The following is a 62,788-nucleotide window of genomic DNA, read 5'->3' on the forward strand; positions in this document are numbered from 1 at the left end:
TACATTTACTTTGGCTGGAGCCCTGTGCACCCATAACCAGAAGCAATCTTTTCTGTGTGTCATCACTGTTCTCCAGCGTTTTAGAAGTATTAACTAGTATTGTAAGTACACCCCGGAAACTTATTCACAGAGAGCAACTCCACCAACATTACAGCGCTAGGAAAAGGCAATGGTGATTGGCGAGCCCAGGAGACGGCTAGGGAAGCTCAGCACCCGGGAGACCTCCAAAAAGTGACGCACAACCCTAGCCTGCCACCAAGCTCCAACAAGTGATCCGCCCCAAACGCTAGGAAGCTCCGCCTAGCCAGAGGGAAACGCAAATGCCTCTACCGCTTCCTCCCTCAGACATCACTTTTCACCCTTAAGACATCGGGCTGGGACACCACTGGTCCCTCGCCTAGCTGAAGAGGCCTAGAATCGTGGCTAGGATTCAAGTCTCCCCACCACGTGGGGAATAATAGCCTCAGCCTCCCCTGGAGCGGAAGTTCCTGCGCCTTCCTTCCCAGAACCCCGAGCCCCACACGAGGGACACATCCCACAATGCTGAAGAGGAAATGTCATCCACTGCACGGAACTTCTGGACTACACTTCCCAGAATCCCAAGGAGGCTTAGGGCTACAGCCCCGCCTACCTGGAGTGGACTATACCTCCCAGAATCCTCTGCGGGAGTGTTACCGCCCTCCCGCCTCTTTCTTTTGCTTAACTAAATTCTTCTACCTGAGTCACTTCCCTGGCGCTATTAACGTTTGAATTTTTTTCTTTTTGTATTTTTCCCCCCTCAGGAACTAGTAAGTGGGAAAAAGGTGAAGCTTTTCGTATGAAAATAAATTGACACTTTTTAGCAGAAAAGTGATTGTATGTGACAAAAGAGAAGATTTTAAAAGGACATGGTCTGTGCTGCATGAGGAATATTTTACCTCGGACTTGGTTTGACTTGATTGCCTCTTTACCTGTGCCTATATTCGTCTACCTCTGACTGTGCTACCTGGCATGAACTGTTTATTTCAAGATGCCAAGAATCCACAAGGAATTCCAAGCACAGATGAGGCTAGGAAACAGAAACAGCAAAGTTATTTCTGACAAGTGAAAGGAACTGCACTAGCAAGGAGTTGGAGAAAATACTGCAATGGGGAAAAGGCTCTTTCCTTTAACTTTTTTTAGTTCAAACTCAGGCTTCCCTTTGACTACTCCTGTATTGCTCTTTGATATTTTGTATTTGCTATGAGTATTTTGCTTTTATTCAGGAGGGAGTAGGTAGGTTGAGGTGGGAGATGGAGTCCAGGTAACTATGACAGGTGAAACTATAGAAAGTACGTACTGGGGCACCTGGGTGGCTCAGTGGGTTAAAGCCTTTGCCTTTGGCTCGGGTCATGATCCCTGGGTCCTGGGATCGAGCCCCACATGGGGCTTTCTGCTCTGCAGGGAGCCTGCTTCCTCCTCTCTCTCTGCCTGCCTCTCTGCCTAGTTGTGATTTCTCTCTGTCAAATTTAAAAAAAAAAGTACGTACTTACTGCTTTCCTTTGCGCAGAAAACAATTTTTAAAATAAAACAACAGGGGCGCCTGGGTGGCTCAGTGGGTTAAAGCCTCTGCCTTCGGCTCCGGTCATGATCCCAGGGTCGTGGGATCTAGCCCTGCATCGGGCTCTCTGCTCGGCGGGGAGCCTGCTTCCTCCTCACTCTCTCTGCCTGCCTCTCTGCCCACTTGAAAGCTCTGTCTGTCAAATAAATAAATAAAATCTTTTAAAAAATTAAAATAAAATAAAACAACAATACAAAGGTATTGAGGATAGTAACATGAAACACTTAAATTCTACACTTAAAAAAATTTTTCCCCACACTGGCTTCACTTTTTAAAAAAATTTTGTTTCTGAGGTATTTTAAAGCTATTCCTTGCAATTGTTATTTCCTTCCAAATACTACATATATCACTCAAAAATAACAATATTTTCTTATATAGACACAAAACCATTACCTTATGAAACAAAATGAACAATTCTTAGCATTATCTAAACTGTATGTCAGTTTGAGTTCCTGTTTATTGAAAAAAATACTTTTTACAGCTAGTTTGTACCAATCAATATCCAAACAGATTATATTTGATCCTCTCACCTGAAACTCATTTGTTCTATAACTGTATCTACCCTCCCCAACACACACCACCATCATTGTTTTGTGTTCTTGGACTGTTGTAGAAATCAAGATGTCAACTTGGGTATCCAGGTCTGCATTTGCCCAATAGCATCCTCACACTTTCTACCTCGATCTTCTAAATTTCCTATAAAGTAGAATTTTTATTTGAAAGTTAGGTTGGATACAGGGTCATGGCGGGGGGGCAAGAATACTTCATAGAAGGGACTGGAAATATTTGAACCAGAAACCATATTCCCTTCAACTAAACCAATGCAAATCCTGAACAAGTTTCCCTTTGGAGAGAAAAACAAAAAGAAATAAGAACAAATATGTAAAAATAGACAGGGCTTCAAATAAGGAAACCATTATAAAAAAATCAGACTATATGATCTCTTACATAACAGATACTATATCCATGAAAAGAAAAAGAATATTCAGTTTTCAAGTTTCACATACATTAGGATAAGATAAAAGCAAAGATTTTTTTCAGAGTAAAAGAATTTTTAATTGCAGTGGGAGGCAGTAGAGCCTACAGTAGCCATCCAACCAGCCTCTTGTTCACCTAATAAGTACAGACATTCTCTGACTTACAATGGTTCCCCTTACAATGGCGTGAAAGCAATATCCACTCAGTAAACAACAAACTTTGAATTTTGATCTTTTCCCAGGCTAGCAATATGCAATAAGATACTCACTCATGATGCTGGGTGCTTCCCCCTCTCTCTCTGCCTGCCTCTCTGCCTACTTGTGATCTCTCTCTCTGTCAAATAAATAAATAAAATATTTTTTTTAAAGTTCTAATTTAGCAAGATAATTCAGGACTTTTTGATGTAGGTTTGATGACCTATTACCTATAAATTGCATTTGCATATTGAATAAAACAGGCAAAATAAAATAACATAAAGAACAATACCTTGAAAAATATAGTGTCATAAAAATAAAAATATTGTAATTCACCTTTCTTTCATTAACTTTTTTCAGATTTAAAAAATTGAGATGCAACTGGGGCGCCTGGGTGGCTCAGTGGGTTGGGCCTCTGCCTTCACCTCAGGTCATGATCTCCAGGTCCTGGGATCGAGCCCCGCATCGCATCCGGCTCTCTGCTCAGCAGGGAGCCTGCTTCCCTGCCTCTCTCTGCCTGCCTCTCTGCCTACTTGTGATCTCTGTCTGTCAAATAAATAAATAAAATCTTTAAGAAAAAAATTGAGATGCAATTGACGTAACATTATATTAGTTTTATGTGTACAACATAATGTACATAATATCATGTACAACATAAACACACGTATATGTATATACTCACATACACATTGTTAAAGGATCACCACAATAAGACCAGTTAACATCCATTACCACACAGTTACAACTTTTTTTCTGGTGATTAGAAAGGTCTACCTCTTTTTTAATTTTTATTTTTTTATTAACATATAATGTATTATTAGCCCCAGGGGTACAGGTCTGTGAATCGCCAGGTTTACACACTTCACAGCACTCATTAAGGTCTACCTCTTAGCAACCTTCAAATATACAGTCCTGTATTTTTTTTTTTCAGTTCTGTATTGTTAACTATGGTCCCCATGCTGTACATTACAACTGTAGAACAATATATAACTTGAAGTTTTACTTTTTGACTACTCAGTCTTTGCAACTACTCCTCATCCCCTGACTCTGGAAAAAAATCTTTTCTGTTTCTATGAGTTTGGTTTTCTGTTTTAGATTCCACATATAAGTGAGAGCATATGATATTTCTCTCCTCTGAATGGGTAATATCAAACAACTTGTCTTCAAATTCACAGATTCTCTGTTCTACTTGATCAAGTTCATCTGAAACTCTCTCGTGGATTTTTTCTGTTTCATTCATTGTATTCTTCAGCTCTAGAATGTGTTCAACTCTTTTTAAATCTATTTCTCTGCTGAAATCCTAGTTCATGCATTGTTTTCCTGATTTAACTGAGTTGTCTGTCTGTGTTCTCTAGTAGCTTGCTGAGTTTTAAAAAATTATTTTGAATTGTCAGACAATTCTTAGACCTCCTTTCTACGGGATTGATTACTGGAAAATTATTGTTTCTTTGGTGGTATCATATTTCCATGATTTTTTTGTGCGTGTTCTTTGGAGTCTTGCATTGCTGCTTTTGCATTTAACGAAGACACCTCCTCCAGTCTATACCGACTGGCTTCAGGGGAGAAATACCTTCACCATTCACTTTGTTTAAGGATTCTGAGGCTTTCTTGGATCTGGTCTATGGATGTACCCATTCCATACCTTTTGTTCTCTCTTGGGGAAAGTTCTTAAAATATATATGGCTTCTCTTGATTCCACAAAGCCAGGTCAAATGCTGAGAGCCTCCCATTTGTTTTCCCTAGGACAGTGCTCTGAAATGCTCAAATCTGTGAGTCTTCTATCAATCTCACAGGGTTGAGATGGCTTTCTGCATGTGCTCACTAGCCATCTGCAAAGGCTCGCACTCACCCCAGGAGAGCACATACTGGCAGCCAGCCATGTTTGGGGCAGAGTGAGGTGTGCAGAGCATTGGGGGGCGGGCAGTGTCTGCGGGCCAGTTGGAAAGGATGTGCACAGATGAGGTGTTCCCAGCAGTTTATGGGCAGGCTTTCTGACAGGGTCTGCAAAGGGTTAGTGAGATGAACTGCAGAGTGGTTAGTTGCATCCCTTTGATGAGTTGTTAGCCCTGCTTTCTGTGCTCCCAGGCTCTCTCAATAGTACATGGGGCACCTGGGTGGCTCAGTGGGTTAAGCTTCTTCCTTTGCCCCAGGTCATGATCTTGGGGTCCTGGGATCAAGCCCCGTGTCAGGCTCTCCGCTCAGCCGGGGGCCTGCTTCCCTCTCTCTCTCTGCCTGCCTCTCTGCCTACTTGTGATCTCTGTCTGTCAAACAAACAAATAAATAAATAAACCTTAAAAGTTGGGTATCAGTCAGGGGTCATCCTGTAATGAACTTTTACAATGTAAAAGATTTTTCTTTTCTCCAAACTGTATTGGAAATTCTTACATCATTTTTAATGGTGATATTTTGTTTTATTATATGGAAGTACCATAATTTATTCAATCTCTTATGTATCTTCAGGTTGTTTACAATTTTCAGTATTGTAAATATTCTTGGAATATGTTCCCTTCTGAAAGCATCTTTCCCCAATTGTGCAATTACACTGTAAAGATAAATTCCAAGAAGTGGAATTATTAATTCAAAGATAATGCACTCTATACCCTTTGATACCTATAGACAAATTCCTCTCCAGAAATGGTGCACCTGTATTTTTTCCCACCAACTGCTAGTTTTTCCATTCCCTTACCAACACTGGGTTTTATTAATGTTTCACTGTTGCTCACCTGGAACCCTAAGAAAGCAACAATTTAGGGATGGTTTTATTTGATTTTGAATGGCTGTTCCAGATATAAACCATAACTTGTAGGAAATTATAATGTAATTATATGTAATGTAATGTAGGAGAAACACATGAGCCCAGAAGCTTGAGCCTGGTTTCCTCCATATTTCTCCCTATGTGCCTTTTCCCTTGGCTGATTTTTACCTGTATCTTCCATTGTAATAAACTGTAACCATGCATTAAAAAAAGAAAAAAAAAATGAAAACATGGTCCAAATGAAGGAACTTATAAATCAACTAAGATACTAAAAAAGAGATTATTATTGAAGATGAGAAAATATATTGTGAATATATCTCCTACTCCCAAATCCATCTATAATCTCAAATTAAATCACAATTATGGAAGAAACTTGACAAATGAGTACTTCCTAAAACCCCATTTTTATTAAACAAGATTGTTGAGAAGTGGTGGTGTCAGAAGCCAGCACATGAACATTATCTGGAACATTTCTTTTTTATGCACAGACCAATGAATGAAGATTCTCACTGAAGAAGTCCTAGCCACACCATTTTAGATACCTGCACTGACACACACAGCCTTAGCAACTTGAAAGTTTTGAACTCAATTATAAAGTTGCTTTCTTATGTGAACTCCAATGACCGTGAAATAAGCTGCTGTTAAATCCCTCTGTCATAGTCAGCATAGCCTGGGCAATACTAGCAACAAATAAATTTCCAAAATAGCAGTAGTATAAAACAGCAAATGTTTATTTCCTACTCAAGAAAAACAAAGTCCAACACAGGTCACATAGCCACCTTCTACCAATCCAGCCTCCAAGGTCACCATGGCAGGAAAGATGGCCAGAGGACATCACAAGATGTTTCTAAGGCCATCTTAGTACATCACAAGATGTACTCTGTGGCTTGGCACTCTATCACGTGGACCAGCTCTTAACTGCAAGGGTTTCTGGGAATTGGAGTCTCTGTGTGACCAAGAAATGGAACCAGCGAGATGGACACACAGCCATGCCCATAAAGTATCACTTTTATAGAGCTTCTCCCTGTGTAGAAAATCTAATGGATTTGAAAACCTGAGAATGGACTTACCACACTGATAACATGGGTTTCATTTCTGAGCACTCTTTTGAGTATCTTTCTAGTGGGTACTCTCTTTTTAAAAAACAAAGCCTACAGGGGCGCCTGGGTGGCTCAGTGGGTTGAAGCCTCTGCCTTCAGCTCAGGTCATGATCTCAGGGTCCTGGGATCGAGCCCCGCATTGCCGCATTGCATCGCATCGGGCTCTCTGCTCAGCAGGGAGCCTGCTTCCCTTCCTCTCTCTGCCTGCCTCTCTGCCTGCTTGTGATCTCTGTCTGTCAAATAAAAAATATATATTTTTTAAAAAGCCTACAGATTTTGGCTGGCCTTAAGTCCTCACGGTACCCATCTCAATTATAATTTCCTTCCTGGGCATATCCATTCACGGAAATTTGATCTCCAACTATTGTCATTGCCACAAACTGTCCATCTGTCAATTATCACCACTCTGCCACTGCAGCATATGACATTGCTGGGAGTTCTGCAGAAGCTTTTGAGATCCACAGTAGTTCCCTGGAATGTTCTTAAGAACCCCTTGCTTCAGAGCTGCAGGATGACATCATGGGTGGCAGCGTCCTTGTCCTTTGCTGCCCCAGCCCTCCCAATGACTGAGTAAGCCTCTATCACCAGGAATACACAGACTTCCTTGCTTTCCTCATCGGCTCCTTTGAAAATTACATTGAGAGCGTTTCTGTCCTCTCATGCAGTCTTTGATGAGTAAGAAGGTCTGAGCTATGACTAAAGCCATTGCCGTGCTCACGACATGTATATTGGACCTCATTGGCATGGGCTCGCTGGTGAGCGAGAAGATAAGAGTTACGACTGAAGCCCTTACCACATTCTTTACACTTATAGGGCCTCTCTCCTGTGTGGACTCTGAGATGCACATGAAGGTCTGAATTCCGACTGAAGCCCTTACCACACTCATCACATTTATAGGGTTTCTCTCTGGTGTGGTCTCTTTGATGCAAGTGAAAATACGAGCTGTAACTGAAGCCTTTACCGCACACTTCACATCGGTAAGGCTTTTCCCCCGTGTGAACCCTCTGATGAGTGTGAAGAACTGAACTATATGCAAAAGCCTTTCCGCACACGTTGCATTTGTAGGGCTTCTCCCCCGTGTGGACTCTCTGGTGAATGTGAAGGTGTGTGCTCTGGCTGAAGCCCTTTCCGCACTCGCCACACCTGAAAGGCTTCTCCCCTGTGTGCAGCCTCCGGTGGACTTGAAGAACAGAGCTTGAACTGAAGCATTTGCCGCACTCACTGCATTTGTAGGGCTTCTCTCCAGTGTGGACTCTCTGGTGGACGAGAAGATTGGAGCTCTGGTCGAAGCCCTTCCCACACTCTTCACATTTATAGGGCCTTTTCCCTGTGTGTACTCCCTGATGGATACAAAGAAGCGACCTAAATCCGAACCCCTTCCCACACACGTCACATCTGTAGGGCATCTCTCCCGTGTGGACCCGGTGATGGTTGTGAAGAGAGGAGTTGCGCCTGAAGACCTTGCCACATTCGAGACATTTATAGGGTTTGTCTCCCGAGGGGCCCTTTTGATATCTGGGAAGGGCTGGGTTCTGCTTGCTGCCCTCTGCCCACTCTCGACATTCATAAGCTTTGTCCTCTGAATGAGTTTTAGAATGAACAGTAAGATCTGAGCTCTGACTAAAGTCCTTTCCACACCGGTGACATCTACAAGACTCTTCTCCTATGTGAGTGTTGGGATGAACAAGAGGGTCCGCACCATCTATGAAGCCCACACCATGGTTATGACATTTGATAGGTCGTGGTACCACAGGGACCGTGTTATGTTGTTTGGCTGTTGATTTCATAGCCAAGGGATTCCCACAGTCAGTGGATCTACAAGGGTCCTCCTCTTTACATTCTTGGGACTCATCACGATCACACGACGTCTGACTGATGTCGTTGTCACACTGAGCACATCCATACAGTCTCTCTTCCACATGAATTCCCTCATATTGTCCTTGAGAATTCTGGGGCTCGGTCATCATGTTGGCTCCCCGCCAAGATTCTGGGGTAAGAGCCTGTATCATGCCTTTCCCTGATGCACCATCTTGATTTTCTAAATTAATGGCATTTATTACATAGTTGTCATTTTCAGAAACCTGAAGAGACACTCCCGCCCACTCTTCACAGAGGGAAACATTTTCTAAAGATTGGGGACAATCTCGTTGAAGATTCATGACATAGTCCTGACTCACAGGGAATTCCCTGATCCTTTGTTTCCAAATTTGCCAGCAGTAGAGCACTTCTTGAGAGAGATAACTCAACGCTTTTCCCTGAAGATGTGAAGTGTTGTTTTTAGTCCTGTCTCCTATGAGGAGAAAGAGAATTTGGCTAAGAGAACAAGGAAGTCATCCCTCCAGAGGCTTTGAGAAATGAAGTAGGATGGGGTGGCCCCGGTTGATATAGGAAACAACCAGAATCATGGTACTTCGAATTCATGAGCTACCCATTAAAATCAGATGTTGCAGAGAAATCAAAAGAAACCTTGGGAACCATTTATAAAGAAAGAAATTCACCTCCCTCCTATAAGAGCAGCTGATAAAACATCTTTAATCATTTTTCTACAAAAGGAATGGGGAAAGGGTGCCTGGATGGCTCCGTTGGTTAAGCAGCTGACTCCTGACTTTGGCTCAGGTCATGATTTCAGGGTCGTGAGATCGAGGCCCATATCCTCCCTCTCCTTCTCCTTCTGCCCCTCCTCCCACGTGCACACATTCTCTCTCAAAGCAAAAAAAAAAAAAAAAAAAGGTATGGGGAAGACTCTCGTATGATTCAAGGTGTGTGCGTGTGTATATATGAGACAACAATGGGAGTGCTAGACACAGTGAGACACAAAGGATCACAAACCTTCCAAGATACCATACAACGTTGCAGAAATAAGCAACAAGTATTCTCATTTTACTGTCACATGAGGTGAGATTATCATGTATGTTTCTGCACAACACGCCCAACTGTATGTGGTCAGTCTAAAACAGCAATAAGAACTGATATAGGGAAAATATTACGAAATACAGTCCTGGCATTGGTGGGGGAGGCACACGTACACCTCTGAGGCAGGCTTAAAGAGACATCCTTTTCTCTGAGCTTCTCTGGATTCCACGAAGAGATGAAGTCCATCAAGATACTATAATCCATCTACTGATTTTTTTCCTTTTTTTTTAAAAAGATTTTATTTTTTTTTTTTTGACAAAAAAAGATCACAAGTAGGCAGAGAGGCAGGCAGAGAGAGAGGAGGAAGCAGGCTCGCTGCTGAGCAGAGTGCCCGATGCGGGGCTTGATCCCAGGACTCTGGGATTATGACCTGAGCCGAAGGCAGAGGCTTTAACCCACTGAGCCACCCAGGCAACCCCCCCTCTTTTTAAATAAGTAATCTCTACTCCCAATGCGGGGCTTGAGCACATGACTTCAAGATCGAGAGTTGCAGGCTCTAAGATCCTGCAATCCATTTCCTTAACATCTCCTCTTTAGATAACCACAGAATCTCAAACAGCCGCAATTATGAGAATCACAATGCAGACCTGTCAATGGCCTGGCTCCGAAGGAGTAAGACTATGCCAAAGGGCCATAGAACATATGGAGATGAGGTAGAGGAGGGTGGTCCCACCCTTGGCACCCTAAAATGGGCTTCAGAATGGCAGGAACACTATGGTCAGGAGCATCTGGACACAGTTTCTTGTTCAAGGTAGTTTCTGAGTCATTTGATTGAAAGTGACATTAATGTGTAAGGTGGTGTCAGAGAAAGGGGGAGTTGGAGTTCCCCACAAGAGGCCTACAGGAGCAGTTCTCCAGTACTCGACAGTATCCATAGTAAGAAAAGCACCTGCACCGTGACCCAGTATGCACAAATAGACACCGACTTTTAACTAAAGCAGTTTTACCAGCTGATACTTACCTTCCTTGGTGCAACATACTCTGATAAATTCTTTTGTGTTCTGGTCCATTAATCTACCTTACTTTTTAAAAACTGCTGATCATGGGGCGCCTGGGTGGCTCAGTGGGTTAAGCTTCTGCGTTCGACTCAGGTTATGATCTCAGGGTCCTGGGATCGAGCCCAGCTTCGGGCTCTCTGCTCAGCAGGGAGCCTGCTTTCCCCCACCCTGCCCCGCCTGCCTCTCTGCCTACTTGTGATCTCTCTTTCTCTGTCAAATAAATAAATAAAATCTTCAAAAAAAAACCCTGCTGATCATGATAGAGTAACTTGATTTCAGACTCACTGACAGTGTTGAATCCTGCAGACCAGCCATGTGTCTATAATCTATAGACATTGTGGTACTTAGTTTCACACGGTTATTAAAGGGTCTAGAGGCACCTGGGTGGCTCGGATGGTTAAGTGTCTGACTCTCGATTTCGGTTCAGGTCATATCTGAGGGTTATGAGATCGAGCTCCGCCTTGGGCTCCACACTGAGCCATGAAATCTGCTTAAGTTTCTCTCCCTGTCTCTCTGCTCCTTCCCCCACCTCAGCAAGCACGTGTACACATACATGCTTTCTCTCTCTCTAAAAACAAAACAAAACAAAAAACAGGGTCTGCAGCCAGGTTAAGAGGGTTCGCAGCCTACTTCTTACAAGCTGTGTGACCATGGGCAAGTTATTTAACTTCTCTGTGCATCAGCTGTTTCCTTTGTAAAAGAAGGAATAGCGACCATGTCATAAACTAAACCAAGGTAATAGATAGAGCAGGTACATGAACCTCTGTGACATTAAAATTCGATATTTATCAACAAGAAAGCAAAGAAGCTGATTACTTGTATCACACTCTCTATACACCCGATCCCGGTTTAGTTCCTTTAACACTAGTTTGCCCAAAACACTGGTTTTTCTGCAGAAGCAACCAAGGGATCAAGGCCCTTGGTAGTGTGTGAACTTTATGAACCTCACTTTGCGAAACATGGAGCAGATGACAGCCTAAAATGAGAGTAGGCCAGGCTGGTCTCGCCAACTCTACCACCAACCCCATGGGCCTCAGGGTGCAAGCTGTGAGGATTCCCTCACCAACACCTCACAGGGGGCCATTCGCTCACATTCATCTGCTAAAACTCACTAACTTCGGGGGTCTCCTTGGCATGTGCGTCTCTCAGGTATTCTCACCAGTGGCCAAAGTTTCTCTTTGTGCTCCAACTGGAACATTCTATCTGGTGTGCAGCTGATTATTTGAGGAAATAGGGCCCGTGCTGTGCGGCTTAGGTACAGAGGCTTGCTGTCCTCACCCACTGAGACAACGTTCCTGAAGTTCTCCAGCATCACGTCCTGGTACAGGTTTATCTGGGCCCGGTCCAGTAGCGCCAGCTCCTCCTCCGTGAAGAACACAGCCACGTCCCTGAACGTCACAGTTTCCTAAAACATCAAGCACACGCCCCATGGACCATCTGCAGATGAGCACTGGCAGACGGGCACAGCTGGAAGCTTTGCGGGTCCTTAGGTGGCTGTCCTTCTGCTCCAAACTCTCCAGTTCAAACCGCGGGAGCCAGGACTCTGCAAACACACGGAATCTGAGCCCTGGCTCTGCGAGAGGCTCTGCCACTAGGGGGCGCAAGAGGGAGCCTGCAAGGTTTGGGGAGAAAGAAGGGACTTGTTCCTGGCCTGTTTGCCTCCTGTTCTGGTATCCTCTCTGTAATGCTACCCTCTGCTGGTGGCAGCAGTCCCTTTCCCTAGTGATACCAGAAGTCTGGGTCCCTGGTCGCTAGGCTTCTTTGCTGAGCTCTGAGACGCCAGCCAGCACCTCCTCTTCACATTTCTGCTCCACACGGCCTGTCCTCTAAACTTCCAAGTGCCCATGATTCAGTCTCTCCCTCTGGTTCCCTCAGCCTGGCTGGCAGTTACCTCCCATAGCTGGTGCTTCCAGGATGTTGCTGAGTTTTCTTTATCCCCGCAGTTACCCGCTGAGTTACCCCTAGGTAGGACTACGTAGGACTAGGTAGGACTCCATACCTAGTCAACAATTCTATTAACTTCTTTCTGTTCAAGTAGCCAGTGTCCTTTTTGTGTCCTGAACAGACCCTTACTAGTGCAGAAGAAATGAGAAAAACAGAAGAAATTCAAAGTTTTGGGCAGGCCAAGATTTTCTTCTTTTCTCCTCCTTGCCTGTGTCCCCGTTAACCATCCGGAGTTGCACAAAGAATGTTCCAGTAAACATCCAGGAACATCTGTCTTTGAGTGCTTATAAAAGCATTTCTATAAAATAAACTCCTAGGGGCACGTGGGTGGCTCAGTGGGTTAAAGCCTCTGCCTTCAGCTCAGGTCATGATCTCAGGGTCCTGGGATCGAGCCCCGCGGTGGGCTCTCTGCTCAGCGGGGAGCCTGCTCCCCACCCTCCTGCCTACCTCTCTGCCTGCTTGTGATCTCTGTCTCTGTTTGTCAAATAAATAAAAAATAAATAAAATCTTTAAAATAAACTCCTAGACCAGAGACTACTGAGTTACTTGGGTTATGGATATTTTACACTTTGACTGATATTGTCCAAACTGTCCTCCAAAAAGTTCATGCTGATACACTGACCTAGTAGTGTCTGGGTGTTCATTCCCTATCATACATCAAGACTTGATATTTTATTTTCTCTGCCACGGCAGATTAATCTACTTCTATTGGACTAAGCAGACAAAGCAACTAAAAGCATGGGCTGCCAGATTTTTTTTTAAGTAAAAAGGAAATTATTGGGACACTTGGGACCATTTGAGCATCAACTGAGTATTAAAAAACAGTAGAATCAATAGTGGAATTACTGGCTCATATGGTAGTTCTATTATTAATTTTCTGAGGCTCCTCCATACTGACTTCCGTAGCGGCTACACCAATTTTCATTCCCAACAAAAGTGCACAAAACTTTTTATTCTACACGCTGACCAATACTTGTTATTTCTTGTGTTTTTATTTTAGTCATTCTGACAGGTATAAGGTGATATTTCATCGTCTTTTTTTTAAGATCTTATTTATTTACTTGAGAGAGAGAGAACAAGAGAGGGCACAAGTAGGGGAAGAAGTAGAAGGGCAGAGGGAGAAGCAGACTCCCCACTGAGTGGAGAGCCCAATGTGGGACTCGATCCCAGGACCCTGGGATCATGACCTGAGTTGAAGGCAGATGCTTAAATGACTGAGCCACCAGGCGTCCCCTCATTGTGGTTTTGATTTGCATTTCCCTGACGATGAGTGATGTTGAGCATCTTTTTCATCTGTCTGTTGGCCATCTGCATGTCTTCTTTGTAAAAATGTCTATTTGTGTACTCTGCTCCTTTTTTATTTGGATTATTTGGCATTTTTTGGTGTTGAGTTGTATAAGTTCTTTATATATTTTGGATATTAACCCCTTATCAGAGACGGCATTTATAAATATCTTCTCCCATCCAGTAAACTGTCTTTTTTTGTTGCTGGCTTCCTTCTCTGTGCAAAAGTTTTTTAATTTTGGTATAGTCCCAAGAGTTTAATTTTGCTTTTTGTTTTCCTTCCCAGAGGAGACATATCCAGAAAAATGTTTCTACTGCTAAGGTCAAAGAAATAACTGCCTACATTTTCTTCTAGGAATTTAATGGATTTCAGGTCTCACATTTAGGTCTTTAATCCATTTTGAGTTTGTTTTTATGCCTGGTATTTACCCAAAGAAAAAGAAAGCACCAATTCAGAAAGATATATGCACCCATATGATCACTGTAATATTATTTACAATACCCAAGATGTGGAAGCAACGCAAGTGCCCATCGATATAGATGAATGGATAAAGAATGGATAAAGAAGATGTTGTATACATATACAATGGAATATTACTCAGCCATAAAAAGGAATGACATCCTGCCATCTGGAGGGACCTAGACGGTATAATTTTTTTTAAAAGGATTTTATTTATTTATTTGACAGACAGAGATCACAAGTAGGCAGAGAGGCAGGCAGAGAGAGAGGAGGAAGCAGGCTCCCCGGTGAGCAGAGAGCCCGATGTGGGGCTCGATCCCAGGACCCTGAGATCATGACCTGAGCAGAAGGCAGAGGCTTTAACCCACTGAGCCACCCAGGTGCCCCTAGATGGTATAATGTTAACTGAAATAAGTCACTCAGAGAAAGACAAATACCATATTGTTTTCACTCACATGTGGAATTTAAGGGGAAAAAATGATTAAAGGAAAACAAAGAGGCAAACAACGACCCAAACTCTTAAATACAGAGAACAAACTGGTGGTTGCCAGAGGGGAGGTGGGTGGGGATGTGGGGAAAACACGGAGAGGGGATTAAGAGTGCACTTATTGTAATGAGCACCGAAAAATGAAAAACGCATGGAATTGTTGAATCATTACATCGTACCCCTGAAACTCTAACACTGTATGTTAATTTTACTTGAGTAAAAAATAAATATCTTGAGTGTGATGGCAGTAATGTGGAAATGTAGGAAAACACCCTTATTCTTCGCAGATACATATAGAAGTATTTAGGGTGAATAATTATGACTATAATTTATTCTCAACTGGGTCAGCAACTGCCCAGTTACATGGTCACAGATACCCCCTCTCCATACACTCTGCAGCTCGAAAATGCTTCCAACCACAGTTGTGAGAAGTTACAATGTATTTCACAAAGAATTTATTCCTAAACCTGACAATTGGGGCACCTGGGTGGCTCAGTCATTAAGCGTCTGCTTTCATCTCAGGTCATGGTCTCAGGGTCCTGGGATCGAGCCCCACATCGGGCTCCCTGTTCAGCGGGAAGACTGCTTCTACCTCTCTCACTCCCCCTGCTTGTGTTCCCTATCTCGCTGTGTGTCTCACTGTCAAATAAGTAGACAAAAATCTTAAAAAAAAAACATACACACACCTGGGGCGCCTGGGTGGCTCAGTGGGTTAAAGCCTCTGCCTTCGGCTCAGTCGTGATCCCAGGGTCCTGGGATTGAGCCCCACATCAGGCTCTCTGCTCCGAGGGGAGCCTGCTTCCTCCTCTCTCTCTGCTTGCCTCTCTGTCTACTTGTGATCTCTGTCTGTCAAGTAAATAAATAAAATCTTAAACACACACACACACACACACACACACATACACACACACCTGACAATTATTGAAAACAAAAACTAGGGGGGGCATTATGGACTTCATGCTTGTGTCCCCCCAAAATTCATATGCTGACATCTTCCCCCTCAAGGTAATAGTATTAAAAGTTGGGGCTTTTAGGAGGTAATCAGGTCATGAGAGTGGAGCCTCATGAAGAGGATTCGGGCCCTCCGAAAAGGCTTCCCAGAGAGCTTACCCCTTCTGTCATGTGAGGACACAGCAAGAAGATGACCACCTTTTAATCCGAAGTCGGCCCTCACCAAACACCACATCTGCCACATTGATCGTGGACTTCCTAATCTCCGGAGCTGTGAAAGTAAGGTTCTGTTGTTCCTAAACCCCCTGGTATATCTTAGCAGCACTGCTTTCCTTGGTGGGAGGTGATAAAGTGGAGTTGGAGCGAGTGGGCCAGGAAGTACAGATACCCAACAGCCAATGTGGGACAGACACCACGGAGAAGGGGTTAGGAATGCAGGCTCGCCCCGCCTAACCCCCGATTCCCTTCTTGGCCTCCACTGTCTGAAAAAAACAAAACACCCATTTTCCACCACCCTTGGCTGTTGGGCGGGTCCCTCGCTGGGGTCCCATGCAGAGATTGTCATAAATGCAGGTACAAGGACAGTCCCAAAATACTCATAAACCAAATGTATAAACCAATACAGATATAATCAAAGATTTTAAAATAGTTTTCTCAGCAAGCAGCACCATCTATGAAGTCCTCTTGTAAAATCTGGAACCTAAATTTGCTCAAGTACTTAGTGCTCCCACTTACAGGAAACATTGTAGCTAGAGGAACCCACTGAATGACACCAAAAAGAGGCATTTTTGAGATAATCAGGGAGAAATGATTATTGCGGAGGGATTCGATGATGCCCAAGAATTACTGATAATCTCAGCCATTTCTTTTGTATTTTCGGTAGAAATAGACAGTGGTAAATTAGACTGCTATTCAGCAAAATCCCCTCACGCTCCCCACTTCCACAAGGATCAGTGCGTACTTCCTTGCCCCTTGACTTTGGATTTGGCCCTGTGACTTGTTCCCATTCTGAGCCCGGGCCTTCAGAGGTCCTACAGGTTCCGCTTGCTTTCTTGGCCCTCTCCCCGCACCCATCACGTCTGTGCTAACCAGTACAAAGCTGCCACCATAAACAGAGCACAACCAAAGAAATACCTTCAGTGGTATTTGGGGACCCAGGGGTAACACTTGGGGGAATTGTTATCAGAGGCTGGAAAATACGGTAGCTCCTGGGTGATACAGTGTGAAACATTTGGTAAAACAGTCGTTGGCAGTAACCTAAGATGGAAAATGCAATTAATGGGACTCAGTGTGGACCCGGGCAAGACAGAAACGAGTGGGATCTCATTTCTTTTAGCTTGCACACAAGTGACCCTCTTAGAGTAATGAGCTCAGAACAAAGCCGATACAAAATGAAATAACATGTTATCCAGGGTATTCTTTTAAAATGCTTTGGGACATCCAACTCTTGGTTTCAGCTGAGGTCGTGATCTCAGGGTCACGAGATCAAGCCCCAGATTGAACTCCATGCTCATGTGAAGTCTGCTTAAGCCTCTCTCTCCCCCTCTCTCAAATAAATAAATAAATCCTAAAATAAAATAAAATGCTTTGGGAAAGAAAAAAGGAAAGTGGAAAAGATAGATTAAGCAGATGTGGCAAAACGTTGAACCTGCACTATGGTTACTACACACAGAGATTCACAGTACTATTTTCTATTTTGAGTAATTTCATAATTAAAATATTTTTTAAAAAGTTCTTGTTCTACTCTCTGATGGCCCTTTGAGGCATCAACTTGGCTAGACTATAGTCCTATTGTGGAAGCAAACATTAATCTAGGTGTTGCTGTGAAGATATTTTATAGATGTGATTAAAGTCCATAATCAGATGACTTGGAGGAAAACTATTTTAAATAATCTGGGTGAGGCTGGTCTAATCAGTTGAAGGGCTTCAAGCACAGAACTGAGGCTTCCCTAAGAGAAGAAATTCTACCTGTAGACAGTAGCATCAGTCTATGTCTGAGTTCCAGCCTGCCCCGGGATTTCCAAGTTGCCCAGCCCCCACAATGACAGAAAATAAGCTTCTTACAAATCTTAATATATATCTCGTACTGTTTCCATTTCACTGGTTGAACCCTGATGGATACATCCACACTCCGATCTTGCTCCTGATGTGGACTGGACCCAGCGCTACTCCAAGTGTGGTCATGTACATACCAACCCCAACCATGCACTCAGAGGCTGTGACAATACTGCATTGCTACAAGGCTTTCTGAATGCAGGGCACCTGGATGGCTCAGTTGGTTAAGTGACCAACCCTTGGTTTTGGCTCAGGTCATGATCTCAGGGTCGTGGGATCCAGCCCTACTGGATCCATGCTCGGTGGGGAGTCTGCTTCTTTCTCTCCCTCTCCTTTTGTCCCCCCCACCCCCACCCACTCTCTCTCTCTCTCTCTCTCAAATAAATAAATAAATCTTTTTTAAAAAGAGTTTCTGAACTCTTACTTGATTGCTTAATTGATCTCTCAGTGATAAGCAGCTCATGGACTGGCACTTGTGTGTCAACTTTACCGGGACATCTGGGTATCTGAGAGCCTGTTTTGCCATGTCTGCAAAGGGAGTGACATCACCAGTCTCCCGCAGTGTTTCCGAGTCAGGCAAAGTGCCCAACACGGAGCTGTCCCTCAGAAGTGGGCGACCTCCCTTCAGGGAATCGAGGTGTCCAGCTCCTCAGAAGTGACCTTTAAGAGAGAGAAAGGAAACCCAACTTACCTGGAATTTAATCATACTGTCTTCCTCTTGGAAGGAGCAGGACTCTGGGAAAGCAGAGCTGCAAAGAAAGAATCCATGAGAGCACGGGTTTGGCAAACCGTGAGTGAATCCTGGTTTCTCCTTGTCTGTACAATTTTCTCACAATTTCTGTACAATTTTCTCACACGAAATCTCTCCCGAAATCACTCCACCTCTCTCATGCCCAACAGACTCCCTGCCACCTCCTCAAGCCTTGTTCTCCTGCCCCCACTCCACCTGGATTCTTGTAGAACTCCTATCTCACTCCCAAGCCTTTGGGCCCAAACTGCCACACTTTTTCTTGTTCGTAGACCTGTGAATATGTTGGCATCACCCATATCCTGATTACTCTGGAAAAGAGGCTCCAGAATTCCTGACTCAGACAGGGATCTCAGGATGACAGCGGACCTCCCTCTGTGTCCACTTTCTCATGCGAGACTTGCTCTGAAGAACTTTCGGTTAGCTCAGATCTTAACTCTCGGCTTCCAGAATGATCTCCCTCCAGCCCCTACTCCATCCTCTGGGGGTCCATCACTTTTGCAAATACTTGACCATACACCTACGCCATGAAAGGCATGCTCTCTGCTCTGGGAAAGTTCACAGGCTCCTGAACTAAAAACTCAATCCTAAATGCAGGTGACTCCATGTCCATTCAAGTCTCTTCTCTATCCTGCCTGTTAACGGGGAATCCCCTTGCTCTCCTGCTTCCGGTTGAGTTCAGCCAATAGGGAAAGTCGGCTGGAGATTCAGGGAAGGGACAGATGTGAAATTAGAGTATTTATTCCCCCAGTTCTTCCCCTGGGGACTGCTTTGGACCAACGCTGTTTCATGTCCCTTGACCAAAGGTCAAAGCACCTGTCCGTGGCCCTTGTCTCAAATCTTTCCCCAGGTCTGGTAACTGTTTCCTCCCTTAGTCCTTCCATCCTAGGGACAAAAAGTTACCCTGCTGTGACCAGATATGGCATATTGCAATATCCTTTCTTGATGACCACACCCTGCCTGAACTTTTGGAAACTGTCCCTTTATTTTAAACTCTTCTCAAGTTACCATTTTGACTGCAGTGTTTATCTCCTGTCTGATAAACTCTGTAACCATGGTGGCTTCTGGCCTTTCAGGAGAAACTTAGCATATGAAATTTCTGCTTTAGGCACATGGGAACCTCAAAGATTAAAAGATAAAAACCAAAAACTAGGTCTCTGTCCTCTCAAGTAATGCTTTCTTCAAACTACCTGTGGTGAAGGACCAGTTTCATATTCTTTTCATGGTTATTTTCAATCTGTCACCAACTAATGTTTTGGTAAAACACCATTTAAAAGAAATTTCTAGAAAAAGGAAATAGAGAGGCATACAAATTACAGGCCTATTTAAAATTATTAATCAATTATCACATGATTACTGAAACTGCTGTACTGATTTTTAAATGTTTCCACTCAATTTCTGAGATTATCTCGTCAGAGAGCAATAACATTTAGTTCTCCAGTGGGCACCCGTCTGCTGGTCACCCCTTGAGTTACAAGTTCTGGCAGCTTACAGGGTGACAGAATCAGGTTGACAGAATATGAAATGACTCTTGGCAAACCTTGACTCTCCCCCCACTTCCCTGCCTTTAGTAGAAAGCCTTAATCACTCTTATTCTGGGCTCCAACAAAGATTTGCTAAACCTCTCAGTACATGGCCAATCACATCGTTTTATACGAGTTAAAACCTACCAAGTAACATTTCTCCCTAACTTGTCCAAAACAAACAAACAACTATAAATCCTAAAGATATAACCAAGCCTTCGTCTTTTATCTGCTGTACCTGGTAAAGATCTTGCCATTATCAAGCACTCAGTGTTCCTTGAGACTAACAAACACATAAACAGAAACAGCCCTGACATCAGATGCACGTACAAAGACACAGCACATCGGGCTCTCTGCTTCCAGAACCGGTTCTCTCCTAAGAGCCAACGATGCGTCAGCTTGACTTACGTGCACACATGTGCACACACGCACCCACGTGCACACACGCACCCACACACATGTGGGAGGGAGTTTGGTTTCCCAGATGTCTGGTTTCAAGCCCTCCCTGCCTTTATGAAGTAGGGGCCCGAGCAGGAACCAGATGGCACATTCAAATTTGAGGCGGGCAGTTAATAAACAGACTACTTACAGGGGTGTAGGCTGGGCGTAAGGAAGGCATGCGGGAGAAGGCACCATGCTGGGGAGTGACAGGCAGTTGCCATTACTACATCTGGGCCTGAAGCAGGTAATAGGAGGGAGATTCCTGGACCTGGAACAGAGTGTGCAAAAGGTCCCTGATGGGAACTGTAACTTTTTGTTGAGAGGGGCAGGCAGCCTACAGAGAGAACTGGGGAGACCAGATATTTCAACTCACTCTCCTCCCTCTCTCTATCTCTCAAACTCTCCTGTTGGGACTTCCCACTGGCCAAGGATAACCAGGCTAGAGGGCAGTGGCAGGCTCTCAGCATGGATGGCAGGGTGGAAAGATGAAGTCGATCTGGAGGTGGGTAACCGAGAGAAGGTGGCACATGATTGATGTCCCAAGACACTTGTTTCCCCCGCTACCTGCCCAGGAGCACACAGCTCTCTCCCACAAATGCTCCTCTTGCTCACCCAACCCAGCCATCACTGGGATGGGAGTCACTGCGGCAGGACAGAGATCAGGTACCCACAGCAACATCTTGAGGGGAAGGGGACCCAATGGGAAAGCAGCAATCGAATTCGGAACTGCAACTGCCCGGAAACACAATCGGAAATACAAGCCCCAATTTCTCCCCAAAGTCCTGCTTCCAGATTCCTGGCTCTTTTTCTCAGAATTTCTAGAGCATTCAGGACCGAGGAGAGAGACTAATCTGAACTCTTCTGGATATACCTAGCCATCATGTGTAATCATCTGGGGAATGGGAGAAAGGCCATTTCTTCCATGTGTGTGAAAGAGTAAATGTCATATAATGATGACAAAGATGTGTATCTGTGATCCGTGAGTATCTGAGCTGAAGGACTCTAGGAGATCTAACTTCAGCCCTAAAGGCCGGTGGCAGGACTGCAGGCAGGGCTGTCTCTAGTCCCTGCCAATGCGCCTTTAGACTGATTAGAAAAAAGTGCATCCCTGCTTCAAGATGTTTTTCTCCCGTTTGTTGGAAATTATTATAATATACTGCTTCTGTCAGAAGCGAAGAAAGCATTTGTACTGCTTCCTTGCTGAAAAACTGTGTGTGAGTCTTCTGTGTGGATGGCACAGCCTCAGTGTGGTCTCCTTATGCAGACCCAACCTGCACAAATGGGCAAAGCAGTCGTACCCTCAGAAAGCCTGTCCAAAAACTGAGACCAGGGGTGCCTGGGGGGCTCAGTCAGTTGAGCATCTGACTCATGGTTTCAGCTCAGGTTGTGATCTCATGGGTCATGGGATTGAACCCCAAGCCAGACCCCTCACTGAGTGCACAGTCTGCTTGAAGATTCTCTCCTTCTGCTCCCCCTTTCAAATAAAGAAATCTTGGGGTGCCTGGGTGGCTCAGTGGGTTAAGCCTCTGTCTTTGGCTCAGGTCATGATCTCGGGTCCTGGGATCGAGCCCCACATCAGGCTGTCTTCTCAGTGGGGAGCCTGATTCCTCCTCTCTGTCTGCCTCTCTGCCTACTTGTGATTTCTCTCTCTGTCAAATAAATAAATAAAATCTTAAAAAAATAATGAAATCCAAGCTTTGCGCAGTGGCAGTATCGTAGCCAATGAGGTTTATCCGAGGCGCGATTATTGCTAATTGAAAAATAATGAAATCCTAAAAAAATCTAAGGGGCGTCTGGGTGGTGTGGGCAGTTAAGTGTCCAACTCTTGGTTCAGTTCAGACCGTGATCTCAGGGTCCTGGGATCAAGCCCCATATGGGGCTCCACACTCAGTGGGGAACCTACTCTCCCTCTCCCTCTGCCTCTCCCGACTCCTGCATGCTCTCTCAAATAAATAAATCTTCAAAAAAACAAAGAAACAAACTCAAAGACTACAGACATGGCTGTGTGAACGTGACAAAGCCTATCACTGGCCACTCCAAGTGACCACAAAGATTAGGACGATGAGAGGGCTTTTCTAGTGACCTTCCCAAGTCCCCCACCCATGGAGGTCATTCTTCTTTGGTAAGACCACAGGATCCTGTACTCATATCCACTATAACTTTTCATATTGTATGGCCCTTTTTCTGGTTACTTTTTGCTTTCTCTCCTGTAATGTGTGCTCCTGATGAATGGAAATTACACTGTTCACGTACACGTGGCAAGTTTAGCATGTAACAGGTTCCAAATAAACCAATGAATGGACAAGTCTGGGCCTTTGCCAGACTTAATTCTCAGACTGAAAAGATCAGCTCATGATATCAAAAGTGCAAGGAAAACTGCCCATACGTGACCCATGCATTCAGTTCTGACTCTGGGAAAAGGCAGCAGACCCTGGCTGTTTAAAAAAAAAAAAAAAGGCGGGAGGGGGAGCACCTGGGTGGCTCCATCAGTTAAGCATCTGCCCTTGGCTCAGGAATGATCCCGAGGTCCTGGGATCAAGCTCCTTGTCAGGCTCCCTGCTCAGCGGTGGAATCTGCTTCTCCCTCTGCCCCTCTCCCCATCCTGTGTGCTTTCTCTCTCTCTGTCTCTTACTCTCTATCTCAAATAAATCAAATCTTAAAAAAAAAAAAAAGGACTCTGAAGCCAGACCGCCTGGGTTGGCTATATGCCCTTGGGCAAACTATCTTCCGGTGCCTCAGTTCCCTCCTGTGTACAAGACAGGATGTTGAGAGAACCCATTTCTCAGTGTCATGCGGGAACTCGGTAAGTCATCACATGAGAAGTGCTCGAGGCAGTGCGTGGCATACAATGACCAGTCAATACATGTCCGCCCTCATGTACTGGACTGCTCACTAAGTGCTCCAGGTGTCAAAGTAAAATTCAGTCCCTGATCTCAAGGTAGGCAAACTAGGGGGGAGAGAGGTGAGCAAATAAATTCACAGGAAGGCGAGAAGGTCTGCAACACACATTCCCCAAGACCGAACCCAGGGAACACGAACCCAGCACACCCCGGGAGGGGCCCAGGCTGTCAGGGGTTTTGGAGAGATAATAATTGAGCTGTAGCTGAGGCCTGAGGAAACAGCAGGCACTTGCCAAACTGACATGGAAGGAAAAGGCTAATGAGCAACGGTGGTCTTGAGCGTGAAAAAACACAAGTGCGGAATGCTGGGGTCCCATCAAAGGCCAGGACATAGACTCGCAGGGCCAGGTGGCTGAGATAATGCTGGGAACATCACCAGGGGCCAAACCCTGGAGAATCTCAAAGAGCCTGAACACTGTGTGGCTATTATTATCATCATCATCCTGCAAGTCTGGGTTTGGGAGTCACTTCCTCAGGAAGTCCTCCTTGATAACCCCCACTATATTAGGTACTGTCTGCATCCTTTCAAGCTGCTCTAACAGATTACCACAGACTGGGTGGCTTACAAACGACAGAAATTTATTTCTTTTTTAAAAAGATTTTATTTATTTATTTGACAGAGACCACAAGCAGGCAGAGAGAGAGAGGGAAGCAGGCTCCTGCTGAGCAGAGAGCCCGATGTGGGGCTCAATCCCAGGACCCTGGAGTCATGACCTGAGCTGAAGGCAGAGGCTTTAACCCACTGGGCCACCCAGGCACCCCCAGAAATTTATTTCTCACAGTCCTGGAGGCTGGGAGCTCATGATAAGGGTGCCAGCACCATGCAGGGAGGGCCATCTTCTGGATCACAGACTTCCTGCTTCATCCCCACAGGGCTGAACGAGTAGGGGAGCTTTCTAGAGCTTCCTTTATAACGGCATTGGTCTCATTCATGAGGGCTCTGCCCTCATGCCATGATCACCTTCCAAAGCCCTACCTCTTAATACCACCCCACTGGGCCTTAGCATTTCAACATGTGAATTTCAGGGGATACAAACACTCAGACCATGGCAGGTAGCTACCGTGGCTGGCATTTCTCCCTACACGGTGGCTGCGTAATTCTCTTCCACCCTTGCTATAAGCTCAGGGAGAACAAGGATGGCACTTCCTCGTTCCACACATATTTATTAAGTGCCTACTGTCTGCCAGGCAGTGATCTGGACACTGAAGATAGAGCAGTGATAAGGGCTATGGAGACAAAAAAGAGGGGGTTGGCAGGGGGATCGGGAATGAAATGGAGGTTCAGGAGAAGACTCACCAGAGTGATCAGTAGGAAAAGACCTAACGAAGCAAGGGAGTGAACAGCACGAGCATCCGTACAAAGAGCATTCTAGACAGAGGGAACAGCAAGCACCAGGACCCAGAGGAGGCAGCATGCATGGCATGTGGCTGATGTGGAGTGAGCAAGGGAAGGAGCTCTGGGAGATGAAATAAAAGGAAATATGGGCCACATGGCATGCGGTCTTCTAGACCATTTTAAAGACTTTGGCTGTTATTCTCATTACATGGGAACAACGGGAGGAACGCGAACAGGAGAGTGACATGATCTCACTTTAGGTATCAACAGGATTCCTCTGGCTGCTGTTACGGAGGGACTAACAGTGGCAAGAGGGGGAGCAGGAAGACCCGGTAGGAGGTTTTCCCGATAACACCGGCAAGGGATGATGGGGCAGAGGTGGAGGTAGTGAGAAGTTGCTGGGGTCTGCATTTCTACTGAAGATACAGTCGATGGGATCTGCTGATCACTTGCATCTGGGGCGGGAAGTGGGGAGTGGAGGCTTTGACCTCATGGACCGGAAGGATGGAGTTGCCATTTACGGAAAGGGGGATGGTAGGGGCCGGTTCTGTGGAGAATCGGGAGCTCAGTTTTGGAAATATTATGTTTGAGGTGCAGAGCTAGAAGATAAAATTATCCTGTTCACAGGAGACAAAAGACATAAAACACCTATGAATCAATTTCCTTAGGAAAGGAAGAAAACCTCTGAATTTTATTGAAACACCTGAAGCACAGTCATGGAACTCACAGTGACTCCCAGGGCCCAGGAGTCTCTGAAGTTCCTCTGAAGGGGAATTCCTCTGAAGGGGAAATCATAACACCTGTCCCCGACATACCATATGCAACTAAAAATAAATTCAACCTTTCTATGCTTCTTCAGGACACTCCCTAGATAGTTAACTGGAAAACTGTTTGGAAAATATTTTATCATAAAAATTTCAAACCCATGCAGAGGTAGACAGGAGGGTCTAATGAGCCCCCGCCCCCCAGGTATCAAATCATGCAGCTTAATAAATTATCACCACATGGTCACTCTTGATTCAACTATGCCTCTAGCCCTCCCCAAGTCCTCGTGTATTATTTGGAAGTATATCCCTGACACCACACTCATCATATTGTTTAAATCAGAAATACTGCCTCATGTCACTCTAAAAGGTATGAAATAGTTTTAAAGGTGCTTATATTACACCTAAAATAACCTCAATTCTCCAGTTTTATCAAATATAGAGTCAGTTCTCAAATTTCTAATTTGTTGACAGCAATCAAACAATCCGCCGTTCGCTCTTTGTCTTACATGCCTCAAAGTTTGCATTCCCTGCCTCACAGCATGCAAGGTGAGGATAAGGTTAATAATTTGGGGCCGTGCTCTTTAAACTGTACTCGGATTTCCAACTAGAGAGAGGGGGAAAGTCAAGATGTAAGAAGATAGAGTTAAGGGTCCCCCGAGAAAGATGAGACATATAGCTTCTTGACATTAAGAAAAAAGTCATTTTAGTCATTCTGGGTCCCAACCATCTTGAGATGGAAGCCTGACTGGCACTATGTGCCCAAAGCACCTTCCTGGAAGAATTTCCTGGGATATGTTGAAATTGCAGAATAGACTTATTAATTAAATAGTTAATAATTTTAAGGGAACAAAAGAATGGAAGAATAGCCACTATCAGGACAGGAGATAGCCTGATCCTATCAGGAACAATCAATCAACAGTAAAATTTGCAGGGCTGGGGTGCCTGGGTGGCTCAGAGGGTTAAGCCTCTGCCTTCAGCTCAGGTCATGATCTCGGGGTCCTGGGGTCGAGCCCCACATCGGGCTCTCTGCTCAGCAGGGAGCCTGCTTCCCCCCTGCACCCCCCCCCCCCCGCCTGCCTCTCTGCCTACTTGTGATCTCTGTCAAATAAATAAATAAAATCTTAAAACTTCCCCGGTTTTGTTATTCCAGGAGACACTCTTTGGAAAATATCCCACCCCCCACGTGTTCTCCTTTGTTCGTTGCAAGTAAAAGTCTCCCTTTTCCTATTTTTTGCCTTGGTTGTGTCTTTTGGCTCAACACCCACCAAGAAGTGAATCCAGTCTGGGGGAACAAAGATGCCACCCCACCCCGGAGTCGGAACTGCCAAATCCCAAAAACAGCGTTCAGAATCCAAGACTCCAAGAACCTCGGGCTGCTGAGGCCGAATCGCCCCCCCCCAAGCCAAGGCCAGGAATGTACAGCCCAAGTGGTTCCCCATACTCGGAGATGAACTGCTTGAGCCAATCCCTCTCCGCAGCCAGGAACCCTTGGCCCAAACCATTATCCCCACAAACCTGAGCCAACGCCCTCCCATTGCCTCCCCGGGCCAGAGATGCGCATTCCAAGACTGACAGCAACCCCAACGCGGGGATGCACAAACCCTATCCCGAAACCTGCAGCGGTGCTACGGCAGTCAGAACCCCAAACCGAGCTCAAGCTCTTCCCACCTCTTCCCAGGGAATGCCAAGCGAGCCCCTCAACACTCCGCCCCGCCGAAGGGGCTCTTTCATTGGCCACCAGTCCCCGCTTCCAACTCCTCCCACCCGCCGACACTGCCGGGTCACAGATACACCACCCCCCCCCCCCGCCACCCCCATCACCCCCGACGCCTCCGAAGGGGGCGCGGTCCGGGCCAGACTCACCTCAGTGCCCCAAACAATGTCGCCCACAGCGAGCGCCTCTGCCCAAGGCGCATGCGCAGGAAACCTGTGGACTACAACCCCCAGAAGTCCCTGCGCCGCAGTGGCGGCCGCGCCAGGAGGCTACCTGGGGGATCCGTAGCCCTGCTGGGGGCCACCTACACGCTTGCCATTTATTTAAAACAGCAACAACAATCGCAATGGTGATAAAATAACAGTGAAATGTTGGCGATAATTAAGGCAAATCACTGTCCACCTGTGATATAAAGGATGGGCAAGCTTCAATAATCCGACTACCTGGAAACCAACACCTGTTCCCACTTCAGTGAAAACCCTTATAGGATCTTATTTTCCGGAAGTATAACCTTTAATTTTATGAACACGCGATTTTCCCATTAAAACCCATTTAAATACCTTTTCCACGGTTTGTTTCTATCGAAACGGGCTCTGGGTAATCTTCCACATTTGAGAGCTGACAGTCTTCCAATGTTTTTCCCTTTCTCTGGAGAAGCAGAGAGAATTAACAACCAGTGCCTTCTGTTTTTAATCAAGTAATAGCACGAATCTGGGAGTGGAGGGGATCTTATAAGAGACATATTTTCACAAATCATGAAGACGTGGAACATTTTCAGATTCTCTTTGAGAAGTCTCCCCTATTGGCACTTATCTTTTGCATTTTAATATTACTATTAGAGAAAGTTTCTTTTTGTACCATCATGGGGTAAGAAAACTGTATAAGGATTTCACCAGAGGCCCACAGTTCTGGCCTGGAGGAAAGCACCAAAACAAAACAAAACAAAACACCCCCCCACAAACCCAGGTGAGAAGATCCTCTCTTTGCCACCTCTAGTCCTAGACTAGACAGATAATTGAAGACCTCCACCTCCTAGCAGCTGGCAGGAGCGGGACACATAATATCCATATATACAGCCTGGCATTGCAACTCATGACACATACAGGGGACAGTAAGATTCTTTTGGACTAACTCTGTCTTTTGACATCTTGACATTAGTTTCATTGTGGTTTATAAAAAAAAAAACTAGTAAGATCTGCCAGAGAGATGGGAGTGACCCTTAATTTTGGCAGATCCTAGAACAGTCCTTTTACGGGATGGAGGAAGAGGTTTCATTTAACATGCTTCAGTCATATCTGTGATAAATATGTCAAACCTCCACATCTGAGTTAATTTACTCCCTTCTAGCCTCTTCTTTTGGACCTCATTTTCTATTACTTTCCCCCTTGCCCATTTTGGTCCAGTAACAGGTTGGGTTGGTAGTATCCGCAGTGCTTAGACACATAATACCTGACACATAGTAACTACTGATTAGCCAAACATCAGTCAGAAGAAAGAATCTGAGAGGTTGGATATGCATGCCATGCATGGCCAAATTACACGATACCTTGCTACTCTGGGACATTGGGGTCCAAGGCAAAGCCAGGCTTAGCTGTTTCCAGTGCTATGAGCAACACATCTGGATGCAGGAGATCTCCCAAGTGAGAATAAACCAAATTTAATTTCTGACCTACCATCATACCCCCTCATCCTGGTAGACTGAAATACTGAGTTGGTGCACTTCATTCTCTGTCTTGGGCTAGACTAACACTAGGCTGGGTCTTAAACCTGAAATATTTATATTCAGGCTAAGGACTGTTCTGAGGAACAGTCACAATTTGTCTAGACCCAACAAAATCTACTCGGAAATAGGTATCTTGGGACACCTGGGTGGCTCAATCTTTCAAGCATCTGCTTTAGGATCCCAGAGTCCTCTGACTGAGCCCTCCCTGCTTCTCCCTCTCCTCCCTGATCATGCTCTCTCTCTCTCTAATAAATAAACTTAAAAAAATTTTAAAAAGGGAAACATATTCTAAGTCTCTGACTCTACCTTATAAAATGATCACTTGTCACCTCTTGGTAGAATTCAATGTTACTATCACAATCACTTTATATTCTATACCAGACTTATCCGCCCTACCAGCCCACTTCAGCTAGAGACAACTCATTCACCATCATTCTTCGTAGGCTACCAACCATTCAGTTTCTGACTCTGTCCACAGAGGGTGTTTTTACAACCCTCCAGATGCCCTGAAACTTGTACTAACCTTCTTACCATGCAACACTCAGAGAATGACAACAGAGTGACATCTTTACTTTTCCTGCTGATTTTGCAGAGAACGCACTGCCTTTAGTGCCTGACACCAACCAATCCATAGCGGTGACAGCACTCCCCTTGACGCTCGTGTACCCCTTGCCCCCACTGAAATAGCAGCAGCCGATCAGCACCTGGGTAAACTTTAGGCAACCCAGTGGGGCCTTGAGGACCTCTAGCCGGTAGGATGGTTAGAACACATCGAGGAAGGTTGCCTGTTGGCATGATCGTTCCAACCGAATCATTTGCCCATGCTGTTAGTAGGTATGGTGGTTTGAAGACCCATCCACAGGTTCTCTGGTACTCCTTGCAAGGGGTGGAGCCTAATCCCCCCAACCTCCGGAAAATTAGTGACCCGTAAGAGAAGAAAGAGGAAGTGATGACCATGTCAGAGCCTGGGTCATGCAAGGCCCTGTGGCTTCCTGCTTGTGCTCTCCTCTCTGGTCACTTGCCCTGAGGGAAGTCAGCTGCCATGTCCCAAGGCCCTCGCATCGTCCTGTAGAGAAGCCCACGTGGTGAAGAACTCAGGCCTTTCCCAACAACCACTGAGGAACTGAGGCCCCTGTTCAAAGCTCTGTGATGCCCAGAACCATCTGGGAAGCAGATCCTTTCAGTGCTAGTCAAGCATCCAGATGCCTAGCAGCAGCCAGCATGTGACAACTACTTCCAGAACACTGGGGAGAGACTGCCCAGACCAATTTAAGAATCTGCGGTCCTCCCTGTTTTTGTCTTATTTTTTTCCCTTGCCTTCCTCTGTGTTCACTGCTTTGATTCTTAAATTCCGCATCTGAGTGAAATCGTACAGTATTTGTCTTTCTCACTTATTTTGCTTGGCATAATACCCTCTAGTTCCATCCACACTGCTGCAAATGCAAGATTTCATAAAAACAGAGAGGGAGACAAATCTGAAGAGAAACTTAACTCTAGGAAACAAACTGAGGGTTGCTGGAGGGGAGGTGGTGAGGGGATGGGGTTACTGGGTGATGGGCGTTAAGGAGGGAACTCGATGCAATGAGCACTGGGTGTTATACACAACCGATGAATCATTAAATTCTACTCCTGAAACTAAAAACAAAATTAAAATTAAAATTTTGGAGCTTTTAAAAAATGTATAAAATAAAATTACAGAAAAAAAGGTATCTGCAGTCCTCCTCAGGAAATCCATTTAGAGAGCTGAACTTTTCAACCACAGACCTTAAGGGTCTGAGAGGCAGGGTCTGTTCTTTGGCTGTAAAACCCACGCCATGACTAGAACGATGCCGCTAATACTCCCCAAAACACTTGAGATTTTTTTTTCCAAGCCCCTTTGGAAAGCTAACCATTTCAGCTATGGACACTTTGCTGAAGTTAAAATCGTTAAAGACATATTCTTTAACTGTTCACTTAGGTAGAAAGGGCCCTCCCCCACCTCCCTGTCACAGCTACAACTGATTCTTCATGCAGCAGCCCGGGCAGCAGAGGGGAGCTCAGTCCACACAGTGCCCCAGCGAGGGGGGTCAGACTAGAGGGGCCCCATCCTGGTGTGCTGCCTTCTAGAAGGCAGGCTTGGGGGCTCACGGTCCCAGAGGGCCAGAATGCAGAGCAGAGCACCGAAGTTCCTCCCAATTACCCAGGTCGACCTCCTTTCCGACCAAGCCAAAAAAAATGATGCATCCAGTTAAGACAGCATCTAAGTCACAAATTTCTCCGTTCATCTGTATACCTTATATTTGGTACTAGGTGCCAAGTACACAGTAGAAAAAGCAACAGCAACAAAATTACAGAGGCTGTGATATGGATCTTTGACATAAGGCACTGTTCCGCCAGACTAATTTTTTTTTAAAAAATAGCTTTACTATTGTTATAAAATTGATATATGCTCTTTGTTATAAAGTAAAATACATAAAAGTACACGAATGTATTACACACCCCACATCCCACTTACTAGAGATAAGCAGTTATCATACTAACCTTTCACACATTTCTCTCTCTCTCCCTCTCTAAATATATGCACACAAAACGTATTAACAAAATGGGGCCATATTTAAATGGTTCTCCAACTTTCCTGGTTCACAATATACTTTTTGGGCAACCTTCAATGTCAATGTAAGTGTATCTGAATATTTTTAGTGATTTTCATTCATTTACACGTGCCTTAATTTATTACACTTGGAGTATTAACTTTTTTTTGCTATGCCAAGAGAACGCTAAGAAACTCAGCCGTCGCATACATCTCTTTCCACATGTGCAACTGCTTCCCGAGTGTCACTTACTCCACACTTGGTGCCACTTCAAGGGTTAATACAAACTGAACTTGATACACCGACAAATTATTTCCCAAAAAGACTACTTTTTTCGCCCCTACCAATAAATTCACAGGTGCATGTTTCCATAGACTCCCCACGGATGGTGGCTCTGGTGACTATTTTACCACGGCTGTTCCGACAAGTTAAAATGGTGTTTCTGACTCTTTAAGATGCTCTAATGGTTGCCCTGTCTGCTTAAGAACACTGAATGAAATGGGGCAGAAGAATTATATTCATAACAATAAAATAAATTAACCTATAAATTCAGTGCAATGCCAAAGGGCTTTTGCTTTTAAAACCCAATAAAACGAGGGGCGCCTGGGCGGCTCAGTCACTCGAGCATCCGACTCTTGATCTCGGCTCAGGTCTTGATCTCCGGGCTGTGAGTTCAAGCCCCATGCTGGGCTCCACGCTGGGCGTGTAGCCTACTTAAAAAAAAAAAAAACAAACAAACACAAAACAAAACAACCCGATGAAATGAAACAGCCCTACAGTTCAGTACAACTTCTCTAGGAGAGGGTTTATCTCTAGGAGATAAAACACGTTCACTGCAACTGGACATAAAAAGCGTGACAGAGACACATCACCCAGACCTACAGAGAGGGGGACCCTCCCGCACCCTTCCTCCAACTGTTCGGGCTCTTCTAAAAGTCACTGGCCTCAACCAATGGTAACGTCACTTTTTTTTTTTTTTTTGTAAAAACCATCTTCTAAGACGTACACACAATATTGGTTTTGGTAAGGGGAGCACTCTTGCCTACATCTGTCTCACCCCATATGTAGGTATTTCCACCCCCCCCCCCCCCAAGGAATCCATGCCCACAACCTGCTCATTATCATTCATAAAAAGCTCCCTCCTGGGCCAACTCTGATGAGAGTGACGATTTTTACTGAGGTCCCGTCCTACTTCCTTGAGGACAATCCACCTTGCGACAGACTCTTGGGGCCACCTGGGTACAGAAGCCTGGGACTCAAGTGCTCTTCCCATTTCTCAGCCTTCCTGGTCTTCGCTTCCCCTTCAGAAAGGGCCACCGTGACCAGGTCAGCCCCCTTCCCGCCAACCCTGGCCGACTCTACACACCATGTTCCCAAAGGCTTCCTCCTGTGCCGGCGCTGCGGCGACTAGAAAGTTTGGGGTGCCAGCCCCACGCACGGCTACTTGTTGGGTTTCTCGCTGCCGTGCACCCGCTGATGGTTCCGCAGGCCTGAGCTGTAGCTGAAGCCCTTTCCGCACTCCCCGCACTTGTAGGGTTTCTCCCCCGTGTGGACCCTCTGGTGCACGTGGAGACAGGAGCTTCGGCCAAAGCCCTTCCCGCACTCCCCACACCTGTAGGGCTTCTCGCCCGTGTGGACCCTCTGGTGACCCTGCAGGTGGGAGCTCTGACTGTAGCCCTTCCCGCACACGTCACACCTATAGGGCTTCTCGCCGGTGTGCACCCTCTTGTGACTCAGAAGCCCCGAGCCGTATCGGAAGCCCTTGCCGCATTCGTAACACGTGTAGGGCTTCTCGCCCGTGTGCAGCCGCTGGTGGGTGCGCAGGTTGGAGCCGTAACTGAAGCCCTTGCCGCATTGGTCGCACGTGTAGGGCTTCTTGCCCGTGTGGATCCGCTGATGCTTGTAGAGGCTCGACGTGCAGCGGAAGCCCTTGCCGCACTCGGTGCATCTGTAGGGCTTCTCACCAGTGTGGACCCTCTGGTGGATGAGGAGTCCCGAGCTGTAGCTGAAGCCCTTGCCGCACTCAGAGCACTTGTAGGGCTTCTCGCCCGTGTGCGTCCGCTGATGGATGAGCAGGTCGGAGCTGTAGATGAAGCCCTTCCCGCACGCGCCGCACACGAAGGGCCGCTCACCCGTGTGGACCCGCTGGTGACTGTGCAGGTCCGAGTTCCGCCGGAAGCCCTTCCCGCACTCGCCGCACTTGTAGGGCTTCTCGCCGGTGTGGACCCGCTGGTGCACGTGCAGGTCCGAGCTGCGGCCAAAGCCCTTCCCGCACTCACACTTGTAGGGCTTCTCGCCCGTGTGCAGCCGCTGGTGCCTGAGCAGCCCCGAGCTGTAGCTGAAACTCTTGCCGCACACGTCACACTCGAAGAGCCGCTGCCCCGTGTGGACGCGCTGGTGCGCCTGCAGGTACGAGTTGTAGCTGAAGCCCTTGTCGCACTTGTCGCACTGGTAGGGCTTCTGGGCCGCGTGCGCCTTCTGGTGGCTGCTGAGGTGGGAGCTGCAGGCGAAGCCCTTGCCGCACTGGCCGCAGCTGTAGGGCCTCTCCCCGGGGTGCGCGTGCTGGTGCTTGTGCAAGGCCGACCTGGCGTAGAAGCCCTTGCCGCACTCGCCGCACGCATAGGGCTTCTCGCCCGTGTGCAGCCGCTGGTGCACCTGCAGTACCGAGCTGTAGCTGAAGCCCTTGCCGCACTCGGCGCACTTGTACGGCTTCTCGCCTGTATGCACCCTCTGATGCACCAGCAGGTTGGAGCTGCGGCCGAAGGCCTTCCCGCACTCCTCGCACGCGTAGGGCTTCCTGCCCGTGTGCACGCCCTGGTGGATGAGGAGGATGGACTGGTACCGGAAGCCCTTGCCGCACACGTCGCACTGGTACGGCATCTCGCCAGCGGGGGGCCGGGGTGGGCGGGGCCCGCGCGTGTTCTGCCTCGGGCCTCGGCCCCGCTCCGGACTTTTAGAGGCTTTCTCCACTGAGGGAGGCCTTTGGGGTCTCTCAAGGTGGGCAGTCGGCTTCAAGCCTGGACCCAACTCGTTTTTGTGGTTTCTCTCTCTCCAGGGCCCTCTGGGATCAGTGGGAACGCGTGACTCTTCCCTGAAGCCGCTTCCCCATTCATTTCTTGTCGGCTCATGCTCTGTGGGGTTAGGGCGATGATGAAGTAGCAGCTTTTTAATGCGGTCCTTTCCACACTGACCGCAATCACAGGGTCTCTCTGTTTCAGGTAACCTGTGGTCATTATGACAACATGATATCCAGCCGAAGCTGTAACCGTCCCCCTCATGTTTATATATTGTATCTTGCCTGTCAAGTTTTTTACACCTTTCTCGAATGTTCCACGGCTCACTCACAAAGGCTTTCATCCAAGAATCTTGAGCAGGTACCGCTCTTACAGCTTTCCACAGTGGAAACGCTAGAATTTCTGAATCGATGGGTCCCTGAAGACTGCCCACCAAATTGTCAATGTGTGAACCCCGGGCAGGGGCTCCTTCCCACCCTTGGCAGTGAGAAGCGTCTTCTGAGAACTGGAAACTTCTCCCTTGAAGATTTCCTCTATGATCCCGACTCCCAGTTAATTCACCAGCCACCTGTTCCCAGATTTTCCAGCAGGAGACCTCTCTGTAGGAAAGGCACTTTAATTCTCTTTCTGGAATATACTCCATTTCCTTTGCATTCTTGTCTCCTATGGGGTGAAAGACAATTCAGAGATGAGGATAAACACAAGATGGTCAGGGATCTCAAGCCAAGTCAGGCTTTCAGACTCAGACCAGTAATAAGCTGAGAGCAAAATTCACCTATGTGTATCCTAACTACCAGGGCACTTCTTTTATGTCTGAAAAAAAAGAAAAGGGTCCTGTTAACATCCTTTGAAGCTAAATGTGAACACGATCCTACTAGTAACAAACTACATCTCATCATCTACTTGTCAAGCGAGAAATTCCCAACAGATTTCTGCGGAGGAAATTCACTTCTCCACGTACGGCTGTTGTTGCTGACAATAACGATAACATCCAACGTTACGGCAACACTCCCCATGTGCCGATGATCCCCCCAGAATAACACCGATTCCCCAGACATTCCCCTTACCCACAGACAGCAGGTTCCTGAAGTTCTCCAGCATCACGTCTCGGTACAACTTCCTCTGGGCGGGGTCCAGCAGACTTAGCTCTTCCTCGGTGAAGACCACGGCCACATCCCTGAAGGTCAATGGCTCCTAAAACGTGAAACACCATTAACACCGACGCCTGCCTGGTGAACGGTCAACTTGGAGTCACTGAGAAGAGCAGGCAAGTCAGCAGGAAGCTGCTCCATCTGGCAGGTCAAACCAAGTTTTGCTAATGTCTGATGCCAGTTGTGTCCATTGTAACCAACGGATCTTCCATGGTTATCCCAAGAGCAAAGCACGGAACCCTAACTACTCTTCGCTCGGGGTGAATAAGCACTTCTGAGGGCAATTCCATGGAACTACCATGCTTCATACAGTGGGTTCATTTAACTTGGAGAATATCAACTTCTCCACGATGACTGTGCCAACAGTGCGTAATGTTCGTGTGCATGTATCTGCACACATCCCCAAATCACCTTCTCCGCCCGAACAACTGGTCTTCACCAACGAGCCCCTGGTCCCTCCCCCAGCAGCTGGGCAAATCCTGCTCTTTGCTGCCCCAGCCCCCCACCCCCTCCACACACACGCCTTACACGGGCCTCTGCATCCGTGCTGAACAGAAGCAACCCAAGCATGTTTATGCAACTGTGTCCCCAACCTGCTGAGGCCCTGCAAATCATGCTGTGTCATCCTCAGGTATGAACTGAGCCCCAAGGGTTTTTGTGAAGGAGAACTGGAGTGTGAATACTTTATTAATGTGATACTCTGAGCACTGCAGAAATCACAGTGATTAAAAACCCCTGTTCTTGGGGAGCCTGGGTAACTCGGTCAGAAGAGCACGCTACTCTTGATCTCGGGGTCGTGAGCCCCATGCTGGGTGTAGAGATTACCTAATAATAATAATAACAATAATAAAATTAAAAAAACCCTGTCCTCAAGGAGTCTATAAATCAAGACACAGGTCTTCGAAATCAGTTTGTGATCTTTTCTGTTCCGTGGACTGATCTGGCAATCTGGTGATACTATGGACTCTAATGCAGAACAATGTTGTAAATGCGTAAAATAAAACACAAAGGATTGTTTTAAAGGCGAATTATATGGGAATATAATGTTCAAAAATAATAAAACACAAAGGATGTGCTTTTCGTACACATTAAATATCAAGAATGAATCAACTACTGTATTTTCAAAATAGTCATGAGTGTAATACTTTGAAACATCTACATCAGCTAAGACTTGGTGTGGCAAAAAACAAAAACAAAAACAAAGCAAAATCAGCAAAGGGAAAAGCCCCGTGGGGTGAAGTCTGGAGGAAGCCAGGTGCCAACAGGTGTGCTGCTGTAACCTATCGTAGCCATGACTACAACTACACACTGAGCCCCTTGGGTACGGCAAATCTCTGAACATGGGGGTGGTCTCAGCGACCCCTGAACCAGAAGGTGAAGTAACCTGGCTGGGGTCACACAGCCACTTAGAGACAGAGGTCTAGTTCTAGCTGAATAACCAGTCTAGTTCCAGAGCCACTAAGCTTTCACAACTGTCCAAGAAGGCCAAGATGTGTGTCACCAGGGGACCAGTAATGAGTCTATAAAGCAGATTATATTATAGCTTATATTTACAGAAAAATTACTGTAAGGCAGGCTCTAGCCTAACAACGTTTTTTAAAGATTTATTTATTTGTCAGAGACAGAAAGATAGAGAACACAAGCAGAGGGAGAAGCAGGCTCCCTACTGAGCAGGACGCTGGATGCCAGACTTCATCCCAGGACCCTGGGATCATGACCTGAGCCTAAGGCAGACGCTTAACCGACTAAGCCACCCAGGCATCCCTCTAGCCCAAGTATTTGTGTATGACTGACCTCACTTATCCTCAGAGAACTCATGGAGAGTGAGAGCTTTCTAGAGTGTCAGGAATGTTCTCTTGTCTGCTCTATTATCAGTAACTACTCACAAGGTAGTGACTAGTGCTATCTCCGCTTCACTGGTGAGAAACCTGGGGTCTCAGAAAGGCAATGTTATTCATCAAAGACCATATATCTAAGAAGCGGTGAGTCAGGACTGGACCCTGGCAACCTGGTTTCTCCATGCTGAAACAACTCTGCTATCCTGCCGCCCCAGTGAGGTCAGAGGGGCCAGACGAGGAACCTACCTCCTGATTTTAGAAAAGGAGTGCCACTGAGAGAGCACACTTCTGAGCAGAATCCTCGATCAATCCCAAGACTAGAGGCAGTGAAACGGTGGGGAAAAAGCTTGGGCCACAGGCAATCCATCTGACAATTAATTAAATTGACGTGGACCCATTAACTCCTGAATTTTTATACCCAGCCCTGCTGTCTACACTGAGCCTTGCCAACTCCAACAACCACCTGGGTGTCTAAAAGGTATCGTGAAGCAGAAACAGCCCAATCAGAAGTGAGTCTCTCCTCCCAAATAGTTCTCTCTCTTTTTTTTTTAAAGATTTTATTTATTTATTTGAGAGAAAGATCACAAGTAGGCAGAGGCAGGCAGAGAGAGAGGGGGAAGCAGGCTCCCTGCTGAGCAGAGAGCCCGATGCGGGGCTCGATCCCAGGACCCTGAGATCATGACCTGAACCGAAGGCAGAGGCTTAACCCACTGAACCACCCAGGCTCCCCCCAACTAGTCCTCTTCTAACCTCCTTGACGTGGGTAAACACAAGCACCGTCGACCTTCAAGGCATCCTCAATTCTTTCCTTTTCCTTATTTCTTACATCTAATTCATTAAAAACAAATCTGCCAGTTATTATTCCAAAGTCGACTTCAAATCTGTTTCTCCCTATCATTACTTCCATCTCTCTAATCCGACTCGTCCTTTGCTTGGATGACTGCAGAAACCTCTCAATTCACCCTGCCTACGTCCCTCAAGGCACTTGAGAACAATGATCTTGCTTTTAACCTGTCTGCTACCTGTCTCCCCCTTCTAGAACGCCAGCCCCACAAAAGCAGGGGCGTTCTGTTTTGCTCTCTGATATATCACGAGGGCTTAGAATAATGTTTGGCTCATAGTAGGTGTCCAACAAATGTTTACTGAAACAAAGAAAGAATAATAACTTCTGAAATTTAAAAGTTCAATGTTCAATATAAGTGGTAAAACAATACAGAGACGTACAAGTAACTCAGCAGATCAGAGCACAGAATGCAGGAATAGTCCCATTAAAGGAAAGCAAAGTCAACTATGCGTTCCTTTACTCCATATGTATAATATATACACCTATTAAATATATAAACACGTACACTCATAAATACATACAAAATATATAAAAGTAGTACTTTAGTTGACTTGCAAATGAATGAGAAAGATAATAAATGGCACCGTCATGATTGGCTATCCATCTTGAAGAGAATGAAACTGCCAACCTTACACCAGTTACAGAAACAAGTTATAGCCATATTAGAGTTTAAAACGTTTTTAATCTGAATAAAAACCCATTTACGTGCCTTTTGGGTTAAGCTTAGAACACATAAGACCTTTGGCAGCTAGATACAGAACGAGATTTTCAAAAGGGAACTAACCAATCATTTAACGAGGTGAAAATGTTACACTTCTTTATGGTCAACTCACCACTGGCAATTCAAGATTAAGAGAAAGTATCCATTCACACTTCGGAGGGTGAGTTAACAGCCCTACTCTTGAAAGAGCTCCTTTCATTAATTAATGCAAATGGGCGAAAGCCTTTCCTAAGCAATTCACAGATGAGAAAATACAACTGCAGCAAACATAAGGAAGAGCTCATCACACACCGACCACGTGACGAACTGCAAAATACACGGGAGGTCTCAGCGACACAGCCTCCTCCATCAGATTAGCAAAAATGTGTAGTACTGGGAAAGCTTTGGCAGGGGAAATCTTGCCAAAAAAATTTAATCAGAATTCTCAAAGGTGTAAAACTAAATAAATAAGGGGTGCCTGGGTGGCTCAGTGGGTTGGCCTCTGCCTTCGGCGCAGGTCATGATCTCAGGGTCCTGGTATCGAGCCCTGCATCAGGCTCTCTGCTCAGCGGGGAGCCTGCTTCCCCCCACCCCCCGCCTGCCTTTCTGCCTACTTGTGATCTCTGTCTGTCAAATAAATAAATAAATTTTTTTAAATAAATAAATAAATGATAAAAAATAAAATAAAATTAAAATAAATCACTGCTATGATTACGGGAAAATAAAACCTTAAGAGATGAGCTAACTGGCAGAATGAGCATCACTGAAGCCAAAGGCAGTGAATGGAGCCCAGAGCAGCCTCCTGGAATATGATGGAAAATTCCAAAGAGGAGAATAAAAGTGAAAGGACCAGGAAGATTAATCCAGAAGTTACATCTTTAATAACAGGAGCTCCAGTAGGTCCAAATGAATAAAATAATAGTAACAGTAGACATCCAGGCAGAAGAATTAATGCCAGAAGATCACAGGGCAAGGGCAGTAAGGGGTGACTCTTGCAAGTGACACTCAGACAAGATGCTGTCAAGTATAAACACAACAGACCTTGGGGGGGAAATGCTAAAGTGACTAGTAAGCCAGAACAAACTCCGCTCACCGGAAGATGAATGGAGAAGCCATGAGAAAAGACCAGCCCAAGAATGAATGCCAGCTCTCAAGCTATGAATGATGAATGTCCGGCTGAGGCAATCTGCCGTTTGGGCATAAAGGCAACAGACATTTTCTGGCATGGGAATGCTCGGGGCGTGCAGCCTCCACAGGTGTACTCTGGGAAAAGCAAACTGTGGAATGACATTACGGCAACCAAAAGAGAAATAAAAATGAAGCCAGTAAGGAAGAAACATAAAAAGGACCAGTGACAATGACTTCTAAACACAGAACTGAGACAAGCCCACTGTGGGAATCAGTGGGGACAGATCAGAAGGTAATAAAAGTAACATCAGTATCACATCGGGAAACAGTGGGAAGTCAAGAAGTGTTCATTCCTTTTTTTTTTTTTAAAGATTTTATTTGTGTATTAGAGAGAGAGACAGTGCATGAGAGAGAGAGCGAGCGAGCAAGCAGGGGCAGAGGGAGACGGAGCGGCAGACTCCTGATGAGCAAGAAGCCCGATGTGGGGCTCGATCCCAGCACCCTGGGATCACGACCTGAGCTGAAGGCAGCAGATTAACCAACTGAGCCACCCAGGCGTCCCCACGAAGTGTTCATTTCCTCAGCCCTCAGAGCAAGAAGTTCATCAATAACATTTGAAATTAAAGCATATTCTATTTTTTAAAAGATTTTATTTATTTATTTGACAGACAGAGATCACACATAGGCAGAGAGGCAGGCAGAGAGAGAGGGGGAAGCAGACTCCCAGCTGAGCAGAGAGCCCGATGTGGTGCTCAATCCCAGGTCCCTGGGATCATGACCTGAGCCGAAGGCAGAGGCTTTAACCCACTGAGCCACCCAGGCGACCCACTAAAATTAAAGCATATTCTAAAAGAGTGACTCAAAGTTTCCAAATTTTCCATGTCTTTCCATAAAAAAAGAAAGCTTTAGAAAATAATCTCGCATGTGCTGAAAAAAATATGTACTTAAATTTACAATTGCTTTGATTTCTTTTTCTTTCGACTTAAAGGAAGAGTTAAGGCATATGCACGTATCTACCATGTGCGTGTGCGTGCGTGAGAAAGAGAAAGTGCAAGTGTGTGCGCATCTTTCTATGTCCTAATAGTTTCATCCACTTTATCTCCCTGGACGGCAGCAGAAAATCCACATGAAAACAAACGAAACCGTAATATTCCAACAATCCAGTATCAATCCAACAAATGACATGGAGTCCACTCCACCACATTTTTTTGTCTTTCTTTGCTGTTGTGAAAAACACTGTAATGATCATTCTGCGGACACGTGCTCTGATTTAGAATGAACTAGTAGAGTAGGGAATATTGGAGCAGACGTATGCAGAACTTCCAGAAAGGCTAAAAACGCACCTTGCAATTGTGTGCATGTTTCTCCGTCGGGCTCACAGTGAATGCTGATCTTTCAAATCTTTGGTCATTTGCTTTAAAAAAAAAAATCCTACCTTGCTTTAACCTACTGCTTTGACTACTAGAGGTTGATCATCTTTTCATATAATTATTGGCCGTTTGTGTTTCTTCTTTTCTTCCTTCCTGAACAAGAATGCTTGGGCATTTGAACCCCTCTTCTGAAAATAAAGATACTGTAATTTGTAATTTTGTCATAGACGAAATGTCTTTTCCCCTAATATGCTCTCTTTGAACCTGGTTCATGGGGTACTTTTTGGTAGGGTGTATCATCTGGAGAATATAACTTCTGTAAATGAATCAGAGAAAGGTCCCACGGAAGAGAGAAACTCAGGCAGAAATGGATTCATTATCTGGAGTCAACTCTCTGCTTAATTTAGGCTCGGGCCCTTAGAGGAAATGATTATGGATGGGCAGGAACATGTAGAGCAGAATGGCAAATGATAGCCACACTGACCTGGGTTCAAATCCAGTATTCCTTGCTCATTTCTTTCTTTCTAACCCTGGATCCTATGACCTCTCTCACATGGCTACTTTGTGGATACACGCAATGAGCAATGTCATTACTCGCTCAATACATTGTTTTCTCTGTTCCCTTTTAACAACAGAGGGGACATTTTTTCGCTCTGACGCCTGGCGTGTCATTTCTGGAGAAGTGATCTCAACCCACCTGAAACTCGGTCTTGTCCTCTCCATCCTGAGAAAGGGCTGAGGCTTGACAGCGGACAGCTGTAGGAGGAGAAAGCCATGAGAAGAGGGGGCTCCCTCCTGGGCTCACGAGCCCCAGCAATGTCTGCCGCTGCACACCCTGGATCGTTCTCCTGCACCTCACTCTTCCTCTCTCCACGCCCCGCTCCGTTCCTTCCCCACCGCTCACCCTTCCTGAACTCGCACCTCTCTCCCCAGGCCTCGACGTCCAAGTCTCCATGGTCACCTCTCCTAGGTTTCCCCAGGGTGGCAGCGATTTCATTTCTCCTCTGATGTTCCCAAGCCACTGAAGCAGAAGATCCAGGCCTCCTTCATTCTTGAGGTTCTCCAAGCTCTGACGAGGGGTGTCGGGATGGCTCCCTGGGCTCAGAGGGAAGGACCTGCCTCCACCTTCACGCTCCACAGCCTGGTTGCTTCCCATGCTCCAGGGACCTGTGGGCTCAAGAGGGGAACTTGACTTTATGCAGGCCTTTCCTCTGGGCCCCAGAGCTCTGGGTCTCCAGGATGGTGCACACCCTCTGGACACCGACTCAGTGGACGCTTACTGAGCCGCTGTATGCACGGTCCCTGCTCCGGAGAGACTCATGGTCCACAGAGCCAAGAACACTGCAGACGGCTGCAGACAGTCTGAGAGCTTCTGCGGGGAGGGCCAAGCAGCAGAAGTGTCGCAGTGAGACACAGGGCCCTGCGGCAGGGTGCAGATGCCACAGACACGAGACCTGTGTTCTGTGAAGGGGACTCTGGACTGTGAACGCTTTACTAACGCGATACTCTGAGCACCGCAGAAATAAGAACAATCAACCATCCTGTCCTCGGGGGGCCTGGATGGCTCAGCCAGAAGGAGTGTGCTACTCTTGCTGAGTGCAGAGATTACAATAAATAAATAAATAAATAAATAACACCTTTAAAAAAACTCAGTCCTCAAGGATTCTATAAACCAAGATACAGATTAGCAACGGTCTTCTAAATCACAGTTTCTGATTTTTTCTGTTCTGTCCTGACTTACAGACTCTTACTCAGAAGAACGTTGTAGGGGCACCTGGGTGGCTCAGTGGGTTAAAGCCTCTGCCTTCAGCTCAGGTCATGATCCCAGGGTCCTGGGATCGAGCCCCACATTGGGATCTCTGCTCAGTGGGGAGCCTGCTTCTTCCTCTCTCTCTGCCTGCCTCTCTGCCTACTTGAGATCTCTGTCAAATAAATAAATTAAAAAATCTTAAAAAAAAAAAGAACGTTGTAAATGTAGAAAATAAAACACACAAGATTATTTTAAAGCCTAATTATATTAGAATACAACATCCAAAAATAATAAGACACCAGGGATGTGGTTCTTTTTACACATGAAAATATCAAGAATTAATTCAGTACTGTATTTTCAAAATAGTGATGCACGTAAGTAATATTTTGAAACATCTGCACCAACTATAATATAAAAATATCTGATTTACATGGATAACAGAGTCACGGATTCTGATGGTTAACTATTGTGGTTTGTCGCCTACATTCATAATGTAAGGAAATGCAATTTTTTAGTTCAACTAGTGTTTACTTTTTCCCCACTCAAGTTCATGAACCTTCTACATTACAGCCATGGACTGGAGTTCAAGAGCTCTTCTAAGGGAGAACTTCTCCTGCCACCACCAGATTAAATTAGTCACTCTGGGACCCAGAACCGCTTGGTTTAAGTTGCTGGCTTACCACCTCTAACGCAGCTGCCCTGTTAAGATCTCTAAATCATCCAGGTACCTGGGAGCGAGGGCTGTTGGTTAAGCAGCGGGCTCTTCATTTTGGCTCAGCTCACAATCTCAGGGTCCCGGAATCGAGCTCCATCATGGGCTCCAAACTCAGCGGGGTAGTCTGCTTCAAGATTCTGTCTCCCTCTGCCCTGCCCCTCGCTCATACGTGCGCAATCTCTCTCTCTCTCTGAAATAAATCTTCAAAAGGGGGAGAGAGAGAGAGATTGCTAAATCATCAAGGGAACGGGGCATTCTTCCTTCATTCATGTTCTCCATTTTGCAAGGACCGGGCACATCGGGCATGTTTAACAAATTCCATCACTGGGCTTGAGGCAGAGAGAGGACCCAAACTCTCGGAACCAGCCCAGAACCAGTCAGTAGGCAGCACAAACACATGGACCGCAAGTTCCCTCTTTTCCCTCTTTGCCTGACCCACTTCCTCCTGAGACCCAAGCCTCAGGGCAGGTTCAGATAAACAGAAACACACCCATGGGGTGCCCCTTCTAAGACACTCCCTGCACTGGATGGCTTCCGGAGCTCACGTCTCCACTTTGCCCTTAACCATCCAGTCCCAGACCTTGCACCGCCTGCCCCGGCCAGCGCCTCCCTGTCTCCCACAGTTTGCACACTGCCCTCCTGCACGAGGGACTGACCTATGAAGCAAGTGTGCAAGACTGGGCCGCCTATGGACCGCCTACGGGGAAGTCCGAGGTGTGTAACAGTGTCTTCCAGACCACTGCCGTTGAAACCCAGCCCCTCAGGACCCTCCAGGGTGGTGCTCCAGAAACTGAGCCTGCTCAAAAATCACCATGACAGATGGCTGAAACAGACCGCACGAGCCCAGCCCCAAAGATGCTAATTCAGCAGCTCTACAGTGGAGCCCAAGATTCTGTGTTTCGAGCAAGTTCCTAGGTGAGGCTCCTCTGGACCCACACTTTACAGGAGCAGTGCTAAACACACTCGCGCATCCTCTGCTTGGCTTGCTTCCAGGCTTTCCAGTTTACACAGAATTTCCTTGTGGTTCCTCCTCATATCCCCGACCTCCAAAAGCCAGGGCTGCCTCAAGCTCCAGTGCATGAAGTCTCTCTCTCTCTACTCATTCCCTTCCTCACTGAACCCATCCAGCCTCGGGACCAGCCCCGATGACTCGAGGCCAACTCGACACGTCCACTTGGCTGTCTAGAAGATGTCTCAAACTTAACATGCCCCAAACCAAGCGCCAGATTTGTCTTTTCAAATAAGCAAGCCACATGTTTTGATGTGCTTTGATTTTTTTTTTCCCTCTTCTTCACACACCACATCCAACCATCAGCAAAAACCATCAAATGCTAGCCAGAATCCAACCAATTCTCTCACTACTGTAATGGTCCATATCACCATCATCTCTTGCCTAAATCACTGCAGTTGATTCCTAACTGGTTTCTCTGCTTCTGTTCCTGTCCCCCTATAATCTACTTCCTACACAGCAGCCGGGATGCTTTTTTTTTTTTTTTTTTTAGGTTTATTTATTTATTTGAGAGAGCACGCGCAAGAGTGCATGTGCGCAGGGGGAAGGGCAGAGGGAGAGAGAGAATCTCAAGCAGACTCTTCACTGAGTGCAGAACCCCATGCAGGGCCCAACCTCACGACCTTGAGATCGTGACCTGATTCACAATCAGTGTCTGAATGAACAGTCAGACACTCAACCAACTGAGTCACCCAGGCACCCCAGCTAGAATGATCTTTTATTTTTATTTTTTTAAAAGATTTTTAAAATTTATTTGACAGACAATATCACAAATAGGCAGAGAGGCAGGCAGACAGAGAGGAGGAAGCAAGCTCCCTGCTGAGCAGAGAGCTCGATGAGGGGCTCGATCCCAGGACCCTGGGATCATGACCTGAGCTGAAGGCAGAGGCTTTAACCCACTGAGCCACCCAGGCGCCCCTAGAATGATCTTTTAAAAAGACAAGAAAGGTATGTCACTCCTCTGGCCAAGAACTTCACCTCACTCAAAACCTTCACCAAAGTCCTATCAATAGCCAAAAGACCAGCTTTCGAGTGAAATAACCACCTTTTCACTGAGGTCATCCCTAATAATCCTACTTACGATTCCAAGTCCCTCTGCCAGCCCTCCCAAAGCATCATCCCTGCTTCATCTTTCCCCATGAAACTTATCACCAAACCTACCATCTGTTTGTCTCATTTACTATCTCTCTGTGCCCATGAGAACTGGAGCTCTATGAGGCCTGGGATTTTCATCTGCTTGGGGCACATGGGAACCCCATACATACATCAGTGGGAAACTGGGACCAAAGTGAACTCAGCCTGCTCTGATATTTGGATCCTGGGATCTTCGATACCAGCTACAGAGCACAATGGTTTTCTTCTGCCGTGTGTTTGCTTAGTCAGTTACATGCTAAGGACCACGCTGGGCCGGTTGGACACAGTGGTGATCGGGGCAGACAAGGACAGCACTTGAGCAACTGACATTCTATCTGGGAAGACAACACACATTCACTGGAAATCTACCATGTATCAGGTGCTTGGGTTTAAAGAAAGATATCCCTTTACCATATGGGGCTCACCCTGGGCAGAGAAAGATGACCAGTATCACTGGTGACACAGGCAGTGGGATAAAGGGTTAATGGGAATGAGACACTGGCAAGGCAGAAACAACAGGACTAGATAAATGATTACATGTGCGGATGAAAAGGAGAACTGAAACGGAAGTCTGGAAATGAAGTTTAAGGAAAATGGGGAAAGGATGGTGTTTTAATCCAGACAGCAAGACGGGAGAGGCAGGGCTGGGAAGCTGCAGGTCTTGACTCTGGATACTGGAGTTGTGGCCTGGGGTAAGTTCCAGCTCAGCCACTCTGTAGCCGTGTGAACACTAGGAGAGACAAATGCTAACGGAGTCTGTTCCTCTGCCATGAAGACGGTACTTCTTACTCGCAGAGTTGGAAGAATTTAATCTTTCTCAGACACATACACGTGGATATGCATTTGAATAAAGCTCATAGGCTAGTATGTGGCACCTAGAAAATCCTCAGCCCACTGCTATCATTGCCGTTACTCGTTCATCCTAGCACGAACAGGCACCCATCTGTTTAACGAAGACACATTTGGTGTCTCACTATATCTCGGTGCTGTAACAAACATTCCGGACACTGAGGCAAATAAGATGGACAAGGCACTTGTTCCTACGGTGCTTACATTCTGGTGGGTAAACCAATCTACAAATAAAGTGATTTCTGAGTATAAAAAGGGCAATGAAGAAGATAAGACCAACTATTTACGAATCAGAACACAGGGGCTCTGGGAGAGAACACAGGAGGCAGGTGTAGAAGGGACAGCATTAATCAGGTTGTCGAGGACGGTCTCCAAGACCTCTGTGAAAATAAATCAGCCATGGGAAGATTTGGGATGGGAAGAGTACAGAGGGAGGGGCAGGTGCAAAGGCCCTGACTTCCGCTTAGAACACCTCAGCATAACTGGTATATAACAAACACTTAATTAATGCCTAACATTATAGTTACTATAATTATTTTTTCCCTGTACCTAGCACAGCCCTGAAGTAGTGTAAGCCTGAATGATTTACTGACTAAATGGACAAGTATTAGAAGCCAAGGAGAGCGTACACTAAATCAAGACACCAGGAAATTGCCCTAGCTGTAGAAAAAACCCACTTCTGGAGGGAAGGCAGCCATGACTGAGGGGCCTGAATGGGCATTTGTCAAGATCACAATATGAAGAGTGAGGTCAGGAGGGCAGGCCCTTGTTTGGGAAGAGAAGTGGCATTGCCATAAAACAACAAGAAACCGAAATTCGACTCCCTTGAAGCTCTAATGTCAAGAGACCAGAGGTTATTCATTTCTCTTACACACAGTTCTCTCTGAGAAAGGAACAGTCCCAAGAAGGCAAGGCCATAAATAAAAATGAGCCAGGAGGGGCGCCTGGGTGGCTCAGTGGTTAAGCCTCTGCCTTCGGCTCAGGTCATGATCTTGGGGTCCTGGGATTGAGCCCTGCATAGGGCTCTCTGCTCAGTGGGGAGCCTCCTAACACCCCTCTCTCTGCCTGCCTCTTTGCCTACTTGTGATCTTTCTCTGTCAAATAAATAAACAAAATCTTTAAAAAAAAAAAAAAGATCCAGGAGATAACAATGATTTTATCACTCTTCCCACCACACAATATGGATAAATCTCTGAGCCCAAGTTGAATGGAACCTAGCCTTCCTGTAATCTACTCCTACTTCCAGGTAGGGGACCTCTCTCCCTACAGGGCTCAGACAGAGGGTCCACACCATTCCTGCCATGGGCCTTGTCTACAAGTCTGCATTCACTGTAGCTCCCAGAAGACAATCAGATGGCCAACAGACACGTGAAAAGATGCCCAACATCACTCATCACCAGGAAAATGCAAATCAAAACCACAGCAAGATATCACCTTATACCCGTGGGAATGGCTAGACTCAAAAAGACAAGAAGTAACAAGTGTCGGTGAAGATGTGGAGAAAAAGGAATCCCAGTAATACAGACTGGCGCAGCCGTTGTGGAAAGAGAGCAGCATGGAGGGGCCTCAAGAATTAAAAATAGAACTACCATATGATCCAGCAATTCCACTACTGGGTTTTTTACCTGAAGAAAACAAAAGCACTAATTTGAACAGATATATGCACCCCTGTGTTTACTGCAGCATTATTTACAACAGCCAAATTATAGAAGCAACCCAAGTGTCCATCCATAGATGGCTAAAAAAGCTGTGGTACTTGTAATATGCAATGGAGTATTACTCAGCCATTCAAAAGGGTTAAATCTTGCCATTCGCTACAAAGTGGATGGACCCAGAGTATATAATGCTAAGTGAAATGAATCAGTTAGAGAAAGACAAATACCATAATATTTCCCTTAAATATGGATTTAAGAAAAAACACAAAAGAACAAAGAAAAAGAGATAAAAAGCCAGATTCTTATATAGAGAACAAGCTGGTGGTTGCCAGGGAGAGGGACGGTGGAACGAGAGAACACCTATCTTGACGAGCACTGAACAATGTACAGAACTGCCGAATCATTATATCCTGAAACTAACACAGCAGTGTATTTTTTTAATGATTTTTATTTATTTGACAGTGAGAGACAGTGAAAGAGGGAACACAAGCAGGGGAAGTGGGAGAGAGAGAAGCAGGCTTCCCGCCAAGCAGGGAGCCGGATGCAGGGCTCGAACCCAAGACCTTGGGATCACTACCTGAACTGAAGGCAGATGCTCAACAGACTGAGCCACGCAGGTGCCCCAAGCACTAAAATATGTACCTAAAGATATACTATGTTCATTCAATTAAAAACTCAAGGTTGTGGGGCGCCTGGGTGGCTCAGTGAGTTGAGCCTCTGCCTTCAGCTTGGGTCGTGATCTCGGGGTCCTGGGATTGAGCCCCACATCGGGCTCTCTGCTCAGCGGGGAGCCTGCTTCCCCCTCTCTCTGGCTGCCTCTATGCCTACTTGTGATCTCTCTGTCAAATAAATAAAATCTTAAAAAAGAGAGAGAGACTCAAGGTTGTTATCTGTTCTCTCCAATGCAATCTCCATCAAAATCTCAATAAAATATCAATCTTTTTGCAAAATCTGACACACCAATACTAAAATATATGTTGAAATAATAATAATAATATTTTTAAAACTAGAATAGTCAAAAAATCTTATTCAAAGAAGAAAATTCTGGGCAAAATTTGGAATCATTCCTTCTGACTTTAAGATTTACTCTAAAGCTACAGTAATCAAGAAATAGTGATATTGCAACAATGAAGAAAAAGATCAATGGAGAAGAGTCTTTTTGACCTATGGAATTGGAACAACTGGAAAATTCTTATGTTCCCCACCTTAAATCATACACAAAAATTCATGCAATACGATTAAAGATCTACTATTAAAAAAAATTTGAACTGAATTCACACAACATCGTAAGGTTGTGTGACAGAGTGGAATTCAACCCGTGTGCCTCAGACGCTGCAAAAAAAAAACAGACCTAGCACCACTACATCAGCAAAATATTCGCTTAAAACTTGTGCGGCGCTTAATAATTCTCAAGGGAACACATACAGAACATGAGAAATCAACTTCTGCAGCTCCTTATGGAAATGACTTCATAGAAAGTCTGAAATTCATACAGAAGGGGGTGTGCGGCTACCGTGAAAGAATTCCAGATATCGATCCGAGACTGCCTGCATTGGAGTCTCCCAAACCGAACGATGCCCGTCTCAAAGCCACAACTGCTGACTTGGAACTGCTGCTTCCAAAGCTGGGGGTGCCCAACGCTGCTGCCCGAGCCCCGCCCCACTCCATCCCAATCCGGGATGCCCAGGGCATCCGCCTCCTCAAACCTCTCCGCCGGGCAGAGCTGTTGAAATCCCCTGGCTCTGACCTCCGCCACACGCCCCCTCCCCCTAGTTCCTAAAGACCTGGCCCCTGTCCCTGCGGCCGGAACCAAGACCTCCAAGAAGCCCCACGTCCCAAACCCTACTCACCATCGCAGAAGAAATTATGGCACTGCTGCGGTGGCCGGAAGCGGAAGTGGGCAACTCGGGAGGGCCGGGACTACACTTCCCAGAGCCCTCTGCGGCCCACTGTATTATTTAGAGTCCAGACCTTGACGTAAAAGCGTACACCTGAAGCCCCGCCCAAGGCCAGGTGAGAGGCGGAGTACCCAGCAGGTGTGCCCTGGTCTGTGGGAGGACCCACGATGTTCTGGCTCTCACCTTGGGAGCACCACTATACCTTTTTCTCTCTTTCCTTAAAAAAAGTCATTACTCGCTGCTAACATGTTCACGTTGTGTCAACGTGAAAATCTGACACGAATCTCCAGAAGATGAATCCATAATGCCATCACCAGGGGACATAAAACAATGATGTTTTGGTATACATTTTATATGTATGTAATATATATTTTAATTATATATATTTCAATTCCAAAAACACTGCATGATCAACGTTAAGAAAAGAATGTAAAATGAAAAAAAGGAGGAAAAGTAAGAAAAAGAACTAAAAGTCCTCTGTAATCCTCGCACCCATAAACAAGCATCACTAATATCTTGGTCTACGAATTTCCAGATTTACTCTTTGAGTAAATATATATATATATATATATATATATATATATATATATATATAAATTTTTGTCCCCATAAAATTGGCATCATCAATTTTAGAGCCGTTTCTGCCTCCCACTTCATGTATTATGGGTAGCTTTCTATGTCACTAAATAATAAATTCATTTTAAGTGCTTGCTTAGGACTCTTTAGTTTTAGATCTGTTACCCCCTAGTCCACCAATGAAGTTAGATTTCGATTCTCAGCGTGTTAAAACTAGGAATAATTATTTTCTTTAATTTCTTCCAATCTGATAGCCCAGACTTATTGATTACATTTCTTTGCTGATGGCAATGTTGAATAAATGTCAATATGTCAGTGGTGGGTAAACTGCCTTCTTATATCCTACCCATTTTTATCTTTTGTTTGTAAGTTCTCCTTGCATATAGATGGTATGGCTCTGTCCTGTATGATGATTTTTTTCTTACAGTTTGGACTTTTTTTTAAGGATTTTATTTACTTGACAGAGAGAGAAACAGTGAGAGTGGGAATACAAGCAAGAGGAGTGGGAGAGGGAGAAGCATGCTTCCCGCTGAGCAGGGAGCTGGATGTGGGGCTAGATCCAAGGACCCTGGGACCATGACTTGAGCCCAAGGCTCAAGTCATAACGACTGAGCCACCCAGGAGCCCCTACAGTTTGGACTTTTATAAAGATGTTTTTAAAAACCACCAAACCTTTATTTGATCAAATTGATCAGTTCTTGGGGCACCTGGGTGGCTCAGTGGGTTAAAGACTCTGCCTTCGGCTCGGGTCATGGTCCCAGGTTCATGGGATTGAGCCCCAAATCAGGCTCTCTGCTTGGTGGGGAGCCTGCTTCCCCCTCTCTCTCTGCCTGCCTCTCTGCTTGCTTGTGATCTGTCTGTCAAATAAATAAATAAAATATTTTAAAAATAAAAAAAAAGTTGATCAGTCCTTTCATTTTGGATTCTGTATTTTTCCATATGATTATAAAGACTTCCTTCCCTGATATCCAGTAAGTACACATCTATATTCACTTCTGTTCTAAAAATGTACCTGAGATTTGTTTTAATCAGGCATAGTAAGACACACCGATACAGAAATGATAGCCATGAAGAAAGAATTTTATACGCACAGATCCCTAGAAACAGAACGTATGGCATACCACTCAGGGCCTCAAGGAAAAAGATGAGGGTTGATCAGGAGACAGAAGAAGAGAAGAGAACATGGTCCACAGCCTTTACTGGGTTTTCAAGGGAAGGAATGGGTCAATCAGGGAAAATATGATGAATAAGTTTAGGGCTGGATACTTTATTTTTTTATTATTTTTATTTATTTGACAGAAATAGATACAGTGAGAGAGGGAACACAAGCAGGGGGAGTAGGACAGGGAGAAGCAGACTTCCAGAGGAGCAGAGAGCCCGATGTGGTGCTTGATCCCAGGACCATGGGATCATGACCTGAGCTGAAGGCAGACGCTCAACGACTGAGCCACCCAGAAGCCCCAGGACTGGATAATTTAAATAATTCTGGTGGGCTCTGGGCTATAGGCATAGTCCGTGGGTGTCCAGTACCTGCTCCTGGGTTGATTTAGGGCAGTGGAATACTGCCTTGGTGTATGAGTTTGATAAAGGACGTGGCTGGGGGTGTGGGCTCTAGATTTTGGTTGTTGTTGTTATTTTTTTTGTAAATCAAAGACACCCTCATAAAGTAGATTGTAATTTATGAATTAGCTAGCCCTGGGAAGGAGCAGTCTCTCTGGGATCAAGGCCTCAAATGTCAGAACACTGAAATACAGAAAATAAGAAGATATAGTCAACTCAACTTTCAGGGATTTTATTGTTCTATTTTATTCCTCTGTGATTTATCTCAGTATAAGGTGTGAAGGAGAGACCTACTTTTCTTTTTCACCAAATAGTTGTCAAGTTTTCTCGGCAAAATTGACTGAAAAATTCATTGTTTCTCTACTGATCTAAAATGTCATCTTACTCATTTACTACATTATTGTATACTTACATATTTTCTGGGATACAATTGTTCTGATAGAGATGTGTTTCTGTGCCAGGATAAAATCTTTCAGTTAGAGTTATTACTATTTTGTAACATATTTCTTTATCTCTCCCTCTCTATCCTATTTTTTTTGAAAAAAAAAAATTAAATCCTAGGAGCGCCTGGGTGGCTCAGTGGGTTAAAGCCTTTGCCTTTGCCTTGGCTCATGATCCCAGGTCCTGGGATCGAGCCCCACATCAGGCTCTCTGCTTGGCAGGGAGCCTGCTTCCCCCTCTCTCTCTGCCTGCCTCTCTGTCTACTTATGATCTCTGTCTGTCAAATAAATAAATAAAATCTTAGGAAGAAGAAAAAAATATTTAAAAACAATTAAATCCTAGAGGGGCACCTGGGTGGCTCAGTGGGTTAAGCCTCTGCCTTCAACTCAGGTCATGATCTCAGGGTCCTGACATCGAGCCCCACACTGGGCTCTCTGATCGGCAGAGCACCTGCTTCCCCCCTCTCTTTCTACCTACTTGTTATCTCTCTCTGTGTGTGTCAAATAAATAAATAAAAATCTTAAAAAAAATAAATCTTAGAAATTCTAGCACTCTTTTCCAGATGAACTACTGAATTGTTTTGACAAATTCTCAAGACTTGTCAAGGATTCCTGTTGCTTAGAAAAATAACCCAATCCCAGCATTACACACCTCCAGGCATGTGCTCACAAACCCACCCTTCTTTGCTTGAGGGTGAACAGTTTCAGTTCCCAGCCCAAGTCCTGCCATCTTTACAACTCTCTTTCTTTGTTGATGTTAATCACTCTGAAATGTCCATCCCCTCCTTCACTTTTGAAACCTTACCTAGTTTATAAGACTCAATTGAATATCCACTTCCTCCATGGAAACTGTCTGAGTTCTAGGACAAATGAGCGGATCAGCCTCTGGCTCAGGAGAGTTTCAGGTGAGAATAGTTAAGGAGATCTCATTTTTAGAACTTTCTCATTTCCCTGGGACAGCAATACACCGGAGTGTTTTTACCTGCAGAACTAAGGAAGAGTCCCTATAAGAGGAGGGCAGATGAATCTGTCCCAAGGCTCTAGATGAAGTCCCAACCTGCACGTCAAGTTTAACTGTCATGACGATCTCATGTTAAATATGAAGTGGGGTAGTATCACTCGAGGGCACGTAGTGATAAGCAGAAATCAAGTAAGTAGAAAACAGAAAACCAAGGAAACCAAAAGACAGTTTTCTGAAAGCATCAATAAAATTGATAAACCAAGAATAAAGAGAAGACATGATCAAAATCAGAAATGAAAGAGGATTAACAACTGTTAATCAGACAAAACTTAAAAGAGTTACAAAAGGACATTATGAATAATTAATTATGAATAATTCTATGCATTATGAATAATTCTAATAATTCTATTTGAGAATAATTCTCAAATTAGACTACGGAGGTGAAATGAATAAAATCCTAGTAGGGCATCAATGATCAAAAATGACTCAAGAGGAAATGGAAAAATCTGACTAGACTTATAACAAGTTAATACATTGAATTAGTAATTAAAAAATCTGTCTACAAAGAAAACCCCAGGCCCAAGCTGCTTTGTTGGCAAATTCTATCAAGTAAAAATAAACATACACAAAACTCCCCAGTTCAATCTATGAGGCCAGTATTACCCTGATTTCAAAGTCAAACAAAGATACCATGATGAACAAAATTACAGACCATTATTCCTCATGAACAAAGACATAAAAATCCTTAACAAAATATTAGCAAACTGAACTATCCCATGACCAACGGGGATTTATACCAGGAATGCAAAGTTGGTTTAACCTCTGAAAACCAAATCATATAACACATCAGATCAATATAACAAAGGACCAAAAAAAATGATCATCTCAATAAGGCATAGGAAAAACACTTGAGAAATGAATGTTCATGACAAAGACAAAATGCTTTGAACAAAATAGGGATATGAAGGAACTTCCTCCTAACTATCTACATCTACATCTAACATATCAATTGAGACTAGAACTAAACCGTTTTGCTTATTATTGATTTTCAACAAAGACACTAAGGTTTGCTTAGAGTAGCCATAAATCCAAACACTGCAAATACTCAGTGTCTCTAGATAGTGTTAGGTTTTGGGCAAGGAGTTCGGAACCACTTTTCTAACACAATAGAACTAAAAACAGACTCTTAAAGCTTTTCTGTATCTAAGATACAACTTCCATTGTCTTTGATTGTCCACAGCCAGGCCTCTCTTGCTCGTCCACACTAGAGAAGACAGGGGAATTGTTGTCTGTGTTTTTCACCTAAATGCCCAATTTTCACTCTCCCTGAATTGTGTGGTTTTAGGTCCCAGTGAATTAGTGACCATTCTCATGATCAGCTGAGATTATCCTGAATGCAAGAGGGTCTGAATCTAATATATTCCAGATACTGTATCTGTCCCTCTGTGTAAAGGTATTTTTCTATAAAAATCCAAACTCCCTGACAAGGCAGGTTCTATCTATGTCCTATATCTTAAGACCCGACGACTGTACACTTTAGGGAGGATCGTTGTCATAAACTCTGGTAGTTTGGGGAGGTCATGAGCAAGGTTAACATCCCATTTCATCATTTTCTAGAGAACTCAATAATAAGTAATTCCTTTTCCAGGTGTGATGAGGACTGGTATTCTCAGCAGCATAACCCTGAGCTGATCTGCCATGAGAACGGAAGCAATGTCTGTTTCCTGTGAGTTCCACACCTCTATGATACTGGGTGCCTGAGCTGGGGTCCCCAGTCTGGCATGATAGGGCAACTGGCCCTAGTCGTGACCATTCAAATGTCTCCTTGCCTGAAACAGTACTTTGGTCCATCTGGTCAAGGTCATTTTACCTGTTAAAAATTTAATCTGTTGATTTAATATTCTATTTTTGCTATCAACCCTGTTACTTGTGTGTTATAGGACAGATGAAACTTCCACTTAATGGTATGTTTTTTTGCCTAGTCTGGGATATTATGACCTTTGAAATGTAACGCCCAATTATCATCTATTCAATGAGGGTATCCATATGCAATACTCAAGTTTCTCTAACCCTCTAATGGTGGCAGCCTAGTTTATATGGGAGCAGGAAAAAACTTGGGTAAGGCCAGATGAAGTGTCCATATAAACCAGTCATATTGAGAATACTCATTCATGGGGGGAGGGGGGAGAAAATCAATTTGCCAATCCCTCACCAGTTGGGAACTCCAGTGAATGGTCCCAGATACTTTGGGCATTGGCCTTGGGTGTTGTTTGGAACAGACAGGACAGACTCTTGCTGCATTAAGCAAAGGCAATCCAGCATCCCTGGCAATATGCCATCCCACTTGGGCATTGCAATGATCACTCTTCCTATGCACTCATTATGCTCCATCTGCTGAAGGATCAGTAGCTAAAGCTTCTACCTGAGCCAGGACATCAGCTTCCTGACTGTAAGGGCCTACCCGTGCCTTGTGAGCCAGAACATGGAAGACAGCGAGGGCTGTCTTAGGCTCTTGTAGATGGACCCAAAGTCTTGCCATGTATCTTAACCCTCCAAGAGATTATTTGTAGTCATCCAACCCTCAGCTTCCCATTGTCCAAGTCATAGGGTTAATAATCCCTTTAAAACAGCCCAGCTCTTAGAGTAGCAGGGCTCACGAGTCATCAATCACCAGCCACACTGCTCTGAGCTCAGGCCACTGGCTGCTCATTTGTTTCTGTTTCCATCCAGATGGTGTCGGTGTTGGACTGAAGAGGACTGCTATCTGTGTGCGTGGATTCCCTTGACTAGACCCATCAATATATCAGGCATCAGCAGTACTCTCCCCTGCCCCTTCCTTACAGGTTGTGGGACTGCCCTAGGAATAGGGGAAGGGAATCTGGAGGATAATATACCCCATAGGGCTTAGCAGCACCCCATTTCTAGAGAAAGAGGGCTTGTGGACAGGGCACTCCTCTGCTGCAAGTAGACATGCCATTTAGTCAAGAGGGGTCCTGAGCCATGGAGAAGGTGGGTATTGTCTCCATGTCTTGTTTCTGCCACAGTGCTCACTCCATATCTTCTGGAATCACAGACACATTTAACTCAGATGGGAGCCCTATTTGACAGCTGCCCAGAGCTTTAGTCTGCTTCACAAGTATTTCTGCCTTCTCAAAGACAGCCTGCTGCTCTGATCCCCAGTCCCCCACGTGCCCTTGCCTTATCAGGTGTCATAAGAGGTGGAGGCCCTGTGTCAGGTGTGGAATAGCAGTCCTCCGTAAGCCCCAACATCCTTACAAAAGGGTGAACCTCTTCATATTCTCAGGGGCTGGCTAGGCTTGCATCTTACCAATCACAGCTTCAGGGTCAACACTGCTCTGAGCCCACAAGACAACTCCCAGAAGATTTTCAGTGGTGCCTGGATCTTGAATTTTCTGTGGGTTCACTGCCTTACCTCTCCCTCGCAGATGCCCTAGCAGAGCCTGCAAGGTGTCCTGAAACAGAGGCAAATCTTCATATGTTAACATTACAACATCAGTGGTAAACATTGTGCCATGTGTATTTTACCACAGTGTTTTAAAAATGGAAACATAAAATCCCCTGTAATAACATGATGTAAAGACTATTGATGTGTGTAAATACACACACACACACACACACACACACACACACACACACTGTATGTTCTTGCCACCTCAGTGATGTGGGGAAAGAGAACAGGGACAGGTCTTGGCTACCATCCCATGACATACAGTGAGGCCATGCAGGTAACCTTGGGGGAGTACTTGAAAGCTCCATTGTTTCCCCTTCCACATGAAGGCATGGATTTTGTGACTCGGTGGCCAGAGGTATACTGAAAAAAGCATTTTCTAAGTCCAGCAGAGCATGGTACATTCCTAGGACTGTGGCTAAAATGTCTAAGATGGTGGCAATGTTGGGCACAGCCACATCGGTGGGGAACACTACCTTATTTAGTGTCCTTATTTAGGACACTGAAATAAGCTACCTTATTTGGTGCCATCTGGGGCTTTTTTACTGGTCATACTGGGCTATTGAAACTCCCATGGGCAAGGTGTAAAATACTTACCCAGTGTAGTTCTCAGATGGTTTCCCAATGCACCCAAGCAATTTATATTGTTTGATATATACCATTCTATGGGGGGATGGCGGGCTTATTGGTTGCCAGTTGGCACTTCCCCTCAGCATGGGTTTGATTACTCTAACCTGAAGGTATCAGAGATTTGCAGTTTGATCTTGTAGGATATCAATGCCCAATATGTTCTCTGGTATTGGAAAGATAAAAACCTCATAATCTTAGGTTGGGTGGGGAATGCCCAAGAGAGCCTTTCTGACTCTGTCCTGCAGAACTATCCATGGCACTGAAGGGAGCAGGAAACCTCTGAGGGTTACTAAATATTAAAGTACACTTGACCTCAGGATCCACCAGAGCTTCACTTTTTATGTATTTCTGGAGGACCAATGGATAGTGAGCTCAACAAGGGACCTCTGATCACCTCCAATGGCCCTTCCCTGGAAGCAGACTTGGCCCGCATCTTATGTCCAGGATGAGGGAGGCACTCATCCCACCAGGGATGATAGGAGCTGATGAGACAGGTCTAAAGTGTTACTCCGGTTTTAAGGCTTTCTATAGGCCAACCCAATCTACCCGTTTAGGCAGGGTCCCTGCAGCAATGAGATCATACCATATTTGCCTCCAGGTTATTCTGACCAGACCCCCGTATAGGGAGTTGGGATAGCCTTTTGGACTTCTGGGCTTCCTCTCTATCTCTAGCCTTCCCAGTTGCCCATGTCCATTCCCAGGACCTGTCAGTTTCCCCCAGTTCAGCAATGGATTGCCCAACATGGTAAATATCTTATCTCATAACTGGGCTCAGCATGGATACCAGTGTTGGGGGGGGGGCAAACTGGAGAATCTTGGCTTTTATCCCTGGAGTGAATGTGTTCCATCAGGACCTTCAAAAACAGGAGCACAGATCACCTGTCTCATTCCCAGATCCCTGAGACTTTGTTATACCTCCACCATAGATTTCCAAGGTCCCACATGCCCAGGGAGACAATCCTTCACGGGATCAAGCCTCCTGCAGGATAAAATAATCCAACCTATAAGGAAGTGAGTATCCTGATCCCTGGACACCACACAGGTGTTGCCAGAGAGCAGGGAGTGTGGTGATGATGCTCATTTTCTCTGCCTCTTGCTGGGTCCCCGGTATCCTATAGCCGCACCAACCATGCCAGGGTATTTTCCCTGACCTTTTGCTGAAACTTGGCAGCTCTATATCATTAAGCTCAGTGGGAGTGGATTCTCTTAATAAATTACACTAAATGGTAACTGTAACCTGCTTTGTCTCCTAACACAGGCCAGACTCGCCCCTGCCATCAGCAAACCTGAGCTCCCAGTATCATTTCCGTGCATCCCTCCTCCTTCCTGCTACAGTTGCATCTCCCAGGGATGTTTGCAATTATCCGTGTCCACAAAGCCACCATGGAAACACCTTCCCGCGCTCCTGAGTTCATCCCAATGATAATACACATAAAAGGCATCGCGGGTGGAATTTCTCTCTTAAGAGATCCGGGTGCGGGGGGCGCCTGGGTGGCTCAGTGGGTTAAGGCCTCTGCCTTTGGCCCAGGTCATGATCCCAGGGTCCTGGGATCGAGCCCCATATCGGGCTCTCTGCTCAGCGGGGAGCCTGCTTCCTTCTCTCTCTCTGCCTGCCTCTCTGCCTACTTGTGATCTCTGTCAAATAAATAAAATCTTAAAAAAAAAAAAAAAAAAAAAAAAAGAGATCCGGGTGCGGGAAAGAAACTAGGAGCAGCCATGAAACATGTCACACGGGTCCCACGAGGCCCTGGGCTGTGGGGAGAGGGGAAACCCTGACTGCAAGGGTCGAACCACAGGCGCCACAGAGGGGAGTTCTGGATGATGACGCTGTGGTTAGGGAGGCCCATTCCCCTGCCCCACTTCCAAGAATACGCACATTGGCTGCAAGCTTCCCACCCACTGCCGCGCATGCGCGATGGTAAAAACGAGGTCACACCCCCACAGCCAGGTGGCGCTGTTTTCTGCTTCTGCAGAACCTGTGTTACTGGAGGTTCCCACACGGATTCCGCCCAACACATGTGCATGCACCCAACGAGGTATGCCACAACACTGTCCCTCTCCCATACTCTGATCTGCAGCTTTAACTGGTCCTTTACCTGGCCTTGGGCCTCTGAGCACCTGTCCCTAGTCCCGCCCCCCACGGAAACATCCAGGCCCGAACTACCGTTGAGTACTAGAATCTGCAGCAACAAACAACTACCTTTCACCAACCCGGGGTCTTCCGCTCAAGCACCACGCAGCCTCACAGTGGATCTGGGGACTCCTTGTCTAAACACCCACGTAGCAACCCTCCACCCCAACCAGGTTCCTTAATCCAGCAAGCCCAAATCATCGTGCCTAATAAACACATAAGTATATCACGATTAGACTCAGGAGGACACCTTGACTATCTTCAAACTTGTTTTAACCTAGAGCCACACCTTGTAGGTCCCCCTGCCTCCCCCCACGTGGTCACCACCAGATTCCTCCTGTTTACAGGATTCCAACTCAAACATACAAAAGCTTCACCCAATTGCTGGTGTCTCCACTGATCTGGGTCTGCAGGCCACTTACTAGAAAAAGCCTTCACAGATTCCTACCAGGAATGTTATTTTTGTGCCCACAAACCACCACCACCACTCCCTTCACCCCTTACTTCCACCCATCTGAACATCCTGGGACGCTCCCACTACACAAGGGACATAGCACTGAGGCCATTTCCCCTGGACAACCTCAGTTAGCTCCTGGACCCACACGCCTGTCAAGAACGGTGCTTCCCTGAACCATTGCCTCCCAAATTCCCTCACATGTGGGCACATGCACAGCTCCGTCCCTCCGAGAACTTAGATCTCTAACCTGGGTTTCCACCAAGGCGAGTTTCACAACCTCACCCACCACCATTTGTTCTCACATCCCGGGCCTGGCCCAGAGCCTGAGGTCATGTCCCTGCCTGCATCTCTGAAGAGGAAAGGGGGCCTGTCTAGCTGTTTTTCTCTCCGAACTTCTCAGTTTGCAGTCCTTCTGAATTCTGGACTCTCAAAACCAACACCCCCAAAGCAAATAATCCAGTTAAAAAAAGGGCAGAAGACAGGAATAGACATTTTTTCCAAAGAAGACTATGGCTGAAAGACACAAAAAGATGCTCAATATCACTCATCATCAGGGAAATACAAAACGAAACTACAATGGGATGTCACCTCAGACCTGTCAGAATGGCTAAAATGAACAACACAGGAAACAACGGATGTTGGCGAGGATGTGGAGAAAGGGAAACCCTCTTGCACTGTTGGTGGGAATGCAAACTGGTACAGCCACTGTGGAAAACAGTATGGAGTTTCCCCAAAAAGTTAAAGACAGAACTACCATATACTACTGGGTATTTACCCAAAGGATACAAAAAGGCTGATTCCAAGGGACACATGCACCCCAATATTTATAGCAACATTATCAACAATAACCAAATTATGGAAGAAGTCCAAGTGTCCGTTGACTAATGGATGGGTAAAGAAGATGTGGTGTGTATACCCAATGGAATTTACTCAGCCATCAGAAAGAATGAAATCTTGCCATCTGCAATGATGTGGATAGAGCTAGAGTGTATTATACTAAGAAAAATAAATCAGAGAAAGACAAATACCATATTATTTCACTCATTCCTAGGTGGAATTTAAGAAATGAAACAGACAACCATGGGGGTGGGGGGAATAGAGAGGCAACCGGTAAAACAGACTCTTAACTATAGAGAACACACCGCTGGAGGGAAGGTGAGTGGGGGATGGGCTAAAGGGATGATGAGTACTAAGGAGGGCCCTTGTGATGAGCACTGGGTGTTACATATAAGTGATCAATCACTGAATTCTACTCCTGAAACTAATATTATATTAGATGCTAACTAACTAGAATTTAAATAAAAACTTGAAACAACAAAAAAGAAAACTGAAAACACAACCTACCAAACTTACGGGATGTAGCTGAAGCAGTTCCTTTAGGGAAATTGATAGCTGCAAATGCCTATATTAAAACAACAAGAATCTCAAATTAATGACCTAACTTTTTCCTTTCAGACACTGAAATAAAAACAAATTAAAACAATCATGAAGAAATAGGATTTGAGCAAATAATGAAATACAGAATAACATTAGAGAAAAATCAATGAAACCAAAAGTAGGTCCTTTGCAGAGATCAACAAAATGTACAAATCTTTAGCTAGACTAAGTTAAAAAAAAGTGAGAGGCTGTGGAGAAAGGGGAACCCTCTTACACTGTTGGTGGGAATGCAAGTTGGTGCAGCCACTTTGGAAAACAGTGTGAAGATTCCTCAAAAAATTAAAAATAGAGCTTCCCTATGACCCAGCAATTGCACTACTGGGTTTTTACCCCAAAGATACAGATGTAATGAACAGAAGGGCCATCTGTACCCCAATGTTCATAGCAGCAATGGCCACAATAGCCAAACTGTGGAAGGAGCCAAGATGTGCTTCAACAGATGAATGGATAAAGAAGATATGGCCATATATACAATGGAATATTACACAGCCATCAGAAAGGATGAATACCCACCATTTGCATCAACATGGACGGGACTGGAGGGGATTGTGCTGAGTGAAGTAAGTCAAGCAGAGAAAGTCAGTTATCATATGGTTTAACTTACTTGTGGAGCATAAGGAATAGCATGGAGGACATTAGAAGAAGGAAAGGA

At 45.5% G+C, this 62,788-nt stretch overlaps 2 protein-coding genes and 1 pseudogene across 6 annotated transcripts; 1 reads left to right on the top strand and 2 right to left on the bottom strand.

The window, feature by feature from the left end:
- Positions 1–6,807: 6,807 nt before the first annotated feature.
- On the bottom strand, positions 6,808–20,669 carry ZNF285 (zinc finger protein 285). 4 transcript variants are annotated; one of them, XM_045988423.1, is made up of 4 exons: positions 20,559–20,669; positions 18,390–18,447; positions 11,796–11,922; positions 6,808–8,896 (listed from the first exon to the last, which is right to left on the bottom strand). In XM_045988423.1, the coding sequence occupies exons 1-4, from the start codon at positions 20,603–20,605 to the stop codon at positions 7,239–7,241; spliced, it is 1,890 nt and encodes a 629-aa protein (XP_045844379.1). In that variant the 5' UTR covers positions 20,606–20,669; the 3' UTR covers positions 6,808–7,238. The 4 variants fall into 4 exon arrangements, with proteins under 4 accessions (XP_045844379.1, XP_045844380.1, XP_045844381.1 ...); XM_045988424.1 differs by lacking the exons at positions 18,390–18,447; positions 20,559–20,669 and adding an exon at positions 15,379–15,410; XM_045988425.1 differs by lacking the exons at positions 11,796–11,922; positions 20,559–20,669.
- Positions 20,670–22,103: 1,434 nt separating this feature from the next.
- LOC123931974 lies at positions 22,104–22,253 on the top strand (annotated as a pseudogene).
- An 8,996-nt stretch (positions 22,254–31,249) lies between these two features.
- Positions 31,250–42,620, bottom strand: ZNF229 (zinc finger protein 229). Of its 2 annotated transcripts, XM_045987774.1 has the most exons (4): positions 42,387–42,620; positions 42,163–42,221; positions 35,502–35,628; positions 31,250–35,097 (listed from the first exon to the last, which is right to left on the bottom strand). In XM_045987774.1, the coding sequence occupies exons 1-4, from the start codon at positions 42,460–42,462 to the stop codon at positions 32,861–32,863; spliced, it is 2,499 nt and encodes an 832-aa protein (XP_045843730.1). In that variant the 5' UTR covers positions 42,463–42,620; the 3' UTR covers positions 31,250–32,860. The 2 variants fall into 2 exon arrangements, with proteins under 2 accessions (XP_045843730.1, XP_045843731.1); XM_045987775.1 differs by lacking the exon at positions 42,163–42,221.
- Between the last annotated feature and the right edge of the window lie 20,168 nt (positions 42,621–62,788).

The sequence above is a fragment of the Meles meles genome, chromosome 19 (assembly GCF_922984935.1).
Source record: "Meles meles chromosome 19, mMelMel3.1 paternal haplotype, whole genome shotgun sequence".
NCBI lineage: Eukaryota > Metazoa > Chordata > Mammalia > Carnivora > Mustelidae > Meles > Meles meles.

What these genes read in the sequence shown, in the direction of transcription:
- ZNF285 (XM_045988423.1), bottom strand. Translation starts at nt 20,605, where the DNA reads ATGGTGCCTTCTCCCGCATGCCTTCCTTACGCCCAGCCTACACCCCT. An exon ending in TACGCCCAGCCTACACCCCT is followed by an intron (nt 18,448 to 20,558) that starts GTAAGTAGTCTG and finishes CTTTCTTTGCAG; the next exon opens with CTCTGCTTTCCCAGAGTCCT. An exon ending in CAGGAACGTTGTCTCAGTGG is followed by an intron (nt 8,897 to 11,795) that starts GTGAGGACAGCA and finishes TTCTCCTCATAG; the next exon opens with GAGACAGGACTAAAAACAAC.
- ZNF229 (XM_045987774.1), bottom strand. Translation starts at nt 42,462, where the DNA reads ATGAAATCGCTGCCACCCTGGGGAAACCTAGGAGAGGTGACCATGGAG. An exon ending in AGGACAAGACCGAGTTTCAG is followed by an intron (nt 35,629 to 42,162) that starts GTGGGTTGAGAT and finishes TTCACGTTTTAG; the next exon opens with GAGCCATTGACCTTCAGGGA. An exon ending in CAGGAACCTGCTGTCTGTGG is followed by an intron (nt 35,098 to 35,501) that starts GTAAGGGGAATG and finishes TTCACCCCATAG; the next exon opens with GAGACAAGAATGCAAAGGAA.